Source organism: Chenopodium album, chromosome 12, assembly GCF_948465745.1.
Source record: "Chenopodium album chromosome 12, dcCheAlbu1.1, whole genome shotgun sequence".
NCBI lineage: Eukaryota > Viridiplantae > Streptophyta > Magnoliopsida > Caryophyllales > Amaranthaceae > Chenopodium > Chenopodium album.
In genome coordinates, this window is record NC_137845.1 from 29,741,978 (window position 1) to 29,814,066 (window position 72,089).

The following is a 72,089-nucleotide window of genomic DNA, read 5'->3' on the forward strand; positions in this document are numbered from 1 at the left end:
CGTTCAACTTTTTTTAGCACGCTTTTTAATATACTCCGTATAGTATATGGTATACATAATCTAAACATCGATTTAATGCTATTAATGTTATGAGTAGATTACGGATCCGACAACGGAGAAGGAAGTAGTATACTTCGTACTCCCTCCGTCCCCAAATGATAGTCCCTTATGGGCAAAAATCACGGGAATTAAGAAACTTAAATAAAAGTAGTAAAATTACATTGGAAAGATAAATTTACATTGGGTATGTAAAATAGTAGAGAGAGAAAGTAATAAAAGTACATTGAAAAACAAAATTTATATAGGAAAGATAAATTTGCACAAATATTGTTGTAATTAGAGAGAATTTTGATAAAAAATTGATATTAATGGTACTTGAAAAAAAGCAAATGGGACTATTATTTTGGGACTAAAAATAAGCCATAAGGGACTATCATTTGGGGACGGAGTGAGTAATAAAAATTGCGCCTATTCCCCCGTAAGTGAGATATCTCAAGTGATTTAAGTCGTTGTTGAGCATTGGCGGATTCAATCAAATCTAAAAATCTCTCCCTCTCTTTTGTCTGCACTCAAATTCAGCAGGTAGTCTTTTGATCAGGTGACATCAACTGATACATAATTGGGTGCTCTAAAATACCCAATTATGTAATCTAGACTTTGCATAACTAACCAAAATTCCATCGTTTTATTGCCCAGATCCCCTAAATCACCCTTAAATGTTGCCAAAATTTCTGGGGTTTAACTGGGTTTTCTTCAATTTCATGTTTTCAGTTGTGAAGTGGGCGAATTTGAGGCAATTTCATCGATGGTAACAACTGGGAAATGGAGAATTTTTTCTGCCAATTTTTGCTGCCATTGCTTCTTATAGCAGGTACTTGTTCTTTATATTAGGATTTTGGGTTATTAAACTGCTTGTATTGTTGTTTCTTGAACATTTTAGAATTTGGGTCTTGTGAATTCTTTAGGAATGTATCTTAGTTTTTGAGTATAATTGACGAAATCAAATGTTTCAATCAAGCTGACCTTTAATTTTGGGGCTTATAATGAAGTAGATAAACTTACTTGATGTGGGTGTATGCCATTTTGCATAAACATAATGTTGAATATGGAAAGGGTGTACATGCTTCTGAATGTTGAGCGCGATGCTTTTGAATCGAAAAGTTGTGTGCTCTATTTTGAATGCAATATTGCTATTCAATTTTCCTATATTAGAATTTTTGGGTTAGTATATATAAAGAGGGTTTTGGGGTCGTTGATTATGTACATCATTGAGGGAGTTTAAAAACATCGTTAGAAAACTGTTAGTAGCTTTACAAACATCGTTAGAAAACTGTTCTACTGTCAGTAATCCAACCATGTGACAGTTTGTATGGGCTGAGGAAGTGGGAGAGTGCCCATTAGAGTGATTAAAACGGTGATTATTGTGAAGCATACATTCTGTGCTTAGGAAGCGAGAGTGTAGTCTTAAAACTAATATGTCTCATGTGATAATATGATGTGTTGGCGATGGGCATGGACTGATTCGACATAATACAATCAACTTGGTAGTTTATTTTCCCTACTTGGTTAAGTCAGGGGTGTTTTGCAATAGTATGATGTGATTAACTCAATATTGTTTATCTTGTTGTAGCGTTATTCGCACCATTGGTTGTTGATTAGTGCATCTTGATTTTTATTCCGTTGTGTTTGTGGGTTTTCCCCGATTCTCTTTGTTTCTTGGTTGTTGACTATCCCAACTTTTGAAAAAGGCATGATTATTTAGTTTGAGTAAACAGTTGGATGCAAGCCAGGCTTGTGTTAGTTGGGCTATACATGTCTTCTTGTCAAATTATATTAGTTCCTTGTTCATTTATTGGCTGTACTTCCAGTCATACATACTGTTTTCTGCTCATTCTTTGATTCTCCTTGCCATCATGCTTGGCAATTGCTCATTGCTGGCCTTCTTATGGGCTTATTTTGTTATTGCAGCTGCTTTGGTTAATTGGAGTTTGATATCGCTTGTTGATCTAGTAGCATTTCTTGTCATTCAGTTCAATCTTCCTAGAAGAGGTGAATTCTATGTTGTTCGGGCTGGTTACTAATTATTCTCTGTCATATAATATGTAAAAGCAGTAATTCATATGCTAGATAACGTGCAAATTCTGACTGGTTTTCTATAGATTTTCGTTTTCGTAGGCTGATTCTATTTTTGTGGGGTATTAGTATATATTCCCTACTTGTTGCCTTAGTACAAGCAATTTTCACTATTACATGGGCAATCAAGGAGGACAAATGGAGTCTGGAAGATACATCATGGGTGGAGCTAATCGGGCTCATGAGGTAAGTGAATATATTGCTTGAGCTGTTGAAAACCTTTGTGCCCATGCTCTTTTATTAACCTGGCATCACCTTAATATATTGGCTGCCTGCTGCAGGTTCCACTCCTGGAGATCTCCAACTGCAATATTTTATGTGATTATACAAACAATAGTGGGTTTTGTTTGTTTAGTATGGTTATATCAGCACAAACTCGGTATGGTTCCTTGGCGAGGTTCTTGCTGGGGGAACTTCTCATCCATTTTGGAGTCATTAGGTATGATTGGAATCTTTGATTATTTTAATAATTTGCTTTAATCCCATGCATATTCAGCGACAAACTTTCCCTATCTTATATAATATGTTTTATTGACTATATTTTATGCAAAAATGCATGTATTTTTGCTCTCTTGTGGGAGTTAATTATAGATTAAATTTTAATGAAAAGAATAGACCTGTTAGTGTGAAAATTTCAAAATGCGACTGTAAGCAATAGGTGTGAATAACAGTTTTCCTGACACTGTTCCTAGCTCACAATATAAGGCTGTAATTCAATTGTGAAACTGTTGCAAGTTGAAAGGAGATTGAGTTGTGAGAAGAGACACTATAAAATGACAAAACTTGTTCAAATTTTAGGATAAGACACTGTATGGTCAGAATCCCATGGTTAAAAGGTCATTTTTTTCGTACATATTCCTATCATAGACTAGAACACATAAAACTTGCACTTTATTACTCTTATCAATAATCTTCATGTAGGCATCTAGATCTAGTTCTGCTGTCGTTCCTTTCTTGTTTTCTTATGTGGCTGCTTTGCACAGTCACATACCCCTCTCCCCCCACCCCCCCCCCCCCCCCCCCCCCAAAAAAAAAAAAAAAAAAACACACACACACACACACACTTAGACACATAAAAAAAGGTGTATGCATGACTTCATCCTTGCATTAATACTTTGCTGATTTCCCTAAAAAATAAGTTTGCCAATGGTGGTAGATACTTACACTAAGTTGAGAATAACGAAAGAGAGAGCCACTCACTTCTCCCTTGCCTGATGAAAAGTCGGAATTCATTGGAGAATTAATGCTGGGGTTTGCCCTTCCAAGACTTCTAAAAGCTTGTTTCTTCTTACAATCAACTTTTCAAATAGGGAAAGAAAAGCAGTTCTTGGATCTTGTTGGTGTGTGTGTGTGTGTGTGGGGGGGGGTGGAGTTCCTTGTAAAGCATCTAAGTGACTTTGCCAAAATTTTAAATAATCCTTGAAGGAAACAACTTTATGCACTTAGTCACTTACCTTAGCCCCTTTCTCAGGTCAACAAATCAAGTTTTGACCACTAACATTATACGTGTCTTTTGCAAAAAAAAAATCTTCATTGCTTTTTAGTTTATGCACAATACATAGAAACAAAAAAGTAGAGTGGAATGCCAAAAAGTCAAGACTAGATGAGGGGTATGGATACCCCTCTAACTAAGGAACAATGACCTCTCTTCCAAGGTCTATCTGTTAGGGATTACGAATGTGCTAACAAGTATGCGATAATTAACAATTAACAACAATGAAGAACAAATTACAAGTAAGCAACAACAAGGAGAAATCACCGTGAGAACCTGAGAAATCCGACTAATCCACTATTGAATAATCTTTGATGAACAGCAATGTAGTTTACAACCTTTCGACCATGAAGACTCCACCTTCAATAACACCCTTTCCCCCACTCAAACCCTAAGTATTGGGGCTTATACAATGGAGGCTTTCCCTCTCTACATCTTTCCCATTTATCTTACCTTAATACATTACTAACTAGAGTATATATAGTGCAAGGCATAATAAACAATCAAACGGACAAGAAGCTTCGGGGGCAAACCAAAACGTACTTCCAAAAGTTCAGACGAACCTTAAACCTTGTTCGAGCGAATTCCGTTTCTTCCAATTTAATCTAGCCTTGAACCGTTCTCCAACCACTTCTCAAACCCGACACTAATCTCTTCGTTTTTTTCTCAATCATAATAGACAGATTCTTGGGAGTAAATGCTGTGTATTGTTCAACTTATATTGGCCATCTTCAACAACTTAGAGGCTTTGCTACCTATAAAACATAACCCCCCCCTAACCCAATCCCCCCCCCCCCCCCCCCCCCCCCCAAATTATAAAAGAAGATTTACAAATTTAATATTTTGGGTGATATGTAGAGTTTACTATTGTCTGATCTTCATTAACTACTTTAAAGGTTAAAAACAATAAAAGAAAACCAAGATGAGTATGACAACAACCTTTTGTGGCTTCCAAAATTTTCAATTGCATAATTTCAGAGGAACATACTACCAAAATGGATTTCTCATTATACCATGAATCCACTAACTAATTTTTTCTTTTCTTTTTTTTTTTTTTTTTTTTTTTTTTTTTTTTTTTTTTTTTTTTTAAGAAAAAAAACCATTCCAACATGATGAAATGTAAATGAAATTGCCAAGTTGAGGTTTCCACTTTGATGTTTTTTCACAATTAATTTGATGAATTGTTAAGTAATGAAGGTAAAAGATCAAGAACCTTGAAGAACCGATGGTTTTATTGGAATTATGATGATTTGACTAAGAATATTTTGGGAGTTATGTTGTATTTTGGGAATTGATATTGTGCTTTGGATGGAGAAAGGGAAGATAATGATTGGAACAATAGTACTTCCTCCGTTTTTTTTCTTTTTTTTTTCTTTTTTTTTTTTTTTATCATTGCACCATACATGTTGGGCACATATTTTTTGGTAGTGGGAAAAATGAGGAGAGAGATGGGTAAAAGTACAAAAAAGCCATGTGATGTAAACATAAAGTAAAGTATTAAGTGTTAAAAGTAAGGGTATATTGAATATTTACAGTGTGAACACACATATTTTGTTTCTTTAAATGGAAATGGTGCAATATTTGTGAAATTTCCTTAAAAGGCAAGTGGTGTAATAATAAAGAACGGAGGAAGTATTTGATTAAGAGATGATGAAAAGGCTGGATAAAGTAGGGTACTTAATTCACGACTTATACTTTGAGTTTTATCTCTAGTGGAAGAATGTTATTTTATATGAACTTTGAGTTTCCACAACCTGTAGATCATAATTTTTCTAGTAAGGAATTCAATCATAAGGAGCAAAAGGGATAATCATTGACTTGAGGCATATGAAATAGCATAGCTTGAATAGATTTCTTAACATTTACTGTGATTGATTGGTCTTGAAAGGGCTAGGATGGACACAACAGAATGTAAATATTATCCCAACTCCCAATTGCAATTCTTTGAGTACAAATCCCAACTTTGACTTTTCTTGAAATGAGGTTATTTTTTCTGCTGGGTCATTTGTTCGTTCTTTTTTATTTTTCTCTAGTCTCAGCTAACTGATTAATGGTTCCCTCACTTTTATATTGGTCACCGCATAGGTTCTTACTTCAAGGTTGTGTTCTGCTTCCTGTTGCCTGCCATCCAACTGGTTGTGGGCATAAGCCATCCTTCTTGGGCATCTTTGCCCTTTTTCATTTGTAGCTGTGTAGGGCTAGTTGATTGGTCTTTGACAAGCAATTTTTCAGGCCTCTTCAGGTAATGTTCCGACAGTTCCAGTTATCTTTTATTCTATTATTGAGTAGGCTTTTTTTTTTCTTTTCTTTTCTTTTTTTTTTTGTTCTTTATTTTTTTTTTTTTACCAAACATCATTGATTATTTCTTTTCTTATTCTACATTGTGAAGATGGTGGAGGTCTCTTCAATTCTATGCTTGCTTCAATATTCTTCTACTTTATACTTACCAGCTCCCTGTGCAATTCCCAACATTGCTTCAACAGATAGCAAATTTTCTTGGTCTTTACAAGATATCTGCAGAATCTGGATGGCTGGAAATATGTTCTGGTCTTTCTCTCGTTTGTTTCTATGCAATGGTATGCATGTGCCTTTTTTTTATTTTTTTATTTTATTTTTTTTGGAGTGCAGGATTCGGTTTATGTAGAAGTATAATGTCATAAAGGTGACTTTTGCCCGCTAGGATCATTACTTCAGTCTCTTCATATATCAGCTCAATTTGGTATGACCAAGACCATAGTTGCCTATATATATATATATATATATTCCCTCATAAGCAATAATAAATCAAGACTTCGCAGCCACTATTGTTTTTTGGTACTTGTTTAAAAAGTAGAAACTAGTCATCTTGTTATACAATTTGACAGTACTCTACATGGCTTCTCATGATCAACTTGCCTTTGTTTTTCTTTTTCTAACATGTGATGATACTTAAGGTTACATAAAATAAAGTAGAAAAATGTAATTTATCTTGATATAAAACAGGGAACTGAAACTTTCTTAATGAGCTCAGTGCTGTTATTGCTATAAGTTTGTTATAAACTCTCTTATGAATTACATTTTTTGTGAGCAACTACCTTTTAAAAATATCTAACTACCTTATAAAAAAAAATCTGGCAAGAAACTACCTTATAAAAAACAATCTGGCAAGAAACTTGCTTTAATCGATTTTTTTTGCAAGAAGATACCAATTGCCGGATTCTAAATCGGCGTTGACTAGTCACATGTTGGTGAGGGTGGTGGTTTATGTGAGTAGGGTAGGTGGATGGTATTTTCAAAGAAGGCGGTGAGGGTGGATGGTGTTTTTGGGAAAGGCGGTTAGGGTGGATGGATGGTGGTTTTGAAGAAGGGTTGAGGGTGGGTGGTGGTTTTGCGAAGAGTTGTGTGGGTGGGTGATGGTTTCGCGAGTGGTGAGTGTGGTGGTGATGGTAGTGTCCATGTGATTAGTCAACGCCGAGTTTTTTAATTAAGTCAACGATAAAAATCTTACAACCGGTATCTTCTTGCATAAAAATTCTTTTAAAAGTTAGTTTCTTGCCAGAATTATTTTATTAGGTAGTTTCTCGCAATAAAGCAACTTATAAAGGAATTTCTGACAAAATTTTCCTTGCTATAATGAACCTGTATACAATTATACATAGTTTAGTTAAAGATAATTGATGTTGCAGAATAAAGATAATTTGTTTGTTCTTGGTGAAGATAATCAGCAAATAATTTAGATTGAATAGATGTTGTGTTGGTGTGACAAACTCATTGCATAATCATATATATTTGAATTTATGCAAGATCAATTACAATGCTACACTAGGGTATGTGGACAACCGTATTGATTTGTTTTTCCTTAATTTCCTTGTCTTAACTTTCACTCTACTTATCTGGCCAATACCTACTAAATACAAAGGATACTTGTATTTGGAGAATTATTTTTTTGCAAATTACAATTATAAAAGTTATACTAAATGTTACACCATTTGAAAGTAGGGTCGATTAAATAAAAATGGTTCCTAGAAAACTACCACTAGAAATCGGTAGTGGGCTATTAAAAACGGTTCCTCAAGCTGTTACTGATAGTCTTTGACCACTGCTGGCTAGAGCCTAGAAGAACCAGCAGCTCTAAATTATTAGACTGCTACCAATTTCCAATGCCAGTAGTCTCGCAAAAAAATGTTCTAGCAATGACTGTATGGCTGATGAGAAATTTTACAAATTTAAACTTACATGTGCAACTCACCTTAGTAAATCTGAAAAATCCAACATAAAGCATAAATTTGCATCTTTCACCAAATTATATGACAATGAATCAATAATGTTTGGGGATAAATTCTGATAGTATATAACTGTTAAAGGATTGCTCAGTTTGTATATTTATTTATTTATCTATTGATTTTTATTAATATATATCATACCTGCATTCAAGAAATTACCTGGATTTAAATCTTGTGATATTGATCTGGTGCCAAGTAACCCAGATTTGTTCAAAAACAACTAATTTTACTGAGTTAATTTAGTTGTATGAATGTTTTTGCCTTTACTTTTTTTTGTTTTTTGCAACGGACTAGCGTGTAATAACAGAAAAATATAGTCGAAAGGTTGAATGTTTTGATTAATTAAGCTCAAAGCTTGCGAAAAGTCGTCAATGGCTTTAGGCCATTACTCTCCATAAATTGCTTACAAATTTCCGGATGAAACTATGTCCTCTAAGGCTTACAATATTTATACTACTGCTACTACTCTCTCATTAGCCTAATGCCTTAATTGCTTCAACTACTCTTCTTGTCTTCTACTCACTTTACCACCGTAACAAGCTAATAAGCCAAGAAAGCCTTAACAACCTTTAGGGAGCCGTTGCTTGGCCATGTAGTGGAGACATGTTGCTGCTGTTGCTGTGCTTGTTCTGTTTCTTTTGTCTTCTACCATACACCAAGGTAATTGGAGGGTGTTGCGGGTTCATTGCAATACTCCCCCCCAAAAGAGCCACCTTGTCCTCAAGGTGGAAGTCCGGGAACTTAGTCTTAATTGCCTTGGCATCCTCCCATGTGGCCTCAAAATCAGCCATACCCAGCCACTTGATTAGAACCTCCAACCCTTCACCTAGCCCCAATTTCGGCCTATTGTCAATCACTGCCGCTGGTTCGACCACTAGCTCCAACTCCGGAGTGATTTGCTTGGGGATGGTGGGAGAGCAAGGAACGCCGCTGATAACCTGCTTTAACTGTGACACATGAAACACGGGATGGAGTCGACAAGACTCTCGCAGCTTGAGCTTATAGGCTACCTTCCCTACTCGTTGTAATACCTCAAAAGGTCCATAGTAATGTGCTGCCAATTTCTCAAAAGGTCTTCTAACCCGGGAACGTTGCCGATATGGTTGTAAATTTAGGAACACAAGATCGCCCACCTGAAACTCAACGTCTCTCCTCTTGGCATCGGCATTGGTCTTCATTACTTGTTGTGCGCGTACTAAGTGCAATTTCAGCTCATCCAACATCATGTCGTGCTCTTGTAGCACCTCCTCCACTAAGTCAACTGGGGTCTGACTTAAGCCCACCCTTGTGGATCCCTCCCATACACTACCTTAAATGGGGTCATGTGGGTCGAAGAGTGCGTGGAGGTGTTATATGAATACTCCACCCATGGAAACCACTTTGCCCAAGATTTCGGTTGATCTCCGGCAAAACATCGGAGGTAAGTGTCCAGTTGTTTGTTCACCACTTCGGACTGTCCGTCCGTATGTGGGTGATACGATGTGCTCCGTTTAAGCTCGGTTCCTTGTAGCCGAAAGAGCTCCTTCCAAAATATACTCACAAAGATGCGATCCCTATCCGTCATTATGCTCCACGGCACACCATGTAAACGCACCACCTCCTTCATGAACAGTTTGGCCACTCCATAAGCCGTGAATGGATGCTTGAGTCCGAGAAAGTGAGTGTATTTGGAAAGCCTATCCACCACCACTAGGATAATATTCACTCCTTTGGATCGCGGTAGCCCTTCTATGAAATCAATCGTGATGTCTTCCCATATCCTCTCTGGAATGGGGAGAGGTTACGGCTGGTGACTTTTGAGAGAGCTTGCTGCGTTGGCAGACCACACAGCCCCGTACATAATCCGTTATCTCCCTCCGCATACCAACCCAAAACCACTCACTCACTATTCGTTGATACGTCTTAGTCTCTCCTTCGTGACCCCTGCTAGTGAGTCGTGATAAGCTTTGAACAGAATGTGTCTGAGGGTGGAGTTTCGCGGTAAAACCAAGTGCCCCTTATAAAGCAGCCGGTGGTTCTCCACCGTATAGCCCCTCAATTCTCCACCACTCTCGATTTCAGACTTCAATTTTTGAATAGCCTCATCCTCGCTAATTTCCTTTTCCAAAAGAATCCAATCAACAGTGTAGCTACTATTGCCCCTAACTCCGCTTCCATATCTCCTCCCTCTCGCCTTGACAAGGCGTCGGCCACTCGATTTGACACCCTAGTTTGTATTGCAAGTCAAAATCGAATCCGATTAATTTTCTCACCCACTTTTGGTACTCGATTCCGACCTCTCTTTGTTGCATAATGAACTTCGGTTGATCACTTCTCACGATGAATCTCCTTCCCATGAGGTAGTGTTTCCACTTTTGGACGGCTAAGCAAACCGCCATGAGTTCTTTTTTGTAGACCGATTTACTCCAGCCCACGGGTCCCAACACCTTGTTGAAGAAAGCTACAGGGCGCCCCTCTTGCATTAACACCGCTCCCAAACCGAATCCGGAAGCATCCGATTCGACAACAAACATCTTGAAATTCGGCATCACTAGAACTAGTGCCGAGGTCATGGCTGCCTTCAACTGAAGGAACGCACGCTCCGCTAACTCAGTCTAACCAAAATTATCCTTTTTTAGTTCGTCTGTCAACGGTTAGGCTATATGAGCATATTGGCTTATAAATTTTCTGTAGTACCCAATAAGGCCCAAAAAGCTTTGCAAGTCCCTCAAGCATTTCGAGGTGGGCCGGTCCAACATGGATTGAATTTTTTCCTGGTCCACTGCCACACCTTCTTTAGTAATCATGTGGCCCAAGTAGGTTATCACCTCCATTCCAGACTCACACTTTTTGAAATTCGCAAACAGAGTATGAGCTTTAAGAGTAGCTAACACCAATTTGAGATGTTCAATGTGCTCTTCCCTGCTTGAAATATAAACGAGGATATAATAAAAAATTACAAGTACAAATTTACGTAAATAGGGGTGAAATACCTCGATCATGAGAGATTGGAACGTGGCCGGTGCGTTAGTCAAACCGAAAGGCATGACTAAGAACTCATAGTGGCCTTCGTGTGTACGAAATGCCGTCTTGTGGGTGTCCTCCGGTTTCACCAAAATTTGGTGATACCCCGCTTTGAGAATATTTGAGCGCCGTGCAACTCATCCAGCAACTCATCGATTACCGGAATCGGGTATTTATCGGGCACGGTTTCCTTGTTGAGGGCCCGATAATCCACACAAAACCGCCACGACCCATCCTTCTTCAAGGCACGGGACTCGAGAATGGACTCGTTGATGGTCGTATGATTTCGGTAGTCAACATTTCCCTTATGAGCTTTTCTATTTAATCCTTCTGAAATTGGGGGTAACGATAAGGGCGAATGCTTATCGGATTGCACCCTTCCTTGAGCACTATTGAGTGCTCATGTCCTCTGAGTGGCGGCAGACCCTTGGCTCCTCGAAAAATTCCCCAAATTCCTCCAGAATTCCCTGCACAAATGGGGGGGGGGGTACTTCTTCTTGTCCCCTGTTGCCCCTTCGATCTGATTTAATTCCACGAGAAGACCTCCTCCTTGTTTCCGCAACGTTTTTATCATACCCTTGAGTGTTACTCCGGTCCTTGAAAGGGCTGGATCCCCTTTAATAGCCACCGGTTTTCCTTCCCACTTGAAATTCATCTCCTGTAACTTCCAATTCCTTGTCACCGGACCTAACTTTTCCAACCATTGCACCCCTAATATCACGTCCGAATTGCCCAATTGTAGGGGCAAGAATTCCTCTTCCTCCTCCTCGGGGCCCTCCAACGCTTGTAACTCCCCGCTCTCCTCGTACTCATCCTCTTCCACAACCCCTTCGCCGCGCAAACGTGGGTGGGCCCCGTCCACCGACCATCACACCTGAAGCAAAGGCCCCTTGCCTTTTTATCCTGGATTTCTTTATCGGTCAATCGTCTCACTTCTCCACCGAATCTTGATGTACTTGGGTTGGTTCTACTTTGGTAGGAATTGGGTGGGTTGTTAACAGAGGCTGTGAGGATTGGGCTTGACTTTAGGTTTGGCTCATTTGTGGGCTGGTACGGTTTGAGTTGTAGGGGATTGTGTTTGGGGTCAGTTTCTAGGGGAACTCCCAAAAGGGTAGAAGCAAGGCTCCTGTTGAAATACGAATAAGGCCCGGGTTTGGAGAAAGCCCCACCCGTCCTCTTAAGGTTGCTGACCCGGTTTCACTCTTCGACCCGTATTGCCAGATCCATGGCGTCTTCGAGGGTGAGTGGGTTTAACATTCGAATTTCGGCCTTAATCTCTTCCTTCAAGCCGGATGCACTGCCCCTTCATGATACTCTCCGGAATATCCAGCAGCGGCGAAGCTTTCTCGATGAACAACCGCCGATACTCGACCACCGTCGTTAGCTGCTCCACCGCGAGCCGAGGGTACTCGAGTTAACGGGTCGGAATTGATTTAGGACTGGACCTTTAAGGACCTCCCAACCGATCATCGACCGCCTCCTACTCTCCCATTGATACCACCTTAAGGCGTCTTCGTCCATCGCCACAACCGCGGCTTGTAACTTCTCCATTTCCGTTAACCGGTAGAACTGGAAATATTGCTCGCCTCGGAGTATCCACCCGTCGGGGTCGCACCCGTCGAAGACCGGCATATCGAGCTTCCGGTACTTCCAGTTTCCTCGGCCGTCGTGGTGGTCGCCGTGGTTTCGGAACTCTCCTCCGGCTCCCAGGTCCAGTTGTCAAAACGAAGCCCGTTAGTTGAAGCCACCCGTTGGGCGCGGCTGCTCCACCTCGTCTTCCACCGTTATCGGTTGTTTGCCAAATTTTTAATGGTGGCTAATACTCCTCGAATTTCCTCAAAGAACTTGTCTTGTTTGTTCGTCATTAGGGCGTTCTGCTGGTTTTGTTCGGTGCGGAAACGGTCAACCCTACCTTCGAGCACCTGCCTTACGTCGTCGATGGCTGCTGTGTTCTTACGCGCTTCTCCCTCTTGGTTCCTCAACAGGGTCTGTTGAAGAGAGTTCTCATCGTCACCCATCTTCTCGAGAATTTCTTCCACTCGCTCTTCCAACGCGACGACTCGCTCCGGTGTCACTGTCAAAGGTGTCGGAGCCATGGTTGCTCTGAAACCAACTGCAATGGACTAGCGTGTAACAACAGAAAAATATAATCGAAAGGCTAAATGTTTTGATTAATAAAGCTCAAAGCTTGCGAAAAGTCGTCAATGGCTTTAGGCCATTACTCTCCATAAGTTGCTTACAAATTTCCGGATGAAACTATGCCCTCTAAGGCTTACAATATTTATACTACTGCTACTACTCTCTCATTGGCCTAATGCCTTAATTGCTTCAACTACTCTTCTGACATGTTGCTGCTGCTCTGCTTGTTCTGTTTCTTTTGTCTTCTGCCATACACCAAGGTAATTGGTGGGTGTTGCGGGTTCATTGCATTTTTTTTTCCTTTTGTATTAATGCTTATATTGTAACCACTTGGCTTTGTTGTTGTTCATACTACCATAATTATCACTTTGCTTTATTCTTTTCAAGTCTTGTAGCCTTTTGTTTAAACTGTATCGGCCACGTTATTTGTGATTTTTTTTTTCCCTATTAAACAGCTGTCATGCATAAAAAATGACTTGGAGGAAATGGAATTCATGATGTCCAGTTCAGAAAGTGATTTGACTGAGCAACTTCTTCCTGCAAGAAATTCTTTTTTTATTCGTCAATTAAGGTATGTCATTAAGAGAATATACGTTGGTTAAGTTTTCTCATTTGGTGCATATTTTTGTCCATTATGTGAATAAAAGGTTTGGTGATACATATGGCCTTCTTTTCCTTTATGCAGTATTTTTTTTTGTCCTCGTTTTCATTTTCAATTTTTCTCGGAGTAGTGTTGGCGAATAAATAGCTCCACTATCCTATTTGCCTATTGTGTAGACGATATTCCCATTTTGTTAAAGATACGCTTTTGTCATTTCCCTTTTTGGGTTGGGGGTGAGACTTTTGACTATTGTATTTGATTAGTAAGATGTGGACCATGTGGTGATGTAGTGTCTGATATGACTGTAGAGTGTGGAGGATAATTTGATGATTACTTTCTTTTCTTGTCAATAATTTAGCTTCTATTCATTAATTTTAAGCATGTGATGTGATGTGATGATATTCAAATGAAGTTATATGGTGAGTGCAATTGTAGGGAAGGTTAGAAGAGACATCTTTCATTGCCTGAATAAATGTTATATTGGGTTGCAGAAAAAGGTTATGTGAAATTGGATCCATTCTCCCTTTTGTTTTAAATGACCAATTCTATCTCAGCTGTAGAGATTTTATGGAATAGGCGTGTAAAATGGAAAGGTGATACTATTTATTGTAATTGATTTGAAAGTGCTAAGTACCTTAATATGCTTTCTAGGGAATCATTATGACTATAAGTGAAATTAGAATATAGTGAATAAGATTAATTTTTTGCAATTATGGTTATATGGTTAATCATGAATTTCTTTCACCAAAGAGGGAAAGGTGCAACGAATGCCGTGGGTAGCAAGCACAACAAGGATTGGATCACTTATGAGCGCAGAAGGAAGAAGGGGCAGCAGCAGCAAGGCCCAACAGGGGAGCCACCAAATCAAGCTAATGATTGCTGGCAGAGCCCTCTCTAAGAATGACAGCTGCAACTAATTTTGTCATCTTGCTTTTTTGGCAGATTGTGTACATATAAGTAAAGGGGGAGTGGGAGTGTGCTAGGTAGCTGGTAATTAGTAATCTTTAGAGAATAGAGCATTGTGCCCTAAAGGTGCTATAGGAGAGTCGTGGCCTCAAGCCACCTTGTTTGCAAGATTCAATCTTTAATCAATGAAATAGCTGCCAACTTCCCTAAAAATATCCTCTTTATTGCTTATTAGTTTCAATATTACAGTAGAGCACAAGTAAAACGTTACAAAAGGGTGTTAGTTGAGAACAAATCTGGGGGTGAATTGTGAACAATGGCAATTTCGTAATATTTTGGACTTGTAGTCTGTACTCTTAACCAAATGTCTGTTGGTTCATAAAGATAATATTTTTAATGCTTGTTGAGTCACTTTCTAAAAGTTTAAAGCTTATGTTCTATTTTCTAAATTGTAATTCTTATGTCCTTACGTTCTAAATAATGCTTCTTATGTTCTATATTGTGATTCTTATGTCCTATATCCTAGATAATGCTACTTATGTTCTAAAAAGTCTTCCCTAGATTAAAGTTCTGCTTCAACACCCAATTTCTACGTAAAAAGTAATAAGAGCGTATTACAAAATTTAGAACATGGTATGTACTTTAGATTAACTATTAATTATAACTTAGATATAAACCTTTTAGATTTACATTGCGTAACCTAAAGCAATAGATCATACTCTTAAAAAAAATTTAGTTAACTATTATTGATATTGAAAATTCAGAAAAAGAAATTGGATTCAGATAAAAATATAGTTATTCATTTTAGCTGTGTCATATTTTCGTTGATCTCGTCTAAAAGATTCTTTTGGACAAATAGACAGTGAAAAGGTTTAAATATTGTGGGGCCAAGGAAGGAAAGATGGTAATGTGGGTCTGCCAAAATAATATTGAGTAGAAGTAGAATATTATAAAATGTCCCAAATGGAAAGTGTGTAGAAGCTGTAAAACATTTAGGAACCTAAGGAGTAGTTCCTTTGTTATTATCTTTGGGGCCGTGTGTTTCAGTAAGGTGACTTTGACATTAAACTCATTTGTGTTTACTGAGCTCATTTGACTGTACTTCATTTTTAGGTCAGGAGAGAGACATACCAACTTTTTGGTGAAAGGAGCTGTTTTTCGGACATTTACGATCAATTTTTTCACATATGGTTTCCCGGTAACTATCTTAAACTATTGACTGTGACCAATCAACCACTTACATCTCACAATTCTTTTTTTCGAAGAAACTTACATCTCTTCACATAATAATCCTATTCTTCTCTATATCATATTCTTGTAGCTATATGTTACCTACTAGATAGTTTTCGAGCTTAAAAGTCTGTTTACATAAGAGTAGATATAAAGAGCAATTGGTGCTCAGTCTTTAGCTCTGAAGATTTTCTTACCTTATTACATTAATCATAAAATTGTTGAAACTCTTTCTTCTGTTAAGAAGTCTGCTGTTTTAGTTATTATTCATTGAGAAGCTCCTCAGTGGTGGATAAATGTGCCAAATTTCCTTTGTCTTATTGTATTCTAGATATTGATTTTCAACTTTTTAACATTGCAGTTATCATTGGTTGCTCTTTCCTTTTGGACTTTCCATTTTGCAAGTATATGCGCATTTGGATTGCTGGCTTATGTTGGCTATATTGTATATGCGTTCCCGTCATTGTTTCATTTGCACCGATTGAATAGTCTGCTGCTTGTTTTCACACTCCTGTGGGCCGTCAGTACTTACATATTCAATGTAGCATTTTCGATTGTGAACTGGGAACTTGGGAAGGTAATCCTCTAGTTTTGTGCTACTTAATAATATCTTTTCTTGTAATTGTATCTAATTCACAATTTGTGCAGAACATGGAGATTTGGGAGCTTGTTGGTTTGTGGCGTTACACAATTCCTGGATATTTCCTTCTTGCTCAATTTGGTCTTGGAGTCCTGATTGCTGTTGGTAATCTTGTGAACAATTCTGTGTTTACATACCTATCTGATGAGAATGGTCAAGTTCCAAATGGAGACCCTATAGAAGGTAATTTTTTTTTTGGTTTGCTTGGAAAGAAATATAGGATCTTTCAAAAATTAGTAATTAAGGAGTAGGTTTTTCTGGGGGAGAGTGGTGGGTTTAGCTTCTCTTTGGGCTCATGCACATGAGGCTTTCTTTGGCATGTACCTTTTAAATACAATATGCAATTGTAATTCTCCTGTTCCTTTTTACTGATGTTTGTTAAATAGCCTCTCAAATTTTCGAGTAATGTTTTAGTTGATCTAACATGCTGGAGACTCTCTTGTTAGAGATTGTGATCCTGTTTGCAATTTTTTGTTGATGTAGAAGGAAATGATTATGGACTCACTTGTTTAAGTCGCATTTTATGGCTCAATTGCTAAAATGGATTTTATTAACCCGTACACCAGAGTGTTGTAACACAATCAACTTATGATGAAGCATGAGTTTAAATTCAGTTACATTCCTCTAGGAGAGAAAATTAATATTTACCTTCTTTAGAAATTATGCAAGACCTAGGTGGACTCTTAATCTATGTTGGAATGAATCTCAAAGTTATTTTGAAAAGTCAATTTAGGTGTCATATATCCTGCCCAATTCTGTTTCCTGCCCAATTCTGTTTCTACTGTGTTTCCCTTGTTTTGTTGCCTTTTCATCTCTAATATCTAGCCTTTTACCGTTACATTGAACTTGCACTCTTGCAGTTAAGGAGGAGACCAAGGTGCTTATTGTTGCCACAATTGCTTGGGGATTGCGGAAATGCTCCCGTGCTATCATGTTGGCTTTGATATTTCTGATAGCCATGAAGCCTGGATTTATTCATGCTATTTACAGTATGTGAAAGGCCTTTTGTATTTGATTATTACTGTTTTTTTGATGAATTTTCTTTTAACTTTTCTCTATTTTTTTGTTTATGCTGTCATTTATCTGGAGTGGAATCAATATTATCAACATTAAGTTGAGGTTTTTGCTAAATTTTAACTGAACATTCTGACCTATTGCAGTGATATTCTTTTTGATATATCTTTTGGGACACAGTATCAGCAGGAAGATACGGAAGGCATTAATTCTTCTATGCGAAGCTCATTTTGCATTGTTGTACATTCTTCAAATAAACCTGATATCTACAAAACTGGAGCATGAAGGCTCTTTAACTAGTGAAATACTGTCACAACTAGGTATACTTGTGCTGTTGTGCATGTTCTTTTTTTTTTTTTCAAATGTTTTATAATAATCAATCAATCAATCAATCAATCAAAGCCTTAATCCCATAAGTGATATCGGCTACATAAACCAAATGTTTGAAAATCCTAATAATTTTGTTTATTCTGTTTACTTTGAGTAGGGCTCATTTGTAAGGAATCATCTTCATCAATATTGTATTTGCCTTGATGTAGGTCTTCGTGATAGTTCATGGGACTTCTTGGAAACAGCTCTTCTTGCGTGTTTTTGCACCATACATAATCATGGATTTGACATGCTATTTTCATTCTCAGCATTCGTACAACATACACCTTACCCTCCAGTGGGATTCAGTGTGCTTAAAGCTGGTTTAAACAAGTCAGTTTTATTGTCAGTTTATTGCTCTTCAGCTAGTGGTGACAGCAGCAATGGTCCTTCTCATGGTATGTTATTTTTAACCTGCTTCTATCAAGATGTTTTGAAATTTATTTTATGTACATAGATGACACTTGCCTTGGCGTGTTTTTGTATTGATTATTTGTTACTTGTAAAAAGTGTATTTTGTTCGAATGATTTGTTACTTGTAAAAAGTGTATTTTGTTCGAAAGGTTAAAGGAATTAGTGGTGTATTCTTTAAGTGTTATTGCACTGTTCTGATTTGAGATTTTGAAAGCTTCATACTGTTGGCACTGCTTTTCTTTTGTTGGACTGAAATTGTCATGTATTAATGCATTATTCATGAGGATTGCTTAGCAGGATGTTTTGATAGCCGCTTCTGGTCAATGCTATGATTCGAATGTTCCAAATGAGAATTACTTATACTGTATGTCAATATGTTGTTATCTGGAGAAAGTTGGTTTTAGTCTTTGCAATAGTTTTGTAAAATTGGGAGGCTTCAGTGCTTCCTTCGTGCAGATATTGCTATGTTTACTGTGCACTGAGATTCTTTTTACCTTGAAGCGACAATGTATTTTTCACGTTAAGTTCATTCAAATATGTACTTGTCTGCTCTATGATGTATGTCTTCATTTTTGTATCTAATCTTTTATTTTATTTTATTTATTATTATTATTATTATTATTATTATTATTTTTTTATCTCTGATGTTATTTTCTCTTATTCTTACAGAGAGAAGAATAGCATCATACCTGAGTGCAGTAGGGCAGAAGTTTCTTGCAGTATACCGTTCATGGGGGACCTATATTGCTTTTCTGACTATACTTATTGCAGTTTACCTGGTTAGACCCAATTATATATCATTTGGGTATATTTTCCTTTTACTTTTTTGGATCATTGGAAGGCAACTTGTTGAACAGACAAAAAGACGCCTATGGTTTCCCTTGAAAGCTTATGCTATAATGGTGTTCATCTTCATGTATAGCCTCAGCATTTTTCCTAGCTTTCAAACATGGCTATCTCATATTATTGATCTTTACCCAAACCTGGGTTATAAACCTGAAGCTTCTCTGTTGGATAACATCTGGGAATCTATGGCAATCTTGATTGTAATGCAACTTTATAGTTATGAAAGGAGACAGAGCAAATACAATGAACCATGTGACGCTAATGTGCTGCAATCAGGAACAGTTGGTTTTATGAGAAGGTTTATGATATGGCACAGCAATAAACTTCTGCTTGCTGCTCTATTTTATGCAGCCATATCACAAATAAACGCAATTGGTTTTGTGTATCTTCTAGGCATGATCATCTGCTCAACTTTCCCCAAAACTTCAAGGGTCCCGTCAAAGTCATTTCTGGTTTATACAGGATTTGTAGTGATGGTGGAATATCTTTTCCAGATGTGGGGTCAGCAGGCAAAGATGTTCCCTGGCCAAACACATTCAGATGTGTCTCATGTCTTGGGTCTCCAAGTGTTTGAGCCTGGGTTTTGGGGAATAGAATCAAGCTTGAGAGGAAATGTTTTGGTAATTTCTGCATGTACACTCCAATATAATGTTTTTCATTGGTTGGATAGGATACCAAATAATAATGTATTGATAGGTGATTGGGAGGAGCCATGTCCTTTATTTGTCACAGCCGAAGATGATGCAGTTACTATGTCTAGCTATGATGAAGAAAACAGCTCAGTACCACATTCCACACTTTCTGATATGGGAAAGACTACAGCAAGCTATACATGGAAATCAAATACCACTGACCCTTCTGAACCAATTCTCTTGGGAAGAGAATCTGAGAATTCCAGAACTGAAAGATATTCGTCTGGATACTTTTGGGAAACCATCAAGGAGAGTCAAAAGTGGAACAAGAAGAGAATTCTTGCTTTAAGAAATGAGAGATTTGATATGCAAAAGACGACCTTGAAAGTTTACTTGATGTTTTGGGTTGAAAATATGTTTAACCTATTTGGCCTAGAAATTAACATGATTGTCTTGCTTCTTGCTAGTTTTGCCCTCTTAAATGTCATTTCACTGCTCTACATTGGTTTGCTTGCTACTTTTGTTCTTTTGGATCGACGAATTATTAGAAAGCTATGGTCCGTTCTGGTTTTCCTGTTCGCATGTGTCCTGATTCTTGAATATCTTTCAATCTGGGAGAATAAGATGTCTCTGAACAAACAATCCCCACATGAGATTGCTGTTCGTTGCCATGATTGCTGGAAAAGCTCAAAGCTACACTTTCAGTATTGTCAACGCTGTTGGCTAGGTATGGTGTTTGTTTCCCCCTTTTTATGCAGTAGTATTGAGCAAATTCAGATCATTACTTAAGTGATTAGTTTGCTGGTAGGATTAAGATGTAAATTATTATGATATCAGAGGATAAGACTACCATATCAGAGGGGGGGTTGTTGGGCAATGCAAATGGTCTTACCTAGAAGTGTTTAAGACTACCATTAGTTTGTAGTCATGTAAAGTTTCTTTTCCTCTTGAGTTGCTTTCATTCGTCTAGACCTGGGAAGTTGAGAATGGTTCTAATTTTTGCCAACTTTTCATTTGTTTTCAAATGTATAATTCGAGTTGAAGTATCATTTGATTTGTTCCTAACATACCTTTACACTATTAGCACTTACAACCAAACCTCGCTACCCTAGCACAAAAAACCCTTTACTTTGTCATCTATGCAAGGAAAAATGAGTCCACAGATCATCTATTTACATGGTGGTAGGAAACAACTTCACAGACTTCTTAAAGTGTCTTTGCTATATCATTTGATGTTTTATGCCTGGTGTTTGGTTAAATTATAAGTTTGAAGATTGGAGATTTTGTTTTAGGGAATAGTACACAGTTATACACCCTCAAGATCATAGTGCTTAGTCTATACCAAATGATCGGGTGGATGACGTGTCTTTAACAGCAAAGATGTTGTAGAGATTTATTTAAATATTGAATATTACACAGTAATATACCCTTGCAGTCATAGTGCTTAATCTTTACCAAAGGATCAGGTGGATGTTGTTTCTTTAGCAGCAAAGATGTTGTGAAGCATGTAGCACTTGGACTCTCTCTCTCTCTCTCTCTCTCCCACATCATACTTTGTTGTGACCTATGTGCAACCTTCACAGCCAAGCATAGAGATAGCTGACCTCTTCAAAAAAGGTGTACTTGCCATACAAAACTTAATTAGAATGAAAGGTACACTTTGTTGGTATAGGTAGTACAATCAATTCCTTATAGAGGAATATTTAACCTTATAGAGGAATATTTAACCTTCATTGGACGGTACATAGTATGTAGTCTTGTAAGAAAATTGCAACTTTTTTTTGTTGTTCTTTGATGACAAATTGACATACATGTCTCTCTTGAACTGCTGCCTAGTCCAAAATCCCCACTTGTAAGGTAGCATTTGTAACACCCCATAGACACAATGTCACTTTCTTGTCCATTGGCTCAATATACGGTCACACATGGTTGTTCTATTATCATTTATAACACTCCATAGATCAAAATGTCACTTTTTTATTCTTTCATGCTCTGTCAAATCCTTTTAAAAACATCTCTTAACCATTTTCCCTGGGACCTTCTTTTGAAAATGGAGCTGGTTGCTTTAAGATTTTTTTTGGCAAGTTTATGGAAAGAAAATTGGAGTACAGAGTTAGAAAATATGAGATATCATTAACTACTATAGAAAATTTTTCTTGATAGGCATTGATTTTACATCTTTGTTCCAATGGTGTCTGATGAGAGCACTTCTTGCCTACTATCTATATCCCATCTTTCTCATTTGCTAATAATGGATATCTTTGTCAAAAAATTATGAAGTAATTTAATGAAATTCTTATGTTAATCATAATTTTACAAACCAAACTATTTCTGTAATGAAAGTAGTCTTCTATACTAATTTTATAAGTAATATTAATCTGCATTCTTACGTCAATGTTCTGTAAAATTTGGAAAGGGGTTTATGCAGTCATTTTTTGTCGTCGTTTCCTTCCGTGTGGAGAAATCCACTTCTTGATGATTATAATACGATCTTATTTGCTAGACTATTTCTGTGTTAGATTCCTACTACTCAACTAAGCCATGAATCTTAATTTTTAACTTTTCATCATGTTTTGCAGGGCTTGTTGTGGATGATTCTCGAATGCTTATCAGCTACTTTATAGTCTTCATCGTTGCTTGTTTCAAGCTGCGTGCTGACAGATCACCTAATTTATCAGGGTCATTTACTTTTAATCAGATGATGTCTCAGCGCAAGAACATATTTGTTTGGAAAGACCTTTCGTTTGAAACAAAAAGTATGTGGACCATTTTTGACTATCTGAGACTTTACTGTTACTGCCATCTGCTGGATCTTGTGCTTACTTTGATTTTGATAACTGGAACTTTGGAGTATGACATTCTGCACCTTGGATATCTTGGTTTTGCTTTGGTGTTCTTTCGGATGAGATTGGAAATTCTTCGAAAAAGAAACAAAATTTTCAAGTTCTTGCGAATGTATAATTTTGTAATCATAGTTCTATCTCTTGCTTATCAATCTCCTTTTATTGGAGTCTTCAATGAAGGTAAGTGTGGCACTGTAGGTTACATTTATGAAGCCATTGGATTTTATAAATATGATTACGGGTTTCGTATTACTTCAAGATCTGCATTGGTTGAGATAATCATCTTCATGCTGGTTTCACTGCAATCATATATGTTCTCATCTCCAGAATTTGAACATGTATCACGATATCTTGAGGCAGAGCAAATTGGAGCTATTGTACGTGAGCAAGAGAAAAAGGCTGCATGGAAGACTGCACAGTTACAGCATATCCGTGAGACTGAAGAGGAGAAAAGACAACGGAATATGCAAGTGGAGAAGATGAAGTCAGAGATGCTTGACCTGCAAGTTCAGCTTCACAGTATGAACTCTCCGGGTAATCATGGTCAGCTATCTCCCGGAAGTGGAGGTTTAAGGAAAAGGAGAAGTGCCTCTTTTATTGTTGATAAAAATTTTACAGCTGCTGATAAGGAGGAGTTGTTAAGTCCCTCTTTTAACTTTGATAGAGGTTTTAGGGCTGCTCACGCATTAAGAGAGGGGCAGAAGACTTCTGGTGACTTCATTCTACCTTCAGAATTGCTTGGATCTCCAGTTAACAGAAAATCTGAAAGTTCAAATGCGGAACAATTAACAACTCAAGATTCGAAAGAGATATCTTTTTGTGAAATTACTGAAATTGAGGATTCTGATCACCAGTCAGTAGTTGAAAGAAAAAGAAAAAGCTCTAAAGGCCAGTCAAAGGATCACCCATTGAAATCTGCGGTGCAGCTGATAGGTGATGGTGTTTCTCAAGTACAATCTCTTGGAAATCAAGCTGTTACCAATCTTGCAAGTCTTTTGAATGTATCACAAGAAGATTTGGATTCGACAGGCCATTCTTCTGATGATGATGTAGGATGTGGTGAAATGGAGAGCCAAAATCCTGAAAATGTTCATATAGCTCGTACATCTTCATTGCAGTCTGACAAGAGTAGAACTATGTCTGAATCTGTGAAGCTGAAGCTTTTGAGAATCTTTCGGCACATATGGTCCCAGATGCGATCCAATAATGATATTGTTTGTTACTGTTGCTTTATTCTTGTTTTCCTTTGGAACTTCAGTCTGTTATCTATGGTATACCTTGCAGCCCTTTTTTTCTATGCTCTGTGTGTTAACACAGGCCCTAGCTATACCTTCTGGGTTGTCATGCTAATCTATACAGAGTTTTACATCTTAATTGAATACTTGTACCAAATAATCATTCAACACTGTGGATTGATTGACTTGACTTTGCTTCAAGAGTTGGGTTTTCCTCATCATAAAATCAATTCATCATTTGTGATAAGCTCATTGCCTCTCTTTTTGGTCTACCTATTTACGCTTTTACAGAGCTCCATAACTGCACAAGATGGTGACTGGAGTGCATTATCGGAGTTTAATTCTATCAAGAGAAAAATGCATGAACGAAAATATGTTGGCCCATGTTCTAGCTGGAGTGAAAAGCTAAACAAAATTTTCCAACCACTGAAAGATGGAGTGGAGATGATAGCTAGAAGCTTCTTAAGTTACTGGAAATCTCTAACTCAGGGAGCAGAGTCTCCTCCGTATTTTGTTCAGCTGTCCATGGACGTTGGGGCATGGCCAGAAGATGGCATTCAACCTGAGAAGATTGAGTCAGGAATGAATCAATTGCTTCAGCTCGTCCACAGTGAACATTGCAAGGGAGAAAATCCAAATGTTTGCCCTTCTGCTTGCAGGGTTAACATTCAGAGTATTGAGAGGAGTGAAGAAAATCCCAATGTAGCTTTGGCTGTGTTTGAAGTTGTACATGCCCCTCCGTTGCCAGATTGTGTGTCAAAGGGTTGGTCAAAATCACTAACACCTGCTGCCGATGTTGCAAGAGAGGTTCTTATTGCAAAACACTTGGGATATGTTGAAGAAGTTGGATTCCCATATCCTGTACTATCTGTAATTGGTGGTGGAAAAAGAGAAGTTGATCTATATGCCTATGTATTTGGTGCTGATCTTGCAGTTTTCTTTTTGGTTGCTATTTTCTACCAGTCGGTCATTAAGAATAAAAGTGATTTTCTTGGTGTTTATCAACTTGAAGATCAGTTCCCTAAGGAGTATGTGTTCATATTAATGGTAAGCCTCTAAATCTGTTACTATTTCTTGTATGTGTTGTATTTGGGTCAGGTGTCATACTGATGTGTTAAGATTTCGTATATATTTTGGAAATCAATTAGATGAAAACATTTTGTGTGCACGGTCTATGTACACTAATATTCATTGACTCATTATCAATAAGAATTAAAGTCTGTATTGCAGTAAGATCTAGCTGAACAATGCATACTATAACTATACAAAGGAAGACACTTATAGCTGAACAATTTACCTTTTCTGTATTAGGCATAGGGGAAGAAGAATTAGAGGCAAAAATTTTGTTGAAGGTCTGCATAATTTTTTTTTTTTTACTTTAGGTGTCATGGTTAGAAAGGAAAAAAAAAATAAAAAATAAAAAAAAAATAAAAATTTGGGAGCTTTTGCAGGATTTGATTATACATCTTTCATGCCTTTGGTTATACTCTATGGAGGTCCGAGGTCTTGAGTTGTTTTTCAGTAATGTAAAATGTAATTTAGTATGCATATTTGTCTTACCATTATTTTTCTGCAAAGATTCTAAGTCTTCTTTTTTGTATCTTCTTATATTTTATGTATCTTAATTAATATAATAGATATAAATCAAGTTGAAAGTTACTCCTTCCGTCTATATTTATTTAAATTTTTAATAGATTCAAAAGAAGTCAAAGTTGGAAGAAGATGTAGAGATGGAATTGGTCCCTTTCTTTATAATGCTATAAATAGAACTGTCATACAGTCTATTGATAACTTTTGGGTGCATTTGCTATGTAGAGGGATAAGGGAGAAGAAGCAAGAAAGGGAAAAGAAAGAAAAACCCCCCAAATCTTTGATGTTTGTTAATAGAGGGAAAATAAGAAGATAAAACCACAACATATCTCTCTACCCATATAATTTCCAGCACTGCCCCACTCAACCTTACACCAATACACCACCTCCACTTTACACAATTGTGCCTTCCCTTTGCACACAAGTAGACTCCACTTGCATCACACAACCCACCGCACAAGATCTGGGATTTGTTATGATGAATAGCGCAACCTTATCAGCACTGCACAATCCCATCACCACCAGCATCGTACAACCCCACCACATAGAATAGGCTTTGGTGTTATGAATAAGAAGAGAGAAGTTGAGAGACACAAATGCCGGAGATCAGAGGGAAGCTACAATAATTGGAGGACTGTGTCGTAGATTAAGAGCAGTCAGAGGTTGATGATTTATCAATGGGGCTTATTTGACATCAGGATGTTCATAAATCCGTCTGGACCGAAAAAATAGACCAGATCGACCCCAAACCAGACCGTTTATATGGGTAGAGGGATATGTTGTTAATCGGTCCGGTCTTTGGGTTTGGAAATTTATTTTTACGGTCTTTGGTCCGGTCCGGTCCAAAACCTTATAAAAACCGGTCTTGGACCGGACCATTTTTATGATTATAAATACGCGTGAAACCTTTAATAATACTTAAGACTATCCTTATTAAGCTTAGAAAACTTTAATTTACTAAGTTTTTTTTTTTTTTTGTATTAAACATACAAAAAAAGACGTTAAAATATAATTTTTCCTTTTTTCATGTTTTCCATAAAATTATTAAATATTTAGAATTCGTTTAAAATAAATTCTTAAATCGGTCCAAAACGGTCCGGTCCGGGTTTTGGACCGATTCTTTCGGTCTGTTCCGGGTTCAGCCCCATCTTAATCAGTCCTGTCTTCGGTTCTTAAACTTCTAATTTTCGGTCTTCAGTCCGGTCCAGATCGGTCTGGTACGGTTCGGTATTTGACCGATGAACAACCCTTGGAGGGAGAGAGAACCAGTTAGAAAGTGGGGAATGGAGATGAGAAACCTTGGGGAGTTGTGGTGGGGAGTTAGTATAGAGGACTTATAAGTAAAATCAAAATGAAAAGAGGGCAAAGGAAATGACAAAATTATCCCAATTAGGAACATCAAAGGTAATCAGTCTGCTCTATCCCTTACCTTTTAATGAAGATCCCAATCCAAACCCCCCCCCCCCCTACTCCTTTGATTCTGTAACCATCAAATGTAAGTATCAAACAGTAGGAATAACTTTAGAATATTATGTGTTTTATTTCTGTTACTAAATCAGTTATTTAAAATTTTGTAATCGCATCATTACTTCTATTGCTGCTTTTATCTGGTAGTGTGCATTTTGTTAAAAATCCAAGCTTATGTGTATGTGATGGTATAAGTAACTTTGCTAATTGTTTGTATGCAGGTTATCTTTTTCTTAATAGTGGTTGATCGAATTATTTACCTATGTTCATTTGCCACGGGGAAAGTTTTGTTCTACCTTTTCAACCTTGTACTCTTTACGTATTCAGTTACAGAATATGCTTGGAACATGCAACCATTTCAACAGTACGCTGGAATTTTAGCACTTCGTGCTATCTTTCTGACAAAAGCAGTGTCCCTAGCACTTCAGGCAATACAAATTCGCTATGGTATGCCGCATAAAAGTACACTGTATCGCCAATTTTTGACCAGCACAGTTTCGAGGATTAACTACCTTGGGTATCGGCTTTATCGAGCTCTTCCTTTCCTTTATGAATTACGTTGTGTGCTTGACTGGTCATGTACTACAACATCATTGACAATGTATGACTGGCTGAAGGTAATAGTAGCTTGCAGTGTATTCATTCCGTTTTCTCCTTATGATCATTGACAAGTGTGCTTGCTGTTTTTCTATTTATGCCTCTGTTCTTTTCCTTTTTATAATTTGTTACCCAATAACATTGAGTGTTATTTTGTCTTGATTGATCTTAACTTAGTTTTGTTTGTCCTTTCCCTCACTTGGAGCTAATACTTAGATACAGAGTATGATTGTATGTAATGCCCATCCACAAATAAACTTCATTATCCATTATTATGGTCTTTGAGGACAATCATTGACTATTAATTTTTACTCAGGATGATGGTTAAACTATTGAAGATGGTATATACTGAAATTACTTTTTGATAGGAATATTAACTGCTTCATATGTGATATGAATTGGTGTATATTCTAATATTTCGATGTTCACAGTTCTGTAGTTCACATACTTCAAATTCAATTTAGGAACACCAGTTCTTGACTGAGTTAGTATTAACAGAAATATTAATTAAGGATTTTTTTTTTCTTTTTTTCTTTTTTTTTTTTTTTTTTTTTGGGGGGGGGGGGGGGGGTTCAATTTTTGTAAACTAAGGAAGATTTATATAAGCGGGTGTGCCATCCTTTTATTATGAGAGGTCATTAACAGGTGCATTTAAGTCATATTGAATAAACTTAGTGAGCACTTTAGCTGTTAAAAATTGAATAAAGGTTGTCATAAAGGAATAAAGTAAAAGTAAGTTGAACTTAGAAAAGCGGATGAAAAAAGAAAGTGAGTAGAACTTAGAAAAACGGATGAAAATGAAAAGTGAGTAGAACTTAGGAAAACAGAGGGAGTATTATGTACTGTTCTATCGTGTACTTTGTGATATTTTGACTTGATTTTCAACGTTGGTATTTTTTTTTAATTGTCAATTTCATATTTTCAATTGATTTGCATTTATGACAATTGTGGCCTTGCATTTTTGTTTTTTCCCTTTGTTTAGCCATTTTTATCGGTGTAGTAAAGACCTATTCAATGTTTAATAATGTTGCCATGTATCTTGAACAGTTGGAGGACATAAATGCAAGCTTATATCTCGTCAAATGTGATGCCATTTTAAATAGGGCAAGTCATAAACAAGGAGAGAAACAGCCAAAAATGACTAAGTTCTGCAGTGGCATATGTCTATTCCTCATTTTGATATGTGTCATTTGGGCTCCTATGCTGGTAAGAATCTTGTTAAAATATGACTTCTGAATAATTTGCATTAATTGATTATTGAATTGATGTCATTTAACCTATAAAACTGGATGTTCTGTTTTCATCTTTTGTTACTTGACGCAATTAAACATATAACTAATTACTACCCTTTGTTAGAATTGTTTGTTCCAGTACATAATGACAAATATTTTATCTTCATTATAGGGTCAAGAATATTATAACATTGGAAATACCTTTTTCCTTTCCCTTGGTAAAAGGAAAACTGTGGATTGTTAGTGGAGTGACCACCTTTGAATACTGCCCCTCTCTAATTTGTCAGCTTTTTTTTTTTTTTTTTTTTTTAAATTCTTGCATACACGAATACCCCCTTTTCCTCCCATGCAAGATTTCATGGAAATGTATACATAAATCCTTTTATGGGACATCCATACCAGGGAAGCAACTATGTTTTAACATGGCAAGTCAGCAGTTCTAGAGTGGGGTGGGTACTATTTCTCTTCTGTAGTTGTGGCTAACTTTGAAATAAAAATTAAAATAGACAAAAGCATCCCTGTTCAATAGTTGCAGACCCAGAGAGGAATAGAGCTGTCTTGCTGGGTGATAATCATTACAAAGATGGGAAAAAAACACTTGAGTTTGTATTGTGAAATGGCCCATTTTAATATCGAAATTGAGGTAGACAATGTTTCTGTTGTGATTTAGATATTCTCCAAGTATGATTTGGATGGACAAGCAATATATTCTCACTATTGCTGTTGCATAAAAGTAATAGTGTTTCCCAGGATAGGGCTCCTGATGATGTTGCTTTTTTCAGAGGTCCGTTGAGTTTCTAACTCTTCTGAAACATGTTCCTTGATAATTCTCAGAGCCCTTTTTTAGCTTAACTATAAAACAATGCACATACTTTTTAATCTTCTTTTTTGTTGGGTTGTATGATCAGTTCTTTTTCAGTTTTTCCATTAGTAGGGTATAGTTTTTGAAACATTCTAAGAGAGGAATGTTGAGGTTTACTGTAATTTCATCACTGTAGGTAGAAGTTTTAATCAATTACACTGACGTTTGCTATACTTTGAGGCAAATAATAATTCCACTAATAAAAAATAGTGAAGGGTTGATTTAATATGAAGAAAATGAATAAAATATTTCCTCAAACTATTCCTTTCTGGGGAAAAGCAATTTCTCGTCATATTATATGTTCAAACTATTACTCTTAATTCATTTGTGTTGCATCCCATACAAACTTATATGTAGAACAATCAATTAAACAAAAATTTCTCTATGTAAAATTTATCATTTTTCAGGTAAATCAATAGCCCCCACCCAAAAAAATAAAATAACGAACAAGAAAAATAGATGCTGAAAAAATTTCATCCAATAGTGGCCAATTTGCAAAAGCATATCTGGTTTTACTTATGGTTGATTTATAAATTGTTGTTGAATCATCGAAAATTTATTTAAATTTGGATCGTTTACTATGGAAGGTAACTTTTTCTTTTTTCATACATATGTAAACATAAATGTTTGTTTTGTATTTTGGGCACATGTGTCCATGAGATAAGATTAGTGCTGTCAAATTTCAAACCGAAACCGTTTAACTGCCCGAAACCGACCGACCCAAATGAGAACCGAACCGATTAAAAACCGATTTTTTTGAAACCGAAAACCGACCCGAACCGTATTTTAGTAATCCCGAAACCGAATCGACCCGAATAATGTTAAACCGTATAAGAACCAAACCCGTTAACAAACCGAACCAAATATAAACCGAACTGAATGAAAACCGAACCGAAAAAGAACCGAACCGTATCTAACCCGAAACCGGTTCCAACCCGAAACCGTTTAAACTGAAAAAAAAAACCGTTTACACCGAACTGTTAGGAAACTGCTACCCGTTTGCAACGAACCATTTAAAAACCGAACTGAATGTAAACCGAACTGGTTATAAACCGAACCGTTTATGAACCATACCGCTTCTAAATCGAACCGTTTACAAACTTTTTATATAATTAAATGGATTTTTTTTTTTGACGGGAATATAATTAAATCGAACCGTTTACAAACTTTTTTTTTACGGGAATATAACTAGTAAGATCAGTATGACTAAACTTGAAACATAACATAATATGTATTTATAAAATCAATGAGAATTTGTTTATAATAGTATAATATGATGCCTAAATATGAAATGATTCTCGACTTTATATAAAACTTGTGAACGCAAAAGGTTAGCAAGTACTATCAAATTTCAAACCAAAACCATTTAACTGCCCGAATCCAAACAACTCGATAAACAATTTATTTTTTGAAACCGAAAACCGACCCGAACCGTAATTTAGTAAACTTGAAATGGAACCGATATGAATGACGTTAAAGTGGTTAAACCATCGAAAAACTGAACCAGTTATAAACTGAACTGAAAAAGAACCGAACCAGTTAAAAACTGAACCGAAAAAGAACCGAACCAGTTATAAACTGAACCAAAAAAGAACCGAAGTGTTTTTAACCCGAAACTGTTTGAACTGAGATAAAAACCGTTTACACCGCACCGTTAACAAACCGCAACCCGTCTGCACCGAACCGTTTACTACCCGGACTGTTTATAACCCGAACCGAATTAAAACCGCTTAAGAATAAACCGAAACCGAATCGAACCGATAACTATTTAAACCGAACCAAAACCGACCCATGAGACAATTAAACCGATTCCAAACCGACCCGATTAAATACCGAACCGATTTCAAACCGAACCGAAACCGAACTGTCAAACCGTTTTGACAGTGCTAGATAAGATATATAGTTAAAGTACCCGAGTGATTCATGGCACATGATATCTTCATTAGAAATCTATTTGAATGTTTGATAATAGGTCATCTTAATGAACTTATTAATTCATTAGGCCATCATAGACTAGGTTCGTATTCCTATTAATGTGTACTTTCAAATTATGAAAGTTTCAAAATTTTTAAATCATGGAAAAATTATTTATATACCGATAAGCAAATACAAACATAATAATATGATCTAATATGATGTGGTCTGATCTGATCATTATTTTATTTAGCAAATATTTGCTTCTCAACATACCCTTGGTCTAATTAGGCTAAACCCATGGATATTATAATGGATTTCCCTCTTATATGATAGAAAAGTTTTAATGCAATTTTGATGCTTAATTTCTCAATTATAAACTCACATGCTTGTTTCCTTGTTCTATTTTATTGTTTAGTCTTTCATTCTTATTTTTGTTTCCGAATCAATATAACTATACATAGATGAAGTTAATAAAAAAAATATATATATTCTTAAATGCTGCATTTTGTTGTGGTGCATCTGGTGGCTATGTATGTGAGATTTGGGAGGAAGTCTTTTTGGAGCATTGTGTGCCTAGCTAATGGTTTGGATAATTTTGTTAGATAATAGAAGTTTCCAAGTTTGATATTTGGGCTGTCAGTACTTGTGAAACATAGTAGTTCACATTTCTCTTTGGAGCTTCACTGTTACTCTTGTCTCTGGATTGTCATTCGTTAACATAATAACATACTTAGTGTGTCAAGTGCTTTTTTTGGCACTCCAAAAGTTTATAATGGCACTAAAATTTTGAATTAAGAAAGATGTGAGAGAAAGTGGGTGTGCCACTATGAATAGGGAGGGTTAGCATTTTACTTTTGTATTAATTTTATTTACATGTACGAGGTTTTTTCTCTACTTTTCAATTGAATGGACGACAACTTATGTAAAACAATTTTAAAGCAAAATGATTCAAAAGCTTATTATCAATGTTGCTATTTGATGATAATTAATGTGCTTCCTTTTGATCAAAATATAAGAAATTAGAGCTTAAAGTATTCCATTAGTGAATACTAGTGCATAAAGTAAATGTTCGAAATTTACTATATGTTGATATTTATTTTAAAATGCATTATATACATATAATGATAATATGAACATTAATTTATTGTGTTTTTAAAAAATATATGAACATTAATTTACAGGATTGAACTAAGGCCATGTTATTTATACCTTATTTCCACTTATTTTAGTAACATAATAACACAATATACTTACTCTGCCTTGTTAAAATCACAACCATTTGAATATCATGTGTCAACACACAACATGCCAAATGCATAACTATAACTATTAGTTTCTTTTATTTATTATAAGTAAAATTATCAATTTTTTATATAATAGAAAAATTCATTGAGACTAATCCCACAAGTTACATAATATTTGATACATTAAAAGTATTCATTTAGGCAATTCAATTCACTTGTATTAATTATGTTAGTTGGTAGTGGAGTTATTATTTATTATTATAGCTTGTGGGTAGTAGTAGCCCTAGTAGGGTTTGTCTTTGTTTTATTTTTCTTTTGTAATTATTATTATAACTAGTGTGTAATGGGTGTGTTTTTATTGTAATAGTAAGTGGGTTATGAGCCCAAAGTGAAGAGGGAGGAATATTTTAATTGTTTTCTTTTCCAAAAAAAAGTAGGTCCTCTTTATTCATGGAAGTTTGTCAAACAAATAAGGACAACTTTTGAAGGAGTCTGTGTCGAGTAAATTAAGGACGGTGGGAGTATTAGGAAAAATATTTGGTTTAGTTAATATTTGAATAGTGTAAAAATCAAATTTTTTCATTTCTATGAAAACAAAGTATGTTATTGAATTTATGAATTACTCCATGCTTTATATATACAGAGATATTTCTTCTATTTTGCCTTCTTGCCTTTCTTAATGTTGTTCTTTATCTAGTTTTAATACCGCGTATCCATATTGTATATATCTAGTCTTGATTATTATCTATCTTGTATAGATTAGTATTAATTATAGGAAGGTCTTCTTAAATGTTTTATGCTGACTTTTATTTTTATTATTATTCTTTTTATAAGTAAACTGTTTATTCCTGAAGGGTAAATTTGAATTTCCTAAAAATTGATAGCAGCTTGGGACTTTCCATATAATATATTGGTTTTTGGGTTACCTTTGACGCGTGTAATTGGTTCATAGTTTTTATCATAAATCACCATTGAAAACCTATTTGGGCCATTCAATCTCAACAACTAGATGATGTAGATGTCACCCTTGTCCTCGTAATATTGCTGCAGCCCAAATTCGTTTTAGTTGTCTTTGCTTTTGCATCGATTTGATATGCTTTAACATATTGTTTCTCTACATTTAAAGTAAAAAAGACGGTATAAAAAGGTGGGTGGGTGTATGTTAAAGTAAGAGATAAGAGAATGGAAAATATTGTGGGGTAAGAGAGATAAGATGGTAAATGTGGTATGCCAAAAATGAATTAAAGTGAGTTGGACCAAAAAACAAAAGTGAGTAAAGCAAACATAAAAACTAACGGAGGTAGTATAGCAATGTTAATGAAATTGAGGATTTTGTTGTCAATGCTGCTATTTGTTGATTATTAGGGCATGCTTGGATTGACATGTATTACTAGTGTAATAAAAGTCAAACTTAACAAAATGAAAGCAAATATAGGGAAGGAGGAGATAGTAGTGGTGTATTTGGTAGAAGATACGTAGTGATGGTGTGGTGAGAGGTGAAAGCAAAGGAATTATTACCCTCATTTTGGGGTAGTAATTATACTAGTGGGAGGGTGGGTAACTATTACCCTCTATATGAGGGTAATGATTTCTCCATCTTTCTCTTTTCCTCATGTCACAACTACCTTATTTCATTTGTAAAAACCCTATCTCTGACAACACCTCAAATCACTTATGTTTTTCCTGGTTTGACTTTTATTACACCTGGTTTGATTGTTATTACACCTTAATCACATCCCCAATCCAAGCATGGCCTAGTGTGTTTTCTTTGTTAAAATGACTTGTTTAAGGAATTATGTCATGGATATATACTTCGGAATCAATAAATTTACTTTTATGATTTATGGCTGTACTTTTGACAGATGCAATTGGTTAAATGTCATTATTGAGACTCTGATACTCTATTTTCCTTGCAGATGTACAGCAGTGGCAATCCAACAAACATCGCAAATCCTGTTAGAGATGTCAGTGTTCAGGTTGATATCAAGACAAATGGTGGTAGGCTGACCCTGTATCAAACCACCCTTTGTGAAAAGCTGGAGTGGGAAAATATCAAAAATAAGGATGATCTTGATCCTCAAGGTTTATTGACTACTTATGATACGAATGACATTCAATTAATATGTTGCCAAGCTGATGCTAGTACCCTTTGGTTGGTCCCAGAAGTAGTTCAAAAGAGATTCACTGAGTCTCTTAATGTAGGCAGGGATGTGCATATAATTTTCTCTTGGGTACTGACTAGGGACAGACCTAAAGGAAAAGAGGTTGTGAGATATGAAAGAGATGTTGACAATGCGTCTGATCTTCCAAAAAAGTCCGAGTTACAATCTGTTTTCAATGGTTCTATGAATAGTTTCCGAGTGAAGAACATCTTTCCAAGATTCTTCCGAGTTACTGGTTCTGGTGATGTGAGACCATTTGAACCAGAGGTATGTTATGCTGAACTTTATATTTTGCGCATTTTGCTTAGCTTCTTTCTTTTTTAACCTTGAAAATGACATTGATGGTCATTAGAAATTTGTTTACAACGCTACTTAATGGTTTGTTTATTCATCCTTATTCATTTACTAGTTCATTCTGTATGTTTCCTTGTAATTAAATTATTTTTTAGTTTTTTATAAAATACCTGTTCTTAGCATGGTGTTATGTGATATGAAGAGGTCTAATCTGATTTTAGTGCAATAGCGAGGAAATATATATATTAATTAGGATTTTTTGCTAAAAATTTATGGAAATTATGCAAATCATTTGTTGTTATTTAAGAATTCTAAAAAAAAAACTCTTATTTATGGTATTAGGTCACCTTATTGGAAAGATTAAATTCAAATAACAGTTGAAATTTGTTCTTCCTTGAGGGATAAAAACAAGTAGATTTCTTATCATTATGTTGTCTAATTCCCTTTGTTTCAGTTAAAAGTCGATGCCGATCTTGTCATCAATCATCAGAATCCTGAGTGGTGGTCATTTTATGATGTCAATCCACTAAATGTTTCTAGATGTGAAGGTCTGACTGGACCTACAGCAATCGTGGTCTCAGAAGAAACACCACGTAAGTATGAGCAGCGCTGGCATACCATAAAGAGATAAATGAATTTGTCTTTTTTTTTGGCTGTTTTTTTTAGTGCTTCAGTAATTGTGATGTCTTCTAATACTTGATTCTAATTAATTAGAGGGACTTCTTGGAGATACTTTAAGCAAATTCAGCATCTGGGGTCTTTATATTACATTTGTGCTTGCTGTTGGTCGGTTCATCAGGCTGCAATGCTCTGACCTTAGAATGAGAATCCCATATGAGAACCTTCCTTCCTGCGATAGGTATTCCTACCTCAGCTTTCTTTACTTTACATTTGCTATTTTGTATTGTTGCTTGTTCAATATGATATATACCTTAAAGAAGACAAAAAGTTCATGTATCAATACTTTGAGAATTTGGAGATTGGAGTTGGGTTGAGCACATGTACAGGTACCAGAGTCCCAACTGTTAATGGGTCAAGTTTTAAAGCTTTAATAACCATTTTATTCAGGTTTAGTTCCACTTTCTAAATGATGAATTCTCATATTGGTTTAAGAATTTAAATGCACTGTGAAAAAATGAAACTGGAGAATCAATGTGAATGGTTCTAATTTTGATAACTGCAAGCGGTCCAAGAAACAGCTGAATATTAAACGTCAGGTAACTAGGTAAGTTAAATAGCAAAGGAATTTGAACACCAAGCCAGTCACTTGACTCACTTCTTAAGGCATATTGAAACTGAACCCTTCTAGACCCTACGTTTAAGGTATATAAAAATGTTGGAGAACATTGGCAATATATACATATACAAGTATATAATTTCAGCATGAGAATTGTTATTTGTGTCATGTATTGTTTATGGTACAAAAGTGAACTGTTGGTCTAGCACTTAGTTGAAATAGTATTTCGTATAAGAGAATTTTAATTTTCGTCTAAGGATTACATATATTGGCGCGTATCACATTAGAATGGAGAGTGTTCTTAAGAATATGGCTTTAGTTGATTGAATTCATGGGCGCGCGTTCAGTCTCTGGGCCAGTCTCCAATTCTAGGGCTTGGAACTTAATCTTTTTTTAGTCATCTACAGTTGCTCTGGCATCAAAATAGAGACCAGGGATTGGGCTAGGCTGATTGACTACTTTTTTTTTTTTTTTTTTTTTTTTTTTTTTTTTTTTTTTTTTTTTTTTAAAACGGGATTGCCTTTTTTAGGCTTCCTAGCAGAAAAAAGCCCATGAAAATCAATAAGTCTTACTCTTGGGTTCACACTTTGTATCCAAGTTTCCTGGTAAAGCCTGGATTGATTCCACATTCTCTTAGGAGATGGATTTTTTTTTTTTTAAATTTTCTTTGCATTGATTTTTTTTAATTTCGTCGTCGATTCCCCCCCACCCCCCACCCCATCCTAGTTTGATTGATGAGATGTCATATGCTCCCTTGATTCAGAACAAATAATACAGAGTATGATATTTGTATATTAAGGTTGTGGAGAAGAATGTCGTTTCATAGTTTAGAGATTGTTTATGATTATATCATTGATTATGACACTTCTTAGCTTAAGTGAAGGGGAGAGCATTGAAATCTGGCTGCTTTAGGTCAATTTGTAAACTCATTGTATCCTTAAGAGGATTTAGGACAATGTAATGACTATTTCTGCTGGTGAGAGTAACATTTTGCATATATAATACTGAAATCAAAGCTTACATATTATTCTGGTTGGTACAGGTTGATTGCTATTTGTGAGGACATATATGCTGCAAGAGCAGAAGGTGAACTGGGAGTGGAGGAAGTCCTTTACTGGACCTTGGTGAAAATCTATAGATCACCACACATGTTACTCGAATACACTAAACCCGATTAGATGTTGGAGAATCGGTTTTGATTCTTTTGGACATAGATCAGACTCTGATGAGTGATCTTTTTAGCTGGATTTTTACTCGGCTCTAAACTGTCATTTGTGTTGTATCAGCAATATCCATACCGGCCTGTTTTTGGAAGAACGTTCATAGAGTTTTATACGTGTACACTATATCGCTCAGCAATTAGGCTAACAGCAGCTGCTCACTTGTTCTTGATGAGGAATTCACAGTACTGACGACTTGTTCTGATTGTAGGGTCTTGGGGAGGGGAAAGGGGGATGCACTCAAGCTGTTCTATAGAGTAACAATTAGATATTGTTCTGTAAATACTTGTTACAGTAGTTGTAGGATTATTAAAGCATAATTGTATATATATTATACAAGTAAATACACAAGGAATTTGAATCATGTAAATGACTGTATTTTCACCTTCATATTTCCCTTTGAATTTTTTTGGAAACTTTACAGTTACAAATCTAAACTACTCTGTATCTCAACATTGTAATACTTGCACTAGTCAAGGGTGCATGCCTTGCACGTGAGGCAAATATATTTAATACAATACACCGTACTGTTTCCTTATGAAATGAACGGGTATTCCAATATAAGGCCCTGTTTTCTTTTCCTTTAATTAATAATATTCTTTAAAAATAGGAAAATTATTCCATATACCTTTGAGGTTTTAAAAAATGTACCGTATATCCTTGAAAACTTTTAAATGCACCGTGTGCCCTTGAAGTTTGTATAAAATTGCATCAAATACCCTTAGACTCACAATAAATGTTAATTTTGTTAAATTGAGACTCTCTAAACATCAAATTATTACATTTTAATGTTACTTTAATGCTAAATCATTTAACTATAAGTAAACTTAATTAATAAAGCAAATTCTAACACCCAAAAATTTAGGATTTAGAATGACCGACGGAGTTTAAATTTTGATTTAATTTATGCTTTTAGGCGATTTTACTACATAAATATAAAGTACTAAAAGTGAGTCAGTGTGTGGGCATGATTTTAGCTTGATAAGTCAATGATATGTGCATTTGTTAGAGGATTAGTGTTATTTGGTGCATTTATTTACAAACGTCAGGGGTACATGGTGCATTTGAAAGTTTTCAAGGGTACATGGTGCATTTTTTAAAACCTTAGGGGTATACGGAACAATTTCCCTTAAAAATAAGCTTAGTTGGATTTCAGCAAAAATAAGTTAATTTTGTAAAATTAAGTTTTAATCAATAAAATTTAGCAACATTAAAAACAAACATAATGGAAAATTAGTAAGAATGATTTTTAATACGTAAAAAGTTAAAAACAATTTAAGTTTAGTAAAAAATATTTAATTTTTGTTAGAATAGTTTAATTTAAACACTAATAATTTTCTGTAAAATTATCTATGGATTGTTTGTTGAAAGCTACAGTACTTATTACACACTTTTGGAAATTTGCCTTTTAAAATACGAAAAATATTGTGTAGAATGGACTCATGTGAGTCCGTTCTATTACGCGGCCCGCGCTCGGCCCGTTTCTTTAAAGTTCAGCCCGTGCGCGGCCCGATCTTTAAATAATTGTGGTTTTTTTAAAAAAAAAAAAAACCCAAACCCAACGTCCCGCCTTTCTCCTTCTTCTTCTCACCCACGTTTTCTGCATTCTCACTCCATTTTCATCAGTTACACTCCGAATTAACTATCGGCTTAACTTCACGTTTCCAAATTATTCGCATCACTACTTCATTTTCCATCTTTAATTTTATTTGCATGTATTTAATTTTTACTTCTTTTATATAAACCCTAACTTTCGTCATTTTCGACTCTATTAATGGCTGACATTCCGTCGATTAAAGATTCTTCTCCTTTAAAAGTTTATGTTAAACGAAATAAACAAGCACGAAAACAGCAGAAGACAGTTGCAATGGCTGAAAGGTTTATTATATTTCAGTTATTTTTAGGTTGTACTGTTTTTTTAAAAATCCATTTTTATAAGTTATTATTTCGTTCTGTAGGGTCAATTCAGAACCTCCATTGAAGAAGCGTGGTCCTAAACCTGGTTTTAAACGAAGTCGACCTGTTAGGTGTGAAATTTTGTACTTGTGGTTTTATATAGAATCTTTTTTCTTTGGAAACATACCATATCTGATTATTATATTGTAATTTGATAATAACAGGATTTACAATTAGTTTGTCAGGAATTGTAATTTTTCTATCAGAAATTAGCTTATTCTTCTGTGATAAATCATATATATGCCAATTAGCTTGTCTTGAATTTGATTATTTTATTTTGATAATAGTTTATGTTTTCCAGGATTTAGGTTTTTTTGGTCAGAAATTAACTTCTTTTTGTCAGTATTTAAATTATACCAGTAAGGAATAATATTTCTTCAATCCGAAATAAGATTACTTCATCAGTAATAAGATATATATGCGACACATTACATTAGTTAGGAATAATAATTTTTTCATCAGGAATAAGATTATTTTGGTCAGAAATGAGTTTATTTTTGTCAGGAAAAAGATATTTATGCTCAGAAATAAGATTACTAATTTCAGGAATAACATAATTATTATCATGAATAAGAATGTTTTATATAGCTCTCAATTTTAATGTCATTTTTTACTTTTCAATTTTTCAGTTCTCTTACTGAAGATGATATTTCAGACTTAGAGCTTGGTAATAAATCTGGTCCCAATCATCTTTGTCAAATTCTGGAAGATTTAAGTGATAAACAAAAGAAGGATGTAATAGACATTGGTTTTGGTGGATTGCTTCATATGAATTTGAAGGATAATATTAGCCATCAGTTGTACGGTTATTTAGTAACTCATTATAATCCCAAGGCAAGAAATGTGATAGTTGGTAAAAAGGAACATGCTATTCATATTGATAGTTTTGATATTGCTGATGTTTTGGGTATTCCTTATACTGGTCTAGCTGTGAAAGAGATTTCAAAAAACAAGAAAGGATTTAATCCTGATGACAATTTGAAGATAGAGTGGAGGAAGTTTTTGTGTTTGGATGTAGAAGATGAATCGGAAAAAGGAAATGACTCTGGAAGTAACAAGAAAAAAAGAGGAAAACTGGTGATGAATCTGAAAAAGGTTTTCAAAGAGCAGTTCAAACTAAGAAGAAGAAGACATATGTCAATTTTCTTACTTATCAAACATTGTTTGAGAAATATAGAGAGGGAGGTTATGAATTCAAGAGACTCTTTGTTATGTTTGCTATATCTAACTTTTTGGCTCCAATTGGTGACAAGTCCCCAAATTTTAACATTATCAAGTCTTTGGAAGATGTACGTTTCATAAAGACTTACAACTGGGCTTGTTATGTGATGGATTGGTTATGTGATTCAATAGCAGACTTTCAGGCTTTTGTTTTGAAGAAGAAAGCAGGAGAAGTATTGAAAACTAAATCAAAACAAGTAAATGGCTGTCTGGTTGCATTTGTAATTGCTTTTTTGCAAAAGTTTGAGTTTGAGACCACTTTAGATAGGAAGCCATTTGTAATTAATTGGTCTTGTGAAAGTCTGAATGAGAGGATTAAAGCCGTTGCTGAAAATATCGATTACGGTACTGTGAAATTGTATCCTCAGACATTACCATTACAGTATGCTGGGAAAAGTGAACAGGAGCTTCTAAAATCTTTTCAGTTGGATAGCATTGAGTTTAAACTTGAAGATACTAGTGATGAAGATTCTGGAGAAAATAAGGAAGGTCAGGGTGTACAATCTGCTACCATTGATTTGAAAGTTGAAGATGACAAAGCTAGATATGTAATGTACAGGATTCCTAAAGAGTACCCCACTGATGATGAGATTGATAAAATGGACATTGATGTAAGTTTAAAATCTCATCTTTTTATTAATTTTGTAAAGTTTTTTTCTTCAAGAATTCATACTGAATAAGCTGTTGTTATGTACTAGCTCTTTTTGTGAGGAACTAAGTGATTAATATAGAATAGAATATAATATGAATGAGGATTAATCATAGTCAGATATTAGTTTAGTTTTATCAGGAGTAAGAAATTTAATATCAGGAAATAAATTATCTCAATCAGCATTAATATTGTCACTCAAAAATTAAATTACTTATATTAGGAATATGATAATTATGGTCAGGAATGAAATTATTTTAATCAGAAAATAAGTTATATCTCAATTAGGAACAACGTTATTTCAGTCAGAAATTAGATTACTTTTATCAGGAATAACACAATGTTACTCAGGAATATGATAATTTTAGTCAAGGATGAATTCTTTTAGTCAGGAATATGATAATGTTAGTCAGAAATAATATTGTTTTTGTCAGAAATTATATTACTTTTATCAGGAATTAGAATGTTGTAATGCCTTTGTAGGTAGGATATTTTATTATATTTTACTCATTCACTCTTTATTCTTTTTTTTTTTTATTAGGCTGTGAAGAAGAAAATGATGAAACTTGGTCGTGACTTGAAGATCGTATCAGAGAACCAAATTCACTTTGCTTTTGACTTGAAGGATGAAGCAATAAAAACTTCACAAGAATCACAATCTCAAGGAGAAGATGATGTATATTCCAATCCTCAATTCTTAGCAAAAATTGATGAAATAGTGTTAGCTGCTATGCAGAGCAAAAAGTTGGCCACTGATTTGGATAATTTTGATCTTAAGCTTAAGACTGATGAAATTGTAAGTTTAATTACCATTATCATCATTTTATATATGAAATTAATTTAAGATTTATGTTTGACATTAATATTTATTTTACATAGGTGAATAATGTTATTGCTGATCTTAATTTAGAGAAAGACCAAAGTCAAGATATACGTGAAAGAGATAATTTAGAGGGTTCTAATAAAGTAAAAGAATTCAATGTAGAAGAAGAAACTAATATACCTGAAAGTGGTATACCTGAAGATATACCAGAGAAAAATACAGATGAAGGCAACTTCTTGACTAGTGTAGAAGCTGGTACTGTATATTCTGAACCTGGCACAGCACCATCTGAAAATATGGTTAGCTCAGTTGGTCGGGAGGGTGTTCTTGGTTCTACAACCATGGTTGGTCATGAGTTGGTTACAGAATCATTAAAAACTTCAACATCACCTCCTAGAACACCAAGGAAAGCCAAGGGACTCAATGAAATTTATTCTACTGGTTTGAATGATAATCAGGCTAGGGTTGTGCAAGAAGGTAAGAGTTTTTCCACGGGAGCTGATTCTATGCCAAAGTTTCAATTAATTACTCCTACTCCTTCTCCTCAATCATATTTACTACCATACCAAGAACAAAATGCTGAAGTTACTGAAGAAGAAGTTCCAGTAACTAATGAAAAAGAAAGAAAAATTGACAAGGATGATGACAGCACATCTAAGGTCTATTATCTGTATTTTATTTGAATTATTTATTAAAATAATTATTGTATTTAAATTTGAAATTTTATATAAATAAATATATATATTTTTTTTATTTCTGTAATACATATGTTTTCAGGTTTTTACTAAATCTGATGATGTAATACATAGTAAAGTTACAGAAGAACATCATTTACCTATTGATGAGGTGCATCAGGTAATTTTTTATGTTATTTTTTTCATGAATTAAAGTATTTTGGTCAGAAATTAGATTTATTTAGTCATGAATAAAACTCATATGATAAATTTGTTCGTTTCTTATTGTCAGGAATTAGATTTTTTTTCATTTATTATATAAGTTTTGTCAATAATTTAAATATTTTTTCCATGAATAAAAATATGCCTGAAAGAAATAGGGTTACAAATCAGATTAAATTTATCAGGAATAAGAATATTTTAGGCAGGTATTAGATAAGTTTGGGCAGGAATTAAATTATTTTTGTTAGGAACTAAATTATTTCAATCAGGAATAAAGTTGTTCTTGTCAGATATTAGAAGTTAACTTATTTTTAAAACTAATTATTATTTCTGATTAAAGTATTCTTATTACAATACGTTTTTTTATCAGGAAAAAGATGTATTCATTCAGCTATTAGATTACCTATATCTGAAATAAGAATTTTTGATTCACGATTCATATTATATTTATATAGTTTATTATTGTTTGGATTTAGATTACTTTTGTTTGATTTTAATACATTTTATTTTTCTTCCAGAAAGGTCAGCCTAGAGATACAACTACAGTTTTAGATTTAATGAGAAGTAAATATGTTGCAAAGGAGTCTGTTCTAAAGGAATCTGATCCAATTGCAGTTTTAGAATCTCCTACTTCTGGTAATGCTGAACCAATTTTAATAGATAAAACTCCTACTCCTCTTATTGCTGTTGATTTGTCTCAAGATGAGCTTATGGAAATAGGAACTCAACCTCCTAAAACACACATTCAGTTAATTGATGTAGAGAAAATTCCTACTGGTGCAAATGATCCACCTGAAACTACCTTTATTGCTGCTGATACATATGCTGAAAAAAGGGTTGAGAGATGGCAATATTTAAGAGATAAACAGCAGTTGGAATTGCAGGCTAATTTGGCAGCAGCTGGTGATTCAGATTGGGTATATCCGCCTATTGATAAGATTCCGATTCAAAATCGAGAAATTCTTGTCTCTATGAGTTTGCAGGAAAATAAGCCTCTGTATCTGAAAAATTTAGGTGAGCATGAAAGATACATGTGTGACTTCCTCTTTTTTAGGCAATATGACGAGGAGAAAGAGCTAGATTCTACAGGAGAAGATGAGGGAGTTAAGTTACGAAACAACAGGCGGTATGTGGAAGATACTGGTACTGTTATATGTCAATTTGCCACTGAAGATATTTCCCAAAGCGATATTATTTTGGTAAAAGAGGAGTTCTGTTCACTGCGTCCCTCTGTCTGGGTTAATAGTGCTATTCATGATGCTTGGGCTTCTGTGCTGAATATTGAAGAGAGCAAAATAATTGACAGAGATATTTTTCAGTACAAAAGATTTGTTTTTCATACTGGAGTTGCTGTAAGTTTTTTTGTTTTTCTTTACTTATTATCATTTGAATTTTTATGTATATATCATAATATATTTTTAATCTTTTGTATTGTAGGAGACTATACAGAGATATATAACAAAGAGAGAAAAATGTAAAAAAGAAGTGAAGTACATCAAAGAACAGGAAAAAAGTTTGAAATCTTTGGAAAATGATCCAGAAGAATATGCAAAGTTTAGGGATCAGTTGACAAAAATGGAGCTTGAGTTAGAATTGAAAAAACATGATCCTCATGATGTTTATGTTTCCATTGATAAGTGGGTTAAACGATTTCCAACGCTCAACATAGCTGAAGTAGAGTTGGTAAGTTTTTAACTTTATTTCTTGTTTTACTTAGGTAATATATTTTTATTTTCAGGTACTAGCTTTTAAAGTCAGGTATTAATTTATTTTTGTCATGTATAACAATATTTTCTTCAGGAATTAAACAGTCTTAGAGTTAGAGTTTTGGATTTAACATTTTTAAGTTTAACATAACATAGGTCAGGAATCAAACATTACAATATTTAGTCAGGAATTCGATTATTATGATCAGGAATAATTTAGTTTTAGTCAGGAACTACTACGTTTTAGTCAGACATTAGAGAAAATATCTCAGGTATTGTTGTATTTTTTCACGCATATCAATTTAAGTCAGAAATATGATTATTATAATCAGGAATTAAATTATATTGATCAGGAATTAGAAAGTTTTAGTAAGGGATTATAACATCTAACTCAGATATAATTATTTTATTGTCAGATATTAGATAACTTATGTCAGGTATTAATGTATTTTTGTCAGGCATAACAATATTTTCTTCAGGAATTAAACAGTCTTACAGTTAGAGTTTTGGATTTAATATTTTGAAGTTTAACATTATGTACATCAGGAATCAAACATTAGAATATTTATTCAGGAATTAGATTATTAGAATCAGTAATTAGATATTATTCTTCAGGAATAATCATGTTTTACTCAGGTATTAGATAATTCATCTCCTGAAATATTGTATTTAGTCAGGCATAACAATGTAAAAGCCAGAAATGAGGAACTTTTAGTCAGATATTAGACAAATTATATCAGGTATATGTCTATAAGATATAATAGTTTAACTTATTTTGTTTTTTTGTTTTGTAGATAACCTTTCCCATTTGGTACAATAATCATTATACTTTGATGGTTTTCAATTTTATTCCTGGTATAACTCCACGTATAGATTGGATAAATAACAGGACCGATATTGATCGAAGTCATTTGAATGGAATAGATAAATATTTGGTAAGGTTTTGTAAACTAACTATCTCATTCTGTTTATTGAAAATTACACTTTTCAATGCTTATACATATATATATATATATATATATATATATATATATATATATATATATATATATATATATATATATATATATATATATATATATATATATATATATATATATATATATATATATATATATATATATATATATATATATACAGATTAGAGTTGTTTCCATTTATTTGCAAAAGAATGAACATCCATTAGGGGAAAAGGTTACTAGTTTGCCATGGAATACTCCATCGTTTTCTTGGAAGACGAGCACAGAAAATTATGATTGTGGGCTTTTTGCATTAATGTGTATGCAAAAGTATACTGGACTAGATGGAGGACTTCTTGATTTAAAACTTGTAAGTGTTTTTTTTTTTTTTTTTTTTTTTGATATTTGTTGTGATTTATATTAATTATTTTTTAGTGTTCTTATTTTTGTATAAATTTCCAAAAGCAAAATCGGAAGTTGTATAGATGCAAAATAGCTTATGATTTGGTTAAGAGAGAAGACAATTTTTTGCGCAAGAAATTATGGAATGATTGCATTGCCTTTTCTATTTCCAAAGACAAAATTTTCAAAGCTCAGCCTGCAAGGAAGAAGCTTGAGGCTCAATATGAGAAGCAAAAGGCTGTTATCGAGAAAGAAAAAGAGAGGAGATACAAGATGGAGCAGCAGAAACTAAAGGAAATGCAAGAACAGCAAAATATAGTCAATAGTTAGATAATTTTATTTTGTATATATATTTCCTTTTTGTAGTTAAATATTAGGTTTGTTTTGGTTGATAAATTTTGTTTTTACAGTTATTTATATATGTATATATTTTTTAAAATTATCAGTCAGGCATATATGCTTGTTTTTGCATAAGTTAGATTAATTTTATCAGGAAAAACAAAAGACAGTTAGGACATAGTATTCAAAAAAATAAGAGATTTTTATCAGGGAATAAATAATATTAGTCAGGAATAGTATGATTTTTTTCAGAAATTAGAATAATTCTGTCAGGAATAATAAAATTTATCAAAACTTAATTTTGATTATAAATATAAAATATCAAAATACAAATATAACTGAAGAAAATATAATATTTTTTACAAATATTTTTAATGAATAAAAATTATTTGATGAATGTCTCAATATTAAATGAGTTGTGGATTTGGAGTTTTTGTAGCAAACTCATTTGGATCTCTAGTTGCTGTACTTCTTCTTTCAAAATATCCTCTAATTCTTTTGTTTTTCTTTGGCCTTCCTTTTGTTTTTGGTCGTTTTGGATCTTTTACAGTATCCCTTCTCTCTTGTTCTTCATCAAGCTCACGAATTTTTTCTTCATTTGTTTGGAACACTTTTCTTACAGATTTGTACATTTGTTCCAAAGCAACGTCACATAATTTTGTTGCTTCTTCGTCCCCTTGACATATTGTTACAAGGTTGTAGAAATTCTTTGTTATTGATTGCCTCCAAGGAGTGTTTATTAATGAATGATCCGTAGTTGCATTTCCTAAAATCAAAAAAAAAAAAAGATTACTACATTTTTGTCATAAGATAATATTAGTCAGGAATAAATATATAAATATTAGGAATAATATTGTAATTGTCAGTAAATAGAATAATATATCAGGAATAAAATTATAATGTCAGGAATAAAATAAGTTTGGTCAGGAATAAGATATGTTTCGTCAGGAATAACAATATTGTTTTCTCCTTGAGCCATAAGTGTTTTTGCATCATGAAAATTTATAAAAATCTGAAAATATTAATATATTTCATTATGAAAAAGTCATACAAATTTAACTAAAGTCATGAAAAGTCATATAAAACTGAAAAAAGAATTTAATTGCAACTTGAAAAAGTCATACAAATCTGAAAAAACTGAAAAAGTCATATCATTTCAAAGTAATTTATTGCATCATGAAAAAGTCATAAAAAACAGACAAAAGTCAAAATTTCTTCTGTTAAATTACATGTTAATTATTGATGTTCATACATAACTGTTTTCTATTTAAAGGCTGTTTAAATCAAGTTTTTCCTATAAAAAGACTTAAATTAACAACCTCTATTGTTTCTATATAAGGTTGACTCATATATCATTAAATTTGCTTTAAGTTATATTTTTGATCTTTTACACAATCTTGAAGATAATGGCTGATTTCTATGAAAATTTGGCAAAATGTTCGGTTAAGTTTAGATCAACTTATCGGCTTAGTTTAATACATTAAACTTTATACTTATACATTTGTTTTGTGGCTTAGTAAATATTTAATGTTTTCATCCTTTTTTGTGTGTTTTTTTTTTAATTTCAGCCACTTCCTACAGATTGGAAAGGTTTTCTTTTAAAATTCAGAGGTCCAGTTAGAGTCTATCGTGGGAATAATGACAGATTTTGGGAGGTTAGAGTGTTAAGCGTACCACAAAATACAGAAACCTGTGGTGGTTGTTTTATTGATGACGCATGGACAAGCTTTGTATCATGCAATAATATTGTTGATGGAGAAAGACTAGATGTTTATCATGATAATGATTCAAATTTTTACATTAGAGTTTTTAATGCTGATGGTAATGAGAGGGTTCCTACTGAAGCCGAAAATGGTATTAACGTATAAGTTTTTCTCTTAAGATTATGTTTGTAATAAATAAGTTTATATTTATCAGAAATAATAATATTTGTATCAGGTATAAAATAATATTTGTCAGGAATAAGTTCTTATAATTAGGAATAATAATACTTTTATTTTATATTAAATTAACAAATAATAAATTTTAAAAAAACAAAGTATGTACGTACCTGATTCATTCTCATCCCATATCATTGATTTAGCAAGCTTTGTCCAACGTTTCAGAATGTATCTCTCTGGTATAGCATGTATGCTGTACATTTGCATTATCTTAAGGATGTGAAAGCACAGCAATCCGGTTTCTGTGAAGCACATACAAGAACACAAAAACTCATTGTTTTGACAGTGATATATGACTTGATAAGTGTGCTTATAATCTTCTTCAAGAGAAACATCAAAGAATTTGACATAATGCATTGAAGTTGGCTTTTCTCTTGCATATGCTCCTAGACTTGTGTCAAATTCCAAACTTAAAATCCTTGAATATGTTTAGAGTATAAACTTCAGCAGCATGTTTCAATATTTTTGTTGTTGTTTTTGGTTTTTCAGTAGTGCATCTGAAGTTGTCACTCTTTTCAGTGCTTCTCCATCTTCTCATAGTAGCTTCAAATATGTGAAAGAACTCCAAAAGTTTAGTGGTTCTGTTTGCCTTAAATGAAATTGCTCTGTTTGTTACTTCTACTCTTTGAGATGAAAGAATTCCAGCAGAGAAAATATCCTTGTTCAATGCTGTGCACCATTTTTCTCGTAGCCTAAATAACCTATCAAACCATTCTTTTTTTTTCTAATCCATGCTTTTAAACCATCTTGTTCCAGCAATCTTCAAATTCAGATTCTGAATCACAGCCACTTAAGCACTTGTGAAACATATTTTTGAATTCAGGATTGTTTTTTAGAGTTCTAAAGTGTGATATAAAATTCTTTTGCAAATGCCATAGACACAGTCTATGTCTTAAATTTGGATACACCTGCAATAATAATAGAACAATTTGATTATTTTCTTCACTTTTTAACATTTTTATATCAGAAATATGATTATTATGATTAGGAATTAAATTATATTGATCAAGAATTAGCAATTTTTAGTCATGAATTAGTGAATCTAAGTCAGGTGTTGTATTTTTGAAAGGGATTTTAATACTTAGATATTAGTATTTTATAGTCATATATTAGATAATTCATGTCATGTAGTAATCTATTTTTGTCAGTCATAAGAATATTTTAGTCAGGAATTAAATATTCTCAGACTTAAGAGTTCTGGATTTAACATTTTTAAGTATAACATAATATAGGTCAGGAATAAAACATTACAATATTTAGTCAGGTTTTAAATAGTTTTTTTTTTTTAATCAGGTTTAACATAATATAGGTTAGGAATAAGATAATATTAGTTGGTACAATTAAAAAACTTATATCATCTAAAAAAACTTATACCCGTTAAAAAATTTAAACCACTAAAAGCATCTTCTGACTGATTTAATTGGTGACCTTCCAGAAAGAGACACGTGTGCGAGGAAAATTGGAAAGCCAGAAGTTCTTTTTTTATAGGGGTAAGTGAGAGGTCGTCTCCCGCCCTTTTCATTTCCTACTCTGTTCTTCTATTAAACCCTCATTCTGTCTCGAATTTTTTGTGTGACTTAGGTTGATCAAGGAAATAATTCTAACTTGATTCTTCAACAAAATTAAGGCAACTTTCTTTATCTTAAATTGTGGTTGTTGTTGAACTAGGTAGAAATAAAATTTTAGGGTTTAAACTTCTCTTTTAGAATTACTGTTTGATTGTTTGAATTTGGGTGTTAAATAAGTTTGTTTATGTCTGGATTATGTTTATTTGTTTGGTAATTGATTCATTAACGTATATTTAGTAAGGGATTATAACATCTAACTTAGATATAATTATTTCATAGTCAGATATTAGATAACTTATGTCATGTATTAATTTATTTTTGTCAGGCATAACAATATTTTCTTCAGGAATCAAACATTACAATATTTATTCAGGAATTAGATTATTACAATCAGGAATTAGATATTATTCTTCAGGAATTATTTGCTTTAGTCAGGTATTAGATAATTCATCTCCTATAACGTTGTATGTAATCAGGTATTAGAATCAGGAATTGGTTGATGTTCATTGTTAGTATTTTTTAAAAGTGAGCATTTTTTGGTTTGAATTATTTTAAATTGTGGTTGTGTTAACACCAAGATTATTGGGTGTTTTGTTAGGGTGAATGGACCCAGTAGACGACCCTCATTACATGGCTGCTCTAGAGGATGCCCCACATGCTTTATCTGTTCCTGAAATCTTATGTATGTATATCTTTCCTAAGTGCACCCCTCGAGCCCAAGCGATGTGCAATTGTGTGTGTAAGCATTGGAATGATCTGTGGTTTTGGAAAGCCTGGATTCCTAATGTTGTTAGAGCTAGACAGGCCAGTGAAAGGTGGTGGATTGCAACTGATATTATGAGGCATAATGGGTATGGCTTTCATAATTCAATGGTTCAGGATTGGGCTGAGTTTCTAGATGGTTTGCGATGGCTATTTAGGGATGAGGAAGACATGTGGAGTAAGAAAAGGAAAAGGGAGGAAGCTATTCAACCTGGTGGGCAGCAGAAGAAGATTAGGCTAGAGTAGTGATGTAGATAGTGCTAGGTTAATTACCCTGTTAGTTGGTTTTTGCTTAACTACAGGGCAGTCTTTTGTATAGTAACTGACTCTAAGTAATTAATGCATGGAATTTTTTGCTCTTGTCATAGTTTAGTATGACATTGTTCTTTTGCTTTTGTAAGGCAATGTCACTAGTATGACAAAGTGTTAATGTACTTATTTGACAATCATTAATGAAATGAAGAAATTGAAATACTGATTTTGACATAATTTTGGTTTTGGTTTATATTCTGTATCTTTTTATTGTTTATTCTTTTTTGTTACATAATGCTGGTGAATGGAAAAACTTACCTCAACCAGGAATAAAATTCTTTCAGTCAGAAATTATATGAATATAAAGAGGAATAAGTACATTTTAGTCATGAATTATACTAATTTTATCAGAAATTAACTTATTTTTGTAATTAAATATATATTTTTAATCAGAAATAATATTATTTATTTCAGGATTATTATCTTTTTCTTCAGGTATTAGATTATTTAGGGCAGGAGTTAAATTATATTTATCAGAATTTATTTTTGTTGTTCTGTTAAAGATTATAATATTTAAGTCAGATATTAGTATATTATAGTCAGATATTAAATAATTCTTGTCAGGTATTAATCTATTTTTGTCAGCTATAACTATATTTTAGTCAGTAATTAAATAGTTTTAGAGTTTATTTAGATTGGTTGTGAATAATTAGAGTTTTGGATTTAATATTTTTAAATAAGAATTAGATATTATTAGTCAGATATAATTTCGTTGTAATTTCTTTTATGTTAGGCATTCGTCGATTTTAGTTTGCAAGTAAATACATTTTAAATTGATGATAAGATAGTGTCATTCAGGTATTAGATTACTTTTGTCAGGATATAAAACTTATTTAACAGGAATAAGATTGCCTTCATCATGATTAAAAGTTTGAAGTCAGGAATTAATAAATTTAAATCTATCATTAATATCTTAGTCAGTTATTGCATTATTTTTCACAGGAATTATATTATTTTTGTCAGGAATTAAATTATAGAATACAAATCACGTATTAAATTATACAACACAAATATTATGAAGCTAAAACTGCTTACCTCTGGTATGGCGTTGCTCATTGCAAGATCTTGATCAGTGAAAATTGATTTTGGTTCAATTCCACACATTGACTTTTTGAAAATTGAAAGCAACCAAACAAATGTTTCAGTCTTTTCATCAGTTATGAATGCACATCCAAACATTGTTGTTCTCCAGTGATTGTTTATACCAACAAATGGAGCACATATCAACCCATATTTGTTTGTTCTGTATGTTGTATCAAAGATTAAAACATCACCATAAGCTTTGAAATCTTCAAGCATTTGAGAGTCACGCCAAAAATAGCTCACAACATTATTTTCTTCTCCAAATTTCAGTCTATAAAAGAATGAAGGATCTTGATATGCTCTTTCTTGAAGGGTGTCTAATACATTCTGCATGTCTCCACCTTCAACCATACTCATTTTCACCCTTGATACGCAGTTAAGGTGATTTCTCTTAGTATGACCTACACATTCTTCTCCTCCAGCTTCATTGCTTATATAATTATAAGCATCCATTGATTGAATACCACTCTCAATCATGCTCTCAATTAGCTCACCCATTGGAGCTGATATTTGCCTTTCTGATCTTAGATGATGTCGTTGAACTATTATTACCAATTCATGATTAAGTTCCAACTCATGTGTAAGAACAGTAAATCTACCTTCTGCATTTTTCTTGAAACGAATATGAGCTTTGCATCCAATTCTTGTCTCATTTACTTCCCTTTCTTTTCTCTTTCTTTCATCAGTTTTACCCAATATGGGTATTTCTACTAAATTTTGTTCACCTGCAATCTTCATTTTACCCTTCGTCTGTCCTTCCTTAGAACATCTAAAATAAAACTCATACAGTGAATCATTATTATCTCTTCTCTTTGTTGATTTTCTGACGCTAAAACCAATAGATCTTGAATGATCTTTGTATAAAAAATATCCATCATTATCACCCTTGATCTCACCCTTGAAACTTGTCATGAATTTCATTAGTTCGTCTCGGGTTACTGGAGCTTGACCTCCTGCCGCCTTGGTATTACCAGGAGGTGGTCTAGCAGTCTTGCTGGCACCAGCTTCATTGTTTACTCGCTCCAGCTTATCCCTGGAATGGATGTGTTTAGCTATGAGTGACCTGTCAGAGGCCACATACGTTTCGACGTCCACATCTTGGTCGTCTTCATGGTCTGTAAAGACCTCCCCATCAACCGTAGGACGGCTGGGGTCTAGCAGTGGTACAGACTCTTGAACCATCTTTGAGGTACTCTCCCCACAGGCGGCGCCAAATGTTTTGGGTGTTTTTGTCCCTCGGGAGAGTTACAGCTCGAAGACCGGTCAGGTGGCGCCTGTACCTGCAAAACAACGGAGACTCCGGGTGGTTGGAGCTTCGCCTTCGACGATCAAGTTAGAACGCGTTGGAGAACGTGAAAAGGTGCGGAAAGTAAAGTGAGATCTTCTCGGATTCCGAGATCAGGTGTTTTATCTGATGTGAGAGAATGTAGGGTATTGTAATAAATTATTGAACGTGTCCTAAAATCGGAGATATCTCCCTATTTATAGGGTCATTGGAAAATGTGCCCTCTCTTAGGTCACTCTGACCAAGATTTGGTAGGCTGCGCGATTTTGCGGCTTTCTCGGGAATTGGGCCTTGAAGGCCGCAATTCTAGCTGATATTTGAGGCTGACACGTGCCAGATGGTGAGTGGCCCATGTGGACCTGTTCAGGCTTGACACGTGTCCCTTTCTGATTTGTCCACGTGTCTAGAGTATTTTTACCCTAAACACTATCAATTTGGGAAAATTACGTTTATAAATTTGGAAATTACGATTATTGTGATACTAATATTTTTTTTTTCTCAAGGCAAAGATTCATTATATCTTTTGTTACTGTTTATATTATATACATTTCACTATAATAATTATCTTTTAAAAAAAAATCAGTTTGTAATGTATTACGATTATGAGTTTTTGGTGTTATCTGATTTGAATATAAGCATGAAATTAAAGGTGGGTCAATTGACCACATTGGTATACAAGTCAGCATTTTTAATGACACATTGGTATAAAAATTATCATTTACAACAAATTGGTATAAAAGTTAACAAATTGCGACAAATATGTATGGAAAGTTTTTTTTTTTTTTAGTAATAACACTACCAATAATATTTTTTTAAAAAAAAATTACCACCAACTATTTCCAAAAATATTAAATTTTCCAACCAGATTTCCAAAAGCCTGTTATATGACATCATTGTGGGTCCTATTGATATGAATACAGGCATGGAGAACTTCTAGGATTTGCTTATTATGCATAAAGAAAAGCTTGTCCCTAATTAAACATTGATGCAAGCCTAGCAAGCAACGCGCACTTTCTTCGTTATCAAAGCAAAGCTACGGTTTGTCTAGTACCTTTTTTTGGATTTAATTGGATTATTTCTTCAATTAGTTTACTTAGATTTTAGCTATAAGTATTTACCTTTCACTTGAAAGGGTTTTTCTTGGTTCAAGCATTAGGTTTGTGTAAAGTTTTTTAGTTTGTTATGATTTGATATTAGTCAGTTAAGTTGTCAAGATATATTAGTTGGTTATAACTTATTTTTGGCGTGTGGATTTAAATAAGGAAGGCTGTTAGAAGAGTCCTAGTTAGATTAGACAACTTAGCAAATCGTATGGATTGTTAGTTGCCAAAACTGTGTAACTTGGTCTCCAAGGCCAAGTAGAATTCTAGTTTAGTTCGGATTGAATTAGGGACTTGTCCTAATCTTTCTAAGCTAGATAATCTTATAAATAGGGTTGTACACACACGCAAATTTTAGATTATCAAACACATAAAATTGAAGTGTAAACACTTTCTTTAATTGGTTGCGATCAATGGTTGTTTTGTTTGTTTTAGTTAAAACATTCGTTTAGAGTTAGTACATTAGGTGGATTCTTTTAGTTAATTAGACTTGGTTTTGGTTTAATTCTTGGTGGATTTCCATGTATAGAATTAGGCTTGAACACTTATCCTTGTGTTTGTTGATTTTCGGATCAATATTCACCTCTCCCATCGACAAATAATTTCTATTTTTTTTCGTTTATTTCCCTTTGTTCTTCTGTTTTTAATTGCAAACTTAAATTAAATAAAACAAAAAAATGAAGTTCCTATTTTATGAAATTGGGGCTAATTACATGATGGTGTTCTTCATTTTGGGTTTTTAAATGAAATACAGGGATTGGTTTTAGTGATTAATTTATGAAGTGAGACTAATTTGCATCATTTTTATGTATTATGTCTTAAATTAATACCAAAATTGATAATATTGTTTAAAAATTATACTTAACTATTGAAATAAATATTAGGGTTCACACGTATTTTGGGGATTTCTTAAATTTAATCGTTTTTTTTCTAAATTATGATTTATAATCCTGAATTAAATATATATATATTAGTTCAATATAGAATTAATCAATGTAAATATGGCTTGATTTAGAAAATTATATCAATTTACTGAAAATTTCCCCAAATTTGAGAACAAATTATAATTGAACATGTTAATCCTTGATTATCTTCATGTGAGCTAGAACTATAATGAATCTACCAAATGCTTCTCCCTAACCCAATTTTAATGTATATTGATAAAAGCGTAATGGAAAAATTGCCCGAAATAATCCCACCTTTGGGCTATCCGCTAAAAATAATTCCACCTTTAAGTTTTTTTAAATAATCCCACCTTTACCCCCCCCCCCCGATCTTTTTTAATGGTCCCAATCGGTCACTTAACTTGCTATAGCAAGTAACTTGGCACGTGTCGGCACCCAATTAGTCCAAATAATAAAATTAAAAAAAAAAAAAAAAAAAAAATTTTAAAAAAACAATTAATTAATATTAGAAACCACCCACTAGCCAAACCACCTCCACTGCCACCGATCCCGCGACGCCGACCTCCCCGGCCACCGATCCCGGCGCGCCAACCTCCCCAGCCACCGATTCCGGTGCGTGCGACGTCCTTGTCTCAGGAATCCAATTGTCCCACGAATCCGACCACCCCCATCCCCCTATTCTGGCCTCGCTGACCTCCCCTATCCCCCAATTTCGGCTTTGCCGACATCCCCCGCCCCCCTCCGGCTGCACCGACCTCCCCCATCCCTCGATTCCAGCCGTGTTAAATTCCCCTGCTCCGATTCCGCGTCAAACCTTGCCCCGATTCCAGCCGCATCGAAATTGGTTTGGTGGGTTTCGGCCTCTCGGCCTCCCTCCCCTTTCCGTGGTGGAGTTCGGCCTCCTTGATGGTTGCTTCAATTTGGAGAGCTCCTATCTGATGTTTGCGAGCTCCGATCTTATGGTTGCTGCAAATCGGCGACCAAGTGCGGTGGCTGGGGCTAGTGGTGGGGGCGGCTGGCTGAATTTTTTTTCATTTTTTTATTAAAAATTTTGGACAAATTGTATTGTGACACGTGCACTTCAAACCCAAAAAAAAAATTACCTTTTTAACAGGTAGCCGGTCACTTGGGACCGTTGGGAGCAGATTAGGGGTAAAGGTGGGATTATTTAAAAATAATCCAAATATGGGATTATTTTTAGCGGACGGCCCAAAGGTGGGATTATTGGGGCAATTTTTCCAAACGTAATTTAACATGAGAATATAGAGAGAAGAACACACAATGAAGTCATGCATGATGAGGATTGGGCAATCTTATGGGAATATTTAATGTTTTTGAAGATAGTAGGAGGTGGTAAAATTCAAAAAAAAATGTTGGTGGAATAATTGATGATTATTTCCAAAAAAATCCGTATAAAAATTAACAAATACATAATTATTTTTTAGTATTAACTTTTTCAATTTTTTTCTGCTGTTAATACTCACCTGATGCCAAATAATTCTCTCCTTCATGCCCATGCACCTAAGACGAATAATACCAAAAACAAAATTGTAAGATCAAATAAGTATCTCACAAAATGAAAGGAATTAAAGAGGAATCATTATGATTTAAACCGATTCCTTGTCCCACGACACAAGGGGAACCATCAAACCCTATTTCACAGCACAAGGATAACTAATACACAAATCCTATCTCTTTTTTTTTTTTTTTTTTGACAACAGCTACACAAATCCTATCTCACGACACAAGGAAAGCTGAAACTCCCTATATTTTTTGGTAAGAAAATATGGTTCTTCCATGTTTTACACTCCTTATTTTCATCATTGCTTAGGTGCAAGACACCATGAGCCCACTAATAATTTATTCTTAATCTCGATAGTGACAAAAGCCACGCATGATCATCAAAGTCTTCAACAACAAACAATAACAAAAGATCCTTAAACACCTTCTAACTTACTCAAGTATAAAAAAAAATCTATAATTTTGGCAAATGGTTCAACCCATCGGTGTGTTTAATTTTATAGCCTGAGTAGGGGGGAAATTTTTGTGAATGCTTCCAATATCTAAACTGTGCTTGATACCATGAGAACTTTAGGGTTAAGGTAAAGAGTATGACCTGATTATTTTTCATTAATAGGTAGATCGAGTATTTATAAATCTATGGTAACATAAGATATATTCATTAAATAATATATTAACATGAATAATCTTATATATATTATTATCCAAATAATATCAATATGAAAAATATATCTCACATATATTTTTCGATATTGAGTACATCTCATATCAATAACAGTCATGGGCAGAGGGAGGGGGGACAGCCCCTATTTCTTAAAAAAAAAATGTTTAAATTTTACTTTAAATTAACAGAAAAAATAAAGGGGGATTTATAAGTAGGGAGGAGGAGGGGATTTGTATGTGAAAATTAATGAAAATAATATTAGATTTGTTGGATAAAAAAGGAGGGAGAAGATGAAATATGGCGAGAAACTTTAATCCACAAATCAGAGAGGAGAGAAAAAAAAAATAGAAAGTGTTGTATGTATGTTTTTTTTTCACCTTATATTTTGATATTTTATACAATAGATTTTTGTTTAGTTTTCAATTTTATTTTAATATTTATTGGGTTAAAATTATTAGATTATGACTTGGTATAATGAATAATGTGAGTAAATAAGTAATCACTACTAATATCTAATGTATATATAGAATTTGTTTTATATACTCGGGTGTACCGTACACCCAACTAACCTAAGGTTAGTTTTTGCTCTTCATTGGATGATAAAATGAATGTGAGTAAATAAGTAATCACTACTAATATCTAATGTATATGTAGAATTTGTTTTATATACTCGGGTGTACCGTACACCCAACTAACCTAAGGTTAGTTTTTGCTCTTCATTGGATGATAAAATGAAAAACAATCATCAAAATGAGAATAAATACTCATGGGTACTCATGGGTGTACGGTACACCCGAGTGCATGTATATAACAACCTCTCCATGTATGTGTTTGGTTCTACAGTGTCATGTATGGACTAATCTTCACAATTTGAGGATGTTCATGGTGATTTCACTTTTATTTTGTTTGTTTAATGATAATTCTTAAAGTTTGTTAAGTTATTATAATTGAAATTTACATAATTATACATTATTCGAAACACCATAGTTTTAACATACGATTTGGTAATTGATTCATATATTTCAATTTAATTTAATGAAATGTAAAATAGTTTATCTAATTCAAGTAAGTCTAAGCAATGGGGAAATCAACCCAATTTTTGACAATAATTCATGTTTAAAAGAATGAAACCCAAAGATTATGTTATCATTTTTTTATCTATCTTGTATCGTATGACTTCCCATTTTGGATTTTTAGGTTGTTGAATTTTAAGTAGTACACATTATACTTGATTAAGTTTTTTTTTTTTTTTTTTTTAAATTATGAGACATTTGTAGATTGTCCCCCGGTTGAAAATCCTGGCTCCGCCACTGATAACAGTAGTATATGATACTAAAATAAAAGAAATTATTATTTTTGTTAAATGTATTTGTTGCCAAAGGTGTATGTAATTGTTTATATATTTTGTTATCATTTCCTTATTTGGTAACTTTATACTATATCATATAATTTATCTCTCTTACTTTAATCATCACTCACAATATTATATTACTTTCCTAAAACTCCGCACATCACCAAGTGATGCAAATTAAAAAATCAGAGGGAGTATTTAGATTCTTAGTCCTTCCCCAATCAATTCTTGTTTTGTTTTGTTAGATCTATTTTCATTTTTGTTGATTGTCAATTATAGATGTTGTATGGCTTTAAATAATGATATATAGTGTCATTTAGGACTTCTTTCAAAAAAAAAAAAAAAAAAAAAAAAAAAAAAGGGAAGATTTCTTTTGTAAATAAAAAAATCACATAAAAAAAATCTTCCAATATATGCAATAAACAAGAAATAAACTAATCATTTTTCTTTTTACTTTAATCAAACGGTAAGCCTAAGCATATGGAACCTCAATTAGTTAGTATTTATGCACATTTTTTGGAAATAGCAACCAACTATTTTTCTCAATTCTATATTTTCAAAGAGAATGAGATATATTTCAATGAGAAGGGCAGTATATAATGATTATCAAATTATTAGCTAGTCCAACTGATATAATAGATCAACGAAAATTGTCAATCTAGTGGTGTTCTGTAAATAAAATGAACAGAAGTTTTCGCCAGCTCAGATTCGCACTTCGTCACTAGCTAGTCATTCAAATGATTTAAAACCCTATATGCCATCATTACTACCTTTGCATATGCAGTTGTTGCAACCATCTACTAACAGTTTGACACCACCATTGAAAAGCTTCCTCCTTTTTTCTCCATTAATGCTTCCCCGACCTCCACCACTAGAGGTGTTCGCAATGCGATTTGGGAAAATTGCGATTTGTATTTTTTTTCAAACTGCACCAAACCACACTTCTAACATAACCGCACCAAACCGCACCGCAAAATGTGGTTCGGTGCGGTGCGGTGCGGTTTGTAGTTTACCCATATTTTAAAATTATAATTGTTTTTTTTTTCAAACAAAACTTTTATTTTATTTTGAGATTAATTATTTATAATTTAAATATTAAGCTTTTTTTTAATCTTTAATTAGCTAATAGTCAAAGATTAGCTCATATTTTTTTAGTTCATTTATATATCTCTAATAAAAATATAGTATAAAAACCGCAAACCACATCAAAGTGCGATTTAGTCTAATATTTTTTTGGAATCGCATGTGGTTTGGTCATTTTCAAAAAACTGCACCGCAATTTTCAAATCGCAAACCGCACCAAACCGCAAAATTAAGGTTTGGTGCAGTCTAAACGACACTTTGAACAACCCTATCCACCACCATTGAAGCTTCCCCATCTCCACCACCATTGAAGCTTCCTCTGATACCACCACCATTGTAGCCTCCTTGATCTCCACCCAACTTTCCCGATCTTAAATAAAAATCATGTGAATAAAGGGTGAAATTAAGGGCATGGTTGACCCCAAAAGTGTAGGGATGACCATGTCCTTCATTGAAGCTTCCATTGTGCTTGATTTTTGAAAATGGTTGAAGAATTGAAGTCAGTGACAAAAGGAGAAGAAATAAAAGATGATAGTGGTTGTAGTGGTGGAGTGCTTTCGCATTTGGAATCGCTGAGTGAGCTCGTCTTGAAAAAAGTCAGAAGCGCTGTTGTTCAGCAAAGGAGTGAGGAAAGAGAAAGTTACGACTACGACAATGGCAGCGGAGGAATGCTGATATAGCAATATTGCCTAATCAGCATCGCACTTTTACCAATATGCCCAATAGTAAATAATGAAAAAGTCGTATTTATCTTGTAGATTGACAATACAAGTTGATCCAGTATATCAACTTATATTTACCCTAGTAATAATAATAAAATAAAAATTATGTTCCTTCACAAATGCAAATTTTACGATACACTAAATATTAAATTTTGGCAATGACACAAATAATGAGGGATATAAATCTACATACCAAAAATATATGTCTATAATCTTCCCATAAATGTATGATAAAACTCAAGTAAAGACCTATTTCATCAGATTTTTACTTGAGTGTCATCATACATTAATCTAAGCATGCCCCCCAAAGTGCCTCCAATTGTTAAACATGATAAATATACACATCAAGCAGGCAAAAAAAGGAAATCATAATCCACCACGGCGAGAATCAAGCAGTTCCAGAATGCAAATATGGGAAGAAATCTGATGCTACATATAATAAGCATGCACAGTAACTCGAAAATTCAGCTTAACAGATTTATCTAAGGCCAAATTATACAAATGGCACATTACAGACATTTCCAAAAGCAAGTTCTACTACCCTAGATACCTACCACTTCTGAGGTTTCATTGTTCTCTAAGATATGGATAAAAAGTTGAAGCAGGAAGAGCAACAACAATGTCAACAACTTAGCCTACTAATTGTTACAATTCTTCCTCTTACCATCAAAATCATTATCCTTTTTGCTCGCAGATTTTTCTGCACGCTTCCTCCTCACCTCAGGGGGAATAGTATCCTCCAGTATCTTCGGAACAGTAAAGTTGAAGTCATCCAGCTTTAAGTGTCGGTATTCTGGATGCTTCTCCAAAAATTGCACTACTTCTCCATGACACCTCACTTTCTTCCCGGTTGGTGTTAAGTAATGTGAGTCCAGCTTAGAATAATCTGATCTGAGGATGAGTTCCCTCTTGAATCCTGCTGGAGTCTTTGGAAGATTAGGCTTGTCAATAACCCAAGTTCTGGTTGCATCACATTCAAGGTCTGCTGGGTCATCACACGTCACATTTGGTTGTTTGTCACAGGTGTATGGGTCATCCATAAACTTGCATCGCAGTTCCTCGTACTCTTCCTTTGTAGCAATTGATCTCCACTTTTGGCACTTACCACACTGTGCAGCATACAGGTCGATGGCACCACGCCTTGGCTACAGTTCAAAAAGGATGAACAATTAGATTAAAACAAATTACTTCTCCATTTCTGTTCCAGAAAAGCATAGCCAAAGCCAAGGCAATCACAGCTTGTTGCTGTCTAAAAGAACAAACCTTGTCCTTTAGCATCTTGTTCATTGAACATCTCAACATTTCGTTTGACCATATTCAACTCAATCCATTGATCAAATAATCTATGTTTTCTATTCATATCACTAGGCACAAAGAATAGTAAGTTGAACCGAGTAGAGCAACAGAATAACAATTACAAATTTTCCAATTATTTTTGGTATCATTATTCTGCATTAGTAAGATTTATGCATATACAAGTTATAACAATGACATGAGCAATATAACAATAATAACAAAACCTCTAAACATGATATGTGCAAGCATTTTTTCACTCAAATTTCTTTACGGAAAATAAATACAATGTACTCTATACATTATACTAAGTACAGCTGCACATTGTGGAAGGAAGGAGAGGGGGGGGGGGTGGGGAAGCAGAAAATATTCATGTAGATGTAAACTCCCTGCATTAAAAAAGTCATCAAAAGAATGAGCAAAATGGCAATGCTACTCAGGCACAGTGCATCCAAAGGAATTTTGTAATCTAGGTCAATGCAAAATCAACACTTCATATCAACAGACAGATAAGGATTTCTAGGTAAAGATATTCAGTGCACCAAAAAAGGGTAGATAGGCCAATTTGGAGCAAACAAAGTAACTCGATCGCATTAAATATGACCTTGACATCCAAATAACCTACAGACAAAGCATGAAAAGTAATGGACACTGAGCATGATTTGTCACCATGTTCAACTAAGCAAAGACATACCAACAGCAAAATCTAGTCACAGCCTTAAACTGCAATTCATAATGTAAGTAAAGCCTCACAAAAGGAACTTATGCACATCGCAAAGTATAGCCTTCCACTCGATTATCCAATAATCACTCCCGCCACCATGCAAGAGTCTAACAGTACGGCAGTAGCTATTAACTAGATGCTAGTAAATTGAGATCTTTAACTATTTAGCAATGTAATCAATAGCTGACAAATGCTTACGAATTGAGATTTTAAATAATTTAACTACATAATTAATAGCTGATCCAATGCCAACGTAAGCTAAAAAATTCATGTAGATGTCTCTTTTGAATAAAACCTAGCAGACCTTAGAACCTTACCATGCAAACGCCTGTATAAACACAGTTCAAATTTTTTTATTTTTTTATTAAAAAAAAAGAGGCTGAAATATAGTAGGTTCACATGAAGCATGATAGTGAAGGTAAAAAGCCATCAAGACAATGAGCAAAGAAATGGCATTGTTGTTCAAACACACAGTTCATCTAAAGGAATTCTGTAATCCAGGTCACTAGGTCAATGCAAAATCAACACTTCATATGAGCAGAGACAGACAAGAATATCCAGGTAAGACTTCAGTGCACCAAAAAAGGGTAGATAGAGCAATTTGAAGCTAGCAAAGTTCATACTTGCACTAGATATGATGTTTGGGTCTAAGCATAAAGTAAGCAATTTTGATGTCTGAATAACCAACAGACAACAGATGGCAAGTAATGAACACACAGCACAATATGTCACCAAGATCAACTAAGCAAAGATATACCAACAGCAAAATCTATTACAGCATTAAATCGCATTCATTATATACACTAACTAAGTCCTCCAAAAGAAAATTATGTACATAAATCACGTAAAGTATAGCCTATCACACAATTCTCCGATATTTACGCCCACCACCCATGAGAGTCTAACGGCACAGCAGTAGCTATAACCTAATTGCGTGTAGTTAATGATCTCCAATTATTTAGTAACGTAATCAATAGCTAACCCAATCTTCTGAATTGAAATCTTCGATTATTTAGCAATGTAATTAATAACTGATACAACACGTGTAAATAGAGATCTTTGATTTCTTTGATTATTTACCAACGCAATCAATAGCTGATCCATTAATTATTTCATATAGCCTATGTAAATCGGACTCGTGTGTGAAACATGGCTTTTTTATGAAAAAATAAAGCAAAAAAATGAAATGTCCAAGCATGCCAATGTTCGAGTGTCAATTCGAGTATCTGAATTGGGCACTAAATAATGATCAACTTAACATGGTAAAGCTCAAGTGAAAACAAAAGGTTCTACACTCCTACATATTTTCTAGGTCTCAAGATCACACCCAAAACTAATAATTCTACCTTCTTCTTCAACCAATTCCTGACAAACAGAATTGCTATAGACTTTAAATATCATAGCCAATTATTTACAACAAAAACCGAAAAGTTTGACCATGAAAAAGTCAAGAACATCATTTTGGGACGAAAGGAGTATTTTAGTATATCTTTGTCTCCTTGAGACTCGAAAAAAAATACCCATATACTTCGTATATAATACGAGTAGTTGGTAAAACACAGGGTAGAAATGAAATAGATGATCAATTTGTAATAGAGTAAAACCAAGACTTTATTCCATCTATTCACCTTATTTGTGCTAATCTTAAATAATTTATACTAATTGAAGTTGATTTTTACTTGTGAAAACAGATTAAAATTGAGTATAAATTACTTCCGAGACCAATCCAAGTATGAATTCATCAATCTCTTTTTTAAAATTTTTGAATAAATTAATAAAAAAAATCAATGAGAAAATGAACAATTTACAATCAACAAGTTTACAACAACTACAAACAACAAATAGACCAAATTAAACACATAAATTGTGCTTACCCAGAAAAAAAAAAAAAAAACAGAAAAAAAAAAAAAAAAATCAATAAAAATGCTATTCATCAGAATTTTGCATCTGAATTATAACAAAATCACCAATTATAAGTACATGTAAATTACAGCAGCACTTATTCTTATTTATTCTGCCAGCAAATCGAAAATTCAATAAACAATTTACAATTAACAAACAACAACAGTGAAAATAAACCAAAAACAATAGCAAACCGAAAAATATAAATTGGAGGAAGAGAGAAACATGCATACCTTAGAATCGTCCTGAATTTTCTGTTTTTTGCTCATGGTTTCACGAATTTCGCACGGATTTTCTCTCTCTTGCTCTTTCTCTCTCCTCTTTCTAATGGTGAATGGGACTATGGGAGTTTCTGATATAAGGCTCATTAACCAAGGGGGCGGGGCCATAACTTAAGGTGTTACACCTAAGGGGGTGTTTGGTATGGGTTTATTATAAGGAAGAAAACGGAATTAGATTACTGTTTCTGTTTGAATCTGTTTAGTTAATCATTAAAGTAACAATATCCGTTTCTTGGTGGTAATCCATTTCATCATTTTGTTTCCGGTGTAAAAACTGAGGAAATAGATCACGTTACTTTCCTCTAACCCAAAAATTCATCACTCTACCTTCTTCTCTCTCCTTTCATTCCATAATTCTTCAAAAAATTCCCAAATTTGATCGAGCAAATCTCCGGATTTTCGCTCAATTTGATCTATTTTCTTACCTCAAATTTTCTCAAATCAACAATCTTAACAAACAGATTTGTTATGTATCAATTTTTTTTGTTAAGGAAACCCCAGATTTTGAATTAGTGTTGAAATTAATGTTGAATTTGTATAATTTTGATTTAGATTTTGATTGTTTGTATTTTTTATCTTGAAATGCATTGATTGTTATTTAATTTGCCTATTTTTGATTTCATAATTACCTGACATTTCTCTTGTTCAATTTCTAGGGTTCATAGTCTTAATACGATATCAATTTCGTCGCTTTTTGGTTTGAATTCTCTACTTGCTTGTTCGATTGAAATTTTCTTTTCTCTTTCTTAGGGTTTATATTTCTCAAATTTCGTTAATTTTCTGCTGAATTTATTGGTATATATTGCTATTATATCCTGTAATTGTTGTGGTTAATTGGTTTAGGGTTTAACCAATGGGTGCCCTGTTAAGAATTCTACTCCTGTTAACAATCATAATGCTTCTTCTGGTACTAAGCGGGTTGTTCCTATTGCTAATTGATGATTTTTGCTGCTCTTTTTTTTTTTTTGACAGATTGTTGTTGCTCCCACTCCCTTCTGTTGATCCTCAGCTTTTGATCCCTGCATACTGTTGTTACCCCCCCCCCCCCCCCGCTACCACGTGGGAGATCCCTGCTAATGTGGCAGGCAACGTGGTAGTGTGACATGGTGATTAGGATGTAAACTTTTTTTTGGCTAACAAAGTTTTATTTTTGCAACTCTCCAAGTGAGTAGTTCACGTTTTTTTTTTTAATTGACTTGAGTGCGAATCTATTTTTTAATAATATTATGAAATATGGGTAGTATGGAGAAATCTGGTGCTTTTGTGTTGTTTTTTTTTTTTTATGTGCGTGTGTGGTTCAGTTTGTAAGCTAGGTTGTCAACTTGTTAATATGGTTTTTTTTGTTGCTTTGTTGTAGTGGGAGATGCAAGTGAGTCGTTCGTTGATGCTATGAAAGGTATGGACCAAGAGATTGATAACAACCATTGAATGTCCAGAGTGATGAAGAAGATGTAGAAAATTTTGTTCCAAGTTGTTAAAGTTAATATTTCAATAAATTTTGAATGTTTTTCTTTCCTCTCGAAAAGCAAGAATTTCAATGATTTCGTAATCTACAATTTACGTGACTTTGCCAGTTTGCCTATATCTAGCATATGACATTTTATGGTAATTAGTATTGCTTTACATTGCATAATATGTAGCATTAGCAAAAACAACAACAAAAAAAAAAAAAAAAAGAAAGGAAAACTATTTCTTTCCAAAATATTTATGCCAAACAAGAGGAAACAGATTGGTTTTAATTGATTACGTTTCCTTAGTGATACCAAACAATTAGTAAGGGTAATACTATATATTACCCTTCCCCCCCCCCCCCTAATTTGTTTCTAATCTGTTACCTTTATTAATTTGATACCAAACGCCCCCTAAGTTTGAGCCGGCAAAAGTTGACACGTAACGATCATCAGACATCATAAAACACATATTAGTGTCAAGGGTTTGCCACTTGTATTGGCACTTGAGGCTCTATTCTCTTGCCTTATTTACATAATCACTCTGCTTTACAACAATTAATACAGTCAAATTTGATACATATATCAATGCATACTTTTAAATATCATAAATTTTCATATGTGGCTAGCTTTATACGGTGTGGTTCGGATTACTTAATCAGTTAGGGGTTACTCAGTCAGAGGTTACCTGGTCAGAGGCTATTCGTCAGATCAAGGAAACCCGGTCAGTGTTGTTGTGTGTGTCAGCTTGTTGCACGGTGTAGTATGGCAATACTAAAAAGCGTTGTTTAAATATATATCATTAAATAATAGTTATAAATATTATAAAAAATGACATTATCAAAATACGAAGTTCTATATACACCTATTTAACAACATATTTTTTTATTACGTTACTAAATGGTCAAAGTAAATATGTAATGTTGAAAAAATAAAAGTCCAATGTGCAATGTAAATTATTATGAGATGGAGGGAGTAATGCCCAGTTGTTCAGTAAAAAAAAACAATTTCAATTCTGTAAACAAAGTTCAATTAAGCAAAAATAATTACAGTTCAGTAATAATAAGTTCGAATCAGTATATTTTAGTAACATTGCAAAAACAAGAATATAATAGTTGATCAATAAAAAATAAGTTTTTACCATTAAAAAATTTCAACTGTGGATAAATCATTTAAACAAGGCCTCGTTCACTTCACCTTATTTTTGTTGAACTGAAATTATTTTTACTGAAACAAAATTATATTTGCTGAACTTAAATTATTTTTACTGAACTTAAATTAATTTTACTTCACTGAAATTATTTTTGCTGAACTGAAATTATTTTTACTGATTTTCGATTATAATGCTTCTTTAAGAAAATTGAATTTTACAGAACTGAATTATTTTTACTGAACTGAAATTAATTTTTTTGAACTAAACTTATTTTTACTGAACTGAAATTATTTTTACTTAATATTATTTTTTTAAGGTGAAGTGAACAGGACCTAAGTATAGTAAAAATAATTTCAAAGGAGAAAATATAATTATAATTTCAGTAAAATAATTTAATTTCAGCAAAAAAAAAAAAAAAAAAAAAAAGAACATGTCCTTAATCAAACAAGTCAACACATCATGACACGACACATTTAATTATATCAGTTGGGTTAGTGTTAAGATATTTAACCTGAAACTCACACAATTTAACGTGTTTGAGAAAAATAAATAATAAATTGTGGAATTGATGATTAGTCTTATAAATGAGCTTAACCTTTTTATTATTATAACGACGCAAATTAGACACTTAAAAAACACCCGAATGTTAAGGGTTTTGACATGTTTACATATACACGATAAATTGATAAGATACGTTTGATTAAATGAGTTAGGTCAACGTTTAATTATATATAGATACTCCCTTCCTATGTGAATAATTGATACAATTTAATCTTTAGCACTATTATTTATCTATCAACTTTAACTGTTTATTAATACTACCTTTGTTTCTTATTTTGTGCAACAAAATGCCTTGCACATTTTCCAAGACAAAACTTTTAACGGATAATAATTAAAGTAATATACAAATAATTAAGAGAGCTAATTACCACCATCCCAACAAATACAACACCAACAACCACCATATCACCACCAACAACACCCACCCACCACACATCCTCCCTAACCACCAAAAACCCAACCACTAGCCACCTAACCCAGCCACCAACCCACTAGAAACTAATGAAGCCCACCATCCACCCACCCAACACCACCAGAATTTGTCGAAACCACCACAAAAATCACCAGACACTAATAAAAGCTCCCTCTAAAAACAAACTCAAAATTTAAAAAAAAAAAAAAACATTGAAACCCACAAACTCACCATAAAACAAATCCAAAAAAACCGCCAAAACCAACTACAAACCCCACCTCTAAAATCAAACCCACAAATATACCATAAAAAAAATAAAAAATAAAAAAAAAACCCACGGAACCACCACATACTCACCTTTAAAGTTTCAATTTTGATTTCGAGGAGGAGAATATCGCAATCAACAAAAGAAGAACTAAGTCCCAACTTTTCTCTCTCTAGGGAGTGCTTCTCTCTCTAACCCTCCACCATGGCGAGGAAACGAGTGAACAAGGATTCAGCTAGAGTGCAAGAAAACCATTAGAAACTTGAGATTTGTGAAGGAATTGAGATGGTGAATCCATTAAACACGGTTTCGAAGACAAAATCAAGAATGACTGGAGAGGGTATTCCTTAATTGAACTTCGATGATGCTAACGAACTGGAGAATTTCATCTTGTCTCCAACCCAATCGATTCAAGAGTTGATTGAGGGGTCTCGTTAGAAATCGCAATTGAATGAATGGTTGAACGTAACTGCGGCTCCTGCATATTATGGTATTGAAATTGAGGTAAGCAATTCGAAACCTCAATTGCAATTATCTTTGGATGATGTTTTTGATGGATTAGGTTACTGGAAATTAGGGGTTGTTGTTATATGTCATGGGTAGTAAACCTTATTTGAATCTTTTATGGGTTTTTGTAAGAGAATATGGGGTGATAAGAATGAAGACAAGGTGATTCCATTGAAAAAGGGTAGTTTCGTAATTTGATTCTTGAATGTGGAAACAAAGGAAAAGGCACTAAATTCTATACATGTAATGTTTGATAAGAAACCAGTGTTCTTGAAACAATGGGAGGATGGGATGGAATTTGATGTGTTTGAGATTACAAAGGTCCCTGTGTGGGTTCAATTGCCGAATTTGCCTTTAAAGTACTAGGGAAAATCCTGCTTAGAGAAGATTGTGGGATTGATTGGATCTCCAATTAGAGCTGATTCTACTACACAGATGAAAGACATATTTTCATATGCTAGATACTTAATGGAGGTGGAAGTTAATGGAGTTTTTGACTAGAATATTGAATTTGTTTCTGAGAATGGTGCATGCATATGTTAAAAAGTGGTGTAAGAGTGGAAGCCATTGAAGTGTGAGGTTTGTCAAAATCTGGGTCATGGATCTAGAGACTGTAAGAATGGTAAAAAAAGTGTGGAGACCCAAGATAGTGCAGGCACAAAAGAAATTGGAAGTTCCTGAGGTGCAAGCTAAGAATCCTATGGAGTTTGTAAGTGCTCAAGGGGAGTAAGAAGGATGGATATACTCTCATAGGAAGACAAGAACAGTAGCTAGAAGTAATGTTCAATTTCCTACCGGAAACTCTTTTGATAGCTTACAAAAGGACGGACTGATGTTTGGAAACTTTGATGGGACAAATGATGAGGATTTGGTTGCTGCTCCTAGAACGGGGGTGGATGAGACCCAGATCATGGATAACATCCTAATTTGGAATGTTAGGGGCTTGAATGGCCCTGAGAAGCAAAAGGATGTGAATTATTTCCTTTTGTAGAATAGGATTGGTTTGTGTGCTTATTGTAAACTAAGATCAAGTCTCAAAACTTCCTTAGGATTCATAATTCAACGTTTCAGGGATAATGTGTTGCAACTAATTTTCATTGTTGCAAAGGAGGGAGAATCTTGGTTGCGTGGCTTCCAAGTTTTTTCAGGTGAATATTACCAAACAATACATTCATATAAGTGTAAATAATACTGCTGTGAATAGATCTTTTTGCATGAATATGGTCTATGGAATGAATTATGCTGATTTTAGGGAGGAACTATAGATGGAAGGGTTTGAAATTAATAAGTGGCAAGATGACTGATTCTTGGGTCATTTCTGGAGATTTCAATTGCCCTCTAAATATTGAAGATAGATTGGGCAGCAGTATCACCAATGCGGAAATTGCTGGCTTTAGAGATTGGTTCGGTTTTGTAGTGTTACAAATTTAAATAAAGTAGGGGCTACCTACACATGGAACAATAAACAAAGTAGGGAGAATAGAGTTTATAGAAGGATTGATAGAACTCTTATAAATGAAGAATGGGCAATGCATTTTCCTCTTTCTTATACCCATTATATGCTAGAAATGTCGTTTGATCATTGTCCTGTCATGGTGCATTTGTTTGCACCATAGAAAGAGAAGAGAAGACCTTTCAGATTTTGAATATATGAGCAGATCATGAGAATTTTGGGGAAATAGTGAAAGGTGTCTGGGATACTAATGTGACTGATATTCCTACGTATAGAATGGTGGTGAATTTGAGGAAGTTAAAACATGAGTTGAGAATTCTGAATAAGAAGTCTTATGTTGATTTAGACATGAGACACCTGCATTTGAAGTCAGCTCTTGAGGATTTTCAAAAGAAGCTGCAGACTGAAGATGAATGAGAATGAGGAATTGAAAGCTTTAGAGATGACAATTTTTCAGGAGTTTGGTAAAGTCGGGAAGGATTATTATGCTTCACTGAGACAAAAGGCAAAGATAAACTGGCTAAAAGTAGGGGATGAGAACTCTGCTTACTTTCATAGATACATTAAGCTCAGACAGTTCATAAAGAAAGTGGTAGCTATTAAAGATGGCAAGGGTGTGGATTGTAATACCCCAAACACTATTACTGAAGCTTTTGTTGAGTATTCTAGAGCTCTTTTGGGCACTGATGTTGGTGAGAGGGTGCAGGTACAACAGGATATTGTTCAGAAGGATAAGGTTTCAAAGGATGTGCATATTAAGGATCTTCGTGTTTCTTTTTCAAGAAAGGAAGTCAAGGATATTGTGTTTTCTATTCCTGGTGATAAAGCCCCAGGCCCTGATGGGTATATTAACACTTTTTTCAAGAAAGCTTGAAATATTATGGGTGAGGAGTTTACAGATGCAGTACTAAGTTTCTTTGATAATGGGAAGCTCCTTAGAGAAATAAACCATACTACCTTAATTAACCTTAAACCCAAAGGTTGACCAGCCGCCTGATTCTATAATGGAATATAGACCAATAGCTTGTTGTAATGTAGTTTATAAATGCATTACAAAGCTAATTTGCAAAAGATTGAGGAGTGTGCTTCTAGATTTGATCTCCCCTAATCAAATTAGGTTTGTTGATCGAGAAATAGGCAGATAATCCATAATATTAGCATTATCCAGGACCTGGTAGCTCATTATGGAAGGAAAAGTGTTCCCAGTAGCTGTTTGCTAAAAGTTGACATTATAAAAGCATATGACTCTGTGAAATGGGATT

General features: G+C 34.1%; 2 protein-coding genes across 2 annotated transcripts; one reads left to right on the top strand and one right to left on the bottom strand.

Moving 5' to 3' along the window:
- The first annotated feature begins 554 nt into the window (after nucleotides 1-554).
- LOC145570476 (piezo-type mechanosensitive ion channel homolog) lies at nucleotides 555-38,116 on the top strand. Its single transcript, XM_081629573.1, has 21 exons — nucleotides 555-871; nucleotides 1,969-2,049; nucleotides 2,160-2,319; nucleotides 2,415-2,572; nucleotides 5,711-5,867; nucleotides 6,015-6,201; nucleotides 13,485-13,600; nucleotides 15,650-15,734; nucleotides 16,128-16,343; nucleotides 16,415-16,589; nucleotides 17,267-17,395; nucleotides 17,567-17,740; nucleotides 17,960-18,187; nucleotides 18,873-20,408; nucleotides 22,261-24,806; nucleotides 27,038-27,433; nucleotides 28,461-28,619; nucleotides 34,585-35,097; nucleotides 35,579-35,717; nucleotides 35,839-35,983; nucleotides 37,404-38,116. Exons 1-21 carry the CDS (start codon nucleotides 823-825, stop codon nucleotides 37,537-37,539), a joined length of 7,485 nt encoding a protein of 2,494 aa, XP_081485699.1. The 5' UTR covers nucleotides 555-822; the 3' UTR covers nucleotides 37,540-38,116.
- Nucleotides 38,117-61,238: 23,122 nt separating this feature from the next.
- LOC145572284 (methyl-CpG-binding domain-containing protein 4-like) lies at nucleotides 61,239-65,031 on the bottom strand. The gene is made up of 2 exons (XM_081631280.1): nucleotides 64,981-65,031; nucleotides 61,239-61,973 (listed from the first exon to the last, which is right to left on the bottom strand). Exons 1-2 carry the CDS (start codon nucleotides 65,014-65,016, stop codon nucleotides 61,467-61,469), a joined length of 543 nt encoding a protein of 180 aa, XP_081487406.1. The 5' UTR covers nucleotides 65,017-65,031; the 3' UTR covers nucleotides 61,239-61,466.
- Between the last annotated feature and the right edge of the window lie 7,058 nt (nucleotides 65,032-72,089).

What these genes read in the sequence shown, in the direction of transcription:
- LOC145570476 (XM_081629573.1), top strand. Translation starts at nt 823, where the DNA reads ATGGAGAATTTTTTCTGCCAATTTTTGCTGCCATTGCTTCTTATAGCA. An exon ending in GAGCTAATCGGGCTCATGAG is followed by an intron (nt 2,320 to 2,414) that starts GTAAGTGAATAT and finishes TGCCTGCTGCAG; the next exon opens with GTTCCACTCCTGGAGATCTC. An exon ending in TTTTCACATATGGTTTCCCG is followed by an intron (nt 15,735 to 16,127) that starts GTAACTATCTTA and finishes TTAACATTGCAG; the next exon opens with TTATCATTGGTTGCTCTTTC.
- LOC145572284 (XM_081631280.1), bottom strand. Translation starts at nt 65,016, where the DNA reads ATGAGCAAAAAACAGAAAATTCAGGACGATTCTAAG. An exon ending in AAATTCAGGACGATTCTAAG is followed by an intron (nt 61,974 to 64,980) that starts GTATGCATGTTT and finishes TTTGAACTGTAG; the next exon opens with CCAAGGCGTGGTGCCATCGA.